Source organism: Chiroxiphia lanceolata, chromosome 3 (genome assembly GCF_009829145.1).
Source record: "Chiroxiphia lanceolata isolate bChiLan1 chromosome 3, bChiLan1.pri, whole genome shotgun sequence".
NCBI lineage: Eukaryota > Metazoa > Chordata > Aves > Passeriformes > Pipridae > Chiroxiphia > Chiroxiphia lanceolata.
In genome coordinates this window covers 74,884,068-74,956,156 of record NC_045639.1, presented here as the reverse complement: position 1 = coordinate 74,956,156, position 72,089 = coordinate 74,884,068, and the positions used below count along the sequence as shown (strand labels likewise).

General features: G+C 37.7%; 1 protein-coding gene across 1 annotated transcript; it reads right to left on the bottom strand.

Moving 5' to 3' along the window:
* Window positions 1–31,172: 31,172 nt before the first annotated feature.
* On the bottom strand, window positions 31,173–45,727 carry MCHR2 (melanin concentrating hormone receptor 2). The gene is given in 6 exon segments (XM_032682232.1): window positions 31,173–31,563; window positions 32,616–32,686; window positions 32,689–32,734; window positions 40,651–40,802; window positions 40,804–40,864; window positions 45,552–45,727. Coding segments are annotated over 6 exon segments (897 nt in total).
* Between the last annotated feature and the right edge of the window lie 26,362 nt (window positions 45,728–72,089).

The following is a 72,089-nucleotide window of genomic DNA, read 5'->3' as shown; positions in this document are numbered from 1 at the left end:
GCAAAACCCTACCAGTCCTGCTCCTACCTCTCACTAGTCCCCTTTCTGGCTGTACTTGAAAGGCATTTTTGCCAGCAACAACCTAACTCCTACTCTGGAGCACCCTTCACAAAGGAGTCATGGATGTATGGACTGAAAGAGTCTTACCTATTCCAAACTGTTCATAGAAAATGCTCTGGCAAAGGTCATGAAGTGTCTCTGTCTCAAAATTTTTTGCTTGGGAAGATGGTAAGCTGGATACTCAGTTTCATTTGTAAAACTGCTGCTTGCTAGTGCCACGTGTCAGGGCACTGATGGGTAGCAAAGAGCCACAGGGAGCTGGAAATTGGCACTGCTGCAGCATTGCTAGGGCTGCTGCAAGCCATTTGGTCCCATATTTCATGTGCCAAACATGCCTTCTTACCTCAGTAGTAAGATCAGAGACTTAATTAAAAGTCTGGAACTTCTTATTATACTTTCATAGCTTAAGTCTTATACTTTTATAGGAAGATATCAATTTTACATATACTGTAAGAAAAACAGGGCCTAGGGATTTCAGAGCATGAAAAGCAGCTTGCTGTTCCAGATGTTTTATAAAGTCTGACAACACTGTTTCACCCTGTAGTGCAGTTTTTCAAAACAGTCTCCACCCTAACAGCTGCACAAGAATGCAGTGGCAGAAGGGAATAATTGATGTATTTATAAACAAAATTTAAATTATTTCCTACTCTTAGGAAAACAGAGAAGCATCTCCAGTCTAGTATGATGCTATTAAACACCAGAAGAAAAACAATGCAAGATGGATCTTTCAGTGTATTTAGGCTTTATATATCTGATCATGTGCTTGTTTCATTTGCTACTCAGTCCCCCTCATTCCCAGTTAGGGACCTGCCTGCCAGAAACCCTCTTCCTTTCTACCACATCTCAAGGGCAGAGGCGGGCGCTGGGATGTAAGGTCGCGTGCTAGGTTAGTTTGACTGACCACCGGGTGTCACTGTTTGACAGAAATAAACTCTGGTAAGCTAAAAACCTCGGGATACTTTCTCGACTTGTAGTCTAGAAGTTGCAGATTTCATTCCAAAATCCTTTTCCCCATCTGGTCCCTCAGTGGATGGAATTTTAAAGGATATTTCTGAGCGGGGTGCTTTTATTTCAAATGGATTTTGGAAAATACTTTCATATTTTTTAAAAAATACAAAAGGCAAGGGAAAAATGAGAAACATAAGGTAAGTTCTGAATATTTGGGAGTCACTGTACTGCTAAAATTTGTCAATTAGATTTATTTACTGGCATCAGAATTCAAACTACAAATAAAAATAGTGCTGAATTAATAGGTAAAACCTGTTCCTCCAGATTTTTCAACACAAAATGCTAGATTCCTAGTGTTTTCCAGGACAACACAGAGCCTACTGAGGCTTGTAGCTACATGTAAGGGAAAATGTTGGATCTGAAATTGGCCAAATATGTAAAAGAGCTGTTAAAGACAAACCTTCTTTCAAGAAGCTTAAGGATGCTTGCCTATTTAAAAGAGAAAACACTTTGGTACTCTTAAGAGAGGGAATACGTTGGTACAAGTTCAGAATCTCCTACTCAGATGATGAAAGAAAAATAGAAAAAAAAATATTTTCTCTCTTAACAGGTAATGTAACTGAGTGCCGTGCCCTCATAGTGAACAGCTGAGAAGTACAACCAATTAATTAAAAAAGGGGTAGTAACCTAGAAAAGGAGGATAAATTAATCCCAGGAAAATGGCAAAATGAAGACAGTACCTCAGTGAAATATACATTCTGAGTGGAGTAAAATCATTGAGTGTGATAGAGATCAAAGGATTTATTGCCTCCTTTCTAATTGCAGTGGAAGGATTTATTGTCCCCAAAACCTGCGGCTTCTAGAAGAATGTACTTACCCCAATGCCTGCTAAATGTGGATAAATTCCTTCCCTCATAAGCTTTCTAAAATGTGGAAAGATTTACTTCCTTCTGAACAGTCTGCCTCAAATAAGCAGCTACAAATTATGCCACAGATGGTGCATTTTCCTTCTCTTTAAGGAGAAAATTTCACAGAAGGGACCTAAAATCAAGTAAACATTTTTTACGGGTTTAAAAAAAGGAAATGCAACTTAGACAATAGCATCAAATATTATGTATCTACAGAGGCTGGTTAGAAAGACTTTTGAGATAAGGTATTACTTGAAAACAATTACATAAGGTAATATAATATGACAATTCAAAGGCAAGATCGACAAGTATATAGCTGTTTCACTTTATAATGAATTTGATGATATTCTAAACAGTTGTATAATGTAATCATGATGATCTGAGAGTAAGTACCAAAGAACTAAAGTAAGGTTCACAGGGACTTGATACTTTCCTTTCTCTACTCACACTGCAGGGAAACCAGGCAAGACTTCAGACATCCATGATCTGCCTCAGGACCAAAAGAAACAGCAAGCATCAAGACACAATTTTGCAGCTTCTGTTTCAAATTTGGAAAACGATTTGGGTGCCCAAAAGCAAGTCTGCATTTTTCCAACTACATCATTGAGCAAATAAAAAATATTTACTCTGCCCATAAATCTTTCCTTGCTATCATTAAAATTTTAGAATATGTTTAAAGCTTTCAGATGTTACTGGTTGTTATGTAAGAAAGAAGTTGATTATACATAAAACACTGCTCATGTGGAATATCAGTCAGGTTCAAAGAATAAGTAACTTCAGAGGCTATGAGGATAAATGAGATCTTGACCAAAAAATGGAAGCTGAAGTTGAGCATGAATCCAACTAAACAATCCTGTCTGCCTTTAGGTTTTCCAAATCAATTCCCAGCTGCCAAGAGTTATTAAAGGCCAGAAAGGTGGAAGTGCATAGCAGAGGCACTTGGTCAGGATTTTTTTTTTTTAAAGGCACTTCAAATTCGTACAGGAATATTGAAGTTGTAGTGATGTTCTCTGGGAATTAGTTTCAGTGCTAGGATAGCTATCTGACAGAACAGCATTGGGGTGGCCGGACTGTCTGACTCCCACCTGACTCAGACTTGAGCCTGACATTCCTAAATGGAAGCCCTGAAGGTGTATCTACCTAATTCCTCCTCTTGGAGAGGTAATAAAAATAGTTTGTAACAAGATGTTAAATATTCACTGCCAGTGAGAAACCAAGAAAAATCAGTCATTTGAATATCGTGGAAGTGACTTCTTGCAGGCAGTAAGATGTATCAGTGAAGAAGCGAAAGGGCTGAGGATGTTTGAACGTCAGTGTAAACCACAGGAAAATGCTGACACAACTTAGCTGAGGAGGTGATGATGGCAAAAGAGGAAAACTGTGCAACTGGGCTTTCCATGTCTCAGATGAGGATTCCTGAGGTGGCTGTCATTTCTTCCCGTGCATTGGCTTCTTTCTCACTTACAAAGGTGTTGTGGTTTACAAATGGTACTATCCCAATTCAGTGTCTCCTCCGAGACTCTTCAAACCCTGTGCCAACCACTTGTTCACCTACTTTCCCCTCCTCCTCTCCCTGTGGTGGGATGGAGAGGAGAATTAGAGGCACAAAAGGTGAAGATCATGGGCTGAGATAAGAACAATTTACTGGAAACAGCAATGAGATAAGGAAACAAACAATAACAGCAACAATACTAGTGACAGAGGGTACAAGAAAAGAAACAGCTATTGCTCACCTTGGAAGCCCCCAGCAATAGACAATATCCAGCCACTCCCTGGGCCATGCTATCCCCACTCCTCCCCCCAGCCTAGAACCTGTGCTACTTAACCTTTCCCTCTGGCTCGGATCCAGGCCCATGCTATCCTGACTTCAAGGAAGCCCTTCTAATTGGGAGAGACTCCCTTCCCCCCACCCCTGGCAGTGATGTGAGGTGGTACAGAAAAACCTCCAGGTCCTAGCCATACCACCTCCTGGCTACTGCAAAAATTAATCCTGTCCTGGCCAAAAGGAAGACAAAAGGAAAACAATTTACTCACAGAAGGACTGAGAAAGGGCTGAGAAATATATAAATTACTTTTGCTGATATACCGGTAAGTATCATGAGATACCTTGGATAACTGGAGGCTGTTACCTATGGACAACTGTGCATACCAGCATATGACAGCAGCAAAGTCGGCAAAGTATGAAAAATATGGAATGGTTGGTGGAGTGAACAGGGGGCTGGAAGAGACAAACAAGTCTCTCTTGCTGTTGATTTTTTAAAATAAAAATATACTTCATCAGAAGAGTATTTCTAGTATCACCTACTAGAAAGTGCCCTGGGACCTAGATCTTCTTGTCTTTTCCTTCTCACTTGTGTTTTTATGGAGTTTGACTTCCCTGTGAAAAGCACTGACAGCATGAAGCCTTTAAAATGCATGCAATAGAGGGGAAAAGCTGGAGTCTTTTTCAAATAAACACAGGTACAACAAAGAGCTCCATGGGGCTAATCTATCCTGCTAATCTTGTAGTCACAGCTCAAGAGCTCTGAACTAGTACCTGAACTAGCTTGTGAAGACCTAGCATAGGCATCACAGAGTTAACCAGCAATGTAAATGTACCCCTGGAGCAACAGGATGATGATGTCCCATTCCACTGTTGTCACTGCTACAAGGACACCTATTACCTGAAGAAAAAGAAATAGGCACAATTCCTGCCTTGTTTTCATTTGGTGTCAGTGTGAACTCATACTCCTTGTTCTGCACAGGTATTATGGTAAGCAGCTGAAGAACAGGGCTTGGGCAGATGTTGGTTCTCAGCCCTTCTCCACATCATGCTGGGTTTTCCTTGACACTTCATTATGGAGCTCCAAAGATGAATATGAGCGAAGTGACACTGCGCTGAAGAAGCACTTAGAAAAGCAAAAACTAATATTTGCTGGCTGACTTGCTTGTTTATGCTTGCAGCAGGACTGGTGATACCTGAAATACTATTGTTGTCTAGGTATCAGTCGATCAAATTTCTGGAACCTCCACTCTGGTGTGTGGTGGTTTGGCCCTGGCTGGCAGCCAAATTCCCAACACAGACTCTTGCTTCCACCCTGTTTTTTGCCAAGGAGGATGGGAATGGGGGGATAGGAAGAAGGGGACTGAGAAAGCTCACACACTTTTTGAGTCTCTTGTGGTGCCAATACTCAGGGAAAACATGGATTGAGGTGTGAGGGAATCATGCTAAAGCTGGACAACAGCCTACTCACCTTGCTACACACAGGCGAGGCAATGGCCTCTCCTCCGCATTTCACACCACCACAGCTCCCATGTTTGTGTCGATATGATCACAGCCGATGGGGACACCACAATGGGTGGGTTCAGCCTGTGGTCTGTTAGACAATAATCTGCTAGACAACCATCCTTGTTTGGTTTTAATGCTCTCCTTTGATATCCGGTTATTTATTTTCCACAAGGACAGCCCTCCTGAAGCCCATCAGATGCTCAGTAGTGATGATATTCTCACTTGTCCACCTCCGTTTCATGCAGATTCCCTGTCCTTCCTGTAACTGCTCGTCTGAAGCAGGACCTCAGCTGCAGCTTCTGGAAGTGGAGCTCTTCCTGAGGTGCTGGCCTTGGTGGGTCACCTTTCTCCTCAGCCTGGGCAGACTGGTATGCCCATGGTCCAGCATAGGGCTGTGAAGGGACACAGGCGTGTTCAGAGGGGAGATGGGACCTTTCAATGTGAAATGAAAATGTCTCCAGTACCTCACATCTGTATTACCACCTTTTGTAGCACCATACAGCTGCCTGATAAAAGCAACTCTTGATCTCAAAACAAGAATCAAAGCTGAGAAAAAAGTACTTCAAAACAAAGACTTGGAGTTGTCTTCAAGCTGCTGTGTAATACTAAAATTGTGGAGAGATTGTATATTGGAAAACTTTACATTGTATGGGTATATTTACTATCTATACATAACACTGCTTTTGTGTGGCTGTGCTTATATTTATATATATACACAGAGACACATAGACATTTCTAATCAGGACAATGCAGAAACTGAATTTCAATGCAGACTATTTTTCGACTCAACAAGCAATACTGATTTTTTTTAAACTAATTTTTGAGTGATAGAATATTTTTGAAAATGTATTTCTCTCAGCCTGTGTGAGCACGCTAGAATATTTTGATGACAACTGTACTCCAAATGGCAAGGTCCTGTTACAAGGAATTCGTCACAGATGTAGTCCTTAGGCCAAATTATGACCAAAAGAAGACTGAAAATAAAATGTTAAGAAACAGCTGATACATTTTAGTTTATGAAATGCAAACTGGGCATGATCAGTACGTTCTGACATATATTTACTTGCTAGTAGCACTGTGGGGCAATGTGGGAGCCATCGGAGAAAACTTTCAGCTCCAATCCCCTTTCCCTTTGGCAGCTGTTGAATATAATTTCTCAGTCAGGTCCACTTCTTCAGTATGTCAGTGAGCTTCAAAACTTTTCTCCAGATGGCTATTGAAGCTGGGGGCAATGACTGCTAGCTGCATATTAAATATCTGAGTTCCTTGCACAAAGTTTGAGCCTGAAAATTAATGCAACCTTGTTTTTCCTGGGAGGCATCAGTGGGTGGATAAAGCTGAGGCAGGGAGAAGGTCAGATGAAGTGTGTAAGAACAGGACAATGACAGCAATGGCATGTCAAATCCAGGAAAATGAAAGGATTTCATTGATTTATATGGGATTTGTAGAAGGTTTGGTGCCTTATGTTACTTCAGATAGGGGCTGGCCTTCAAGGCTCTGCAGGGCCTCTTGCCCCAAGAGCATCCCTTGGGACTCTCTGCTCCATGGCACACATGTCCATGCAATGCTGTCTCTGCCCAGAGTATCTCTGTTTTCTGGGAATCTTGCCAACTTTGCAGATCCCCGCATAAAACACTGTGTATCTTTTTCTGTTCCTGTCACAGGACTTTTGTAAACGAGGCAAAGAGTACATAGTATTTTCTCAGGAATGGTGATTACTATTGCATTTTTACTGCTGTGAGGTCCTGGTCCCTGGAGATATTATGTAAGTGGAGTCCAGCTTTTTACCACTATCAACAAACCCCATTTTTTCCTGAACTCATTGTGTAGGATCAAATATCAGGACAAGATTCTTAGTAGCTGGTCAACTGAATTTCTCCCTGATTGCTGTTAAATGCTGTTGATCATTTATTTGTAGATCATGCAGTTTAGGCACTTGAATCACACATGGATATCTAAATGTGGAAATATAACCTTAGGTGTTTTACCCTTAAATTGAATCACACTCCCTGTTCTTCAGAAGTTTTCTTGTGACTGTTGTCTAACAGTTTTTTCATGTCATGTTTGTACTCTTGGTTTCAGCCCTTCCAAACAAATAAAGTAGACAAATAGCATCAATAATATTATCTTCCATTCACTCATGTGCTGTCTCAGTTACAGCATACATGTTCTCAGTCACACTGGTTATAGAAGACTTCTGAATTTCTTCAGTATATAGTGAATCTCTATTAAAAATACAGATTGTCAGAGGTGTGGCGGGACACCTTTACTTACAGCATGCAGCCATGATTTCCAGTGCAGTGTGTCCAGATTATCTTCTCTCTGAAGCATGTGGTGTTGGATGGGTCTTGGCCACTGGAAGATTTTATCTAAAGCTTGTAGATCCAGAAAGGACAGAAATCTCTGCGGTAAAGTGAAGGATACAGTTGTACCACTATTGCACAGGGTGAGAATTAGTTCCATTCATGTGCTGTGTGCCCATTTGACTTTAATAGTGTTGTGATCAAACACAGTTAACTTCGGGGAATGCAGTGTTGGGATTGTGGTTCTCAGATGTTTACCCCAGGCTTTCCCTGAGGATGCTTACTGGATATGACAAAATTCTACTGAAACAGAGAAAAGATGTTTAAATCTGAAGGAAAGCTTGCATATCCAAATACTTCTCTGCCTTGTTTTGTTTTTGTTTGAGTTTTTCCTCCCCCCCTCCCAAGCTGAGTCAGTGGACTACTATTTTTCCTACAAATCTTTGTTTCATGAAAAATTTATGGCTTCACAACAATCAGCTCACAACTGTATTAGTCACAGGACAGGCACAACAGCATACAGGCACTTTGGTGCCTGATAGTTTGTGTATTATTTATTTAGTTTCTCTTAGTGGCCATGATTTTATTTGTAGGTTTTTGTTTTGGTTTGGTTTTTTTTTTAATATCTTCCTCCATGTAGGAATCTGTTTCAAGTCAAAACTTTATGGGGAGACAAGAAGAGTGAATGCTGGGTCACACTAGCATTAGAGAAGGACTCTCAGGAAAACCATGTAGTTTATACAAATGTGAGATTAATAACACCTGTGAGCTGAGATCTAGACTCCAGGTCTCTACCTGATTTAGGAATTCAGGGAGCAGCAAACTCATCATGTCTGGTAGTCCTGTGCTGTTATGGATCTACCGAGTAGATCAAAATTATGCACAGGAGTCCCTCAGTCAAATTGTTAAAATCCGAGTTAAAATGAGTCTGTGTTTCTGTTAAGATGTAGCCCATGTTTCCTTCAGTTTTGGACTACTGCTCTCCAAGAAAAGCTTTTAGGAAATTTCAACAAGTTGTTTCACTGTGGTGAGTTCACTATACTGTGATATACTGTGATACATATATCACTATATGTGACATATTCTGGGGCTTATTTAACCCCAGAATAGTTTATTTGTCAGTATCAAGAGTCAATACAGCTATTTGGATCTTGCTGGTGAATCTAAAAGGATAGTACGCAGAAGAAAAATCACTTTTAGGATGGACAAGTAATGTACAAATATTTCCTCTGTTGCTAAGCATTTCTGAAATTCCCACCCTTTTCTGAAGCCTAACTAGGAAGACAGACCAGCTGGCTACCAACATGAACTCTCTGGTGTGGATGAAGAAGCCTGCTGGTTATCCTGCTAAACCATTTGGAAGTGACAGCTTGCAGACTCTTGGGATGTACAGACACACAAGAAAGGAGTTCAAGCCTGCTGGAAGATGGTAACGTCTGCATGAGGGGGAAGAGGGATGAAGTGCAATCTGTGGTGTTGGAGAAAAGTGAGAGTTCTAGATTTCCAGGCAGGTTGTTCTGTTGTTCCTTCTCCCTATATCTGATTTATTGTGTAACAAACACAAATAGAACCTGATTGTAGAACCAGAGACAGCTATCTCTGAGGGGAGTACCTGTGATTGCTCTCTGAAACCATATTCATTGACAAAGACTCATCCAAAACTTGGCTAGCTCCTCTGTCCTCAGTGTTCAGATTGAGGTGCTTTTGTTACACAGGTAACCTCAAACCTCTCATGCCAACACTGTGACAGGCCCAGAAAGAACCCTTAAGGCACTAGGTCGGTTTGACTCAATCAATTTTTGTTGAAGTCACTGGAGAGCTGTACTAAGCTCAGCCAATCTGAGCAGAATTTGCTCTACCATGTCAGTGAAGCTGTACTGCACTCACAGTGGGAAACTGAAACACTGGAGTTTTGCAGACTACAGGTCTGACAGAAGGGTGGGAGACTATGTGTGGAGGGAGTTTCTCTGGAATCCTGTTGAAATTCATAGGCAATTCTTATCTAGGTGTGGTTAGAGTCTTCTATTGCAGTTTTCCTGATCCAGTTCTTTCAGTCTTTTTGACTTGTAAGCAGGTCCTCTGTCTTGGATATTATCTAACATCCTGTGCCTTTCTGATCCCTTTAAGTTCTCAAAAGACAGAAGACTTATTAGAGGCTTGTTTTTTGTAGAGAGGGAAATAAAAGGGAAAATCAAAGAAAACAGAGAGAAATCATAGGATCATGAAATCATCAATTGGCTTGGGTTGGAAGGGACCTTAAAGATCATCTAGTTCCAACTGCCCCTGCCCAACGCATCTCCCCTCACACCTTCTTTCCCCCAGTCATGGACAGGGATGTCACACAGTAGATCAGGTTGCTTAGAGCTCCACCCAACCTGGCCTTGAACATTTCAAGGAATGCAGCATCTACAACCTCCTAGGGCAACCTATTCCAGTACCTCACTACCCTCTGTGTAAATTTCCTCCTAACATCTAATTTAAATCTCTTCTCTTTTAGTTTAAGACTATGCAACAAAGGTAAGGACTACAGCACGGACTTTTTAAACATAAACTCTACCCAGGCTCATGAAAAAATAATACACTGATTACTTGAAAAGTCACAATTCTTTCTCATAAGCTAGAAAAATGAGCCTTCAGCAGTGTTAACTACTTTCTCAGCACATGTTTTAGGCGTCACCTAGGATTCCACAAACAAAAACCCTTAAAAATCTGGAATAACTGGCTGGCATTTGCCAGTTCTGACCTTATTAAGTGGGTTTTGTTTCCCAAACCTCAATATGACCACAAAACACAGAATGCATCTTTTATGTCCAATATGAAATGCTGTTATTTTAACACAGTTTTAACTTCAATGAAAACAACAATTTGTTTAAGTGTTTGATACTGCAAGTATATATTTGGAGGGATAGTAGTTTATTTTTTTTTTCAAATGGGAAAAACAGTTTATACCACAAAGATGAAAGGATCTTCTTCTTCTATCCAGACCAAATGAGGGTGTTTGCAAGGTAACCAAGGCCAGTCCAAAGGGGATAATGTAGTAGAACCTGATGTGACAAAAGAAAAATTGCTAGTTCAGAAATTGCTAATGTAGAAATAAGAATCTCAGAATAAACCAAGACAAATGATCTATCTTGAAATATATGTCAGATTCAAACACAAAGAACTATAAAAGAGAAATTAAAGAAAATATTTTGAGGATGGAGCCTCCTGAACTTCTGTTGAGCTCAAGTACTAGTTGGATTTTGGGTTGTTGCACATCTGGTGTGCTGGATGGTGCAATGACATCTAGTGGGAAAATAGTTCCCTGCACATAAGCATATTCAAATCACTGCACATTGACATAATGTTTCAATTGTTAATGTGAAAACATCTCTCTCACACATGTAGGTGATACCTCCAAGTGCCCTGTTTGCTAACTGCAAAGCATTGCAGGAACTCCCTACACAAGACAAGCAACCCTATCATCTGTGCCTACTTTTTTTTTTTTTGGGCTTTGCTTTGTTTTTTTTGCTGAACACCAGTTGACTCAGAGCACTTGAAGGTTTTGTGCTTGCAAATGCAAGCATAAATATAGAATAGAATATAATAAAGAATGCTGGAGCCCTAAGGGGTGGGTGAATATATATCACAGGGTGCCTGGCTAGCCTGCCAGGGTATGCAGCAGATGGAGCACTTCACTCACATAATACATGCCAGTGTGCCAGCACAAATGTTTGGTCACAGGCTGACTCTGATGATGTAAATTATACTCGGTGCTAGACTTCTGGTGCTGTAAGAATCTTAATGGGTTTTATTTTCGTTTTTGTCATTGGACCCTGTATACTTGCAGTTTAACTGGATGATGCTATTTTAATGATGTTGGCAAGACCAAATGTGTTTGTAAAAGCATGTGTTGCTTTTGCACTTTCCAGCAATATATTACTTTAATTTGTCCAAGGAGTGGTACAAATGTGTTCATTTTCCTCCTAAAAGCATGAACTCTTGTAAGACTTTCAGAGCCTTAAAAGTTTGTAAATTCTATGGAACTAAACCAAAATACAGTGTTTGGAAGTCGATCTCTTGTCACTGTTCCAGAGATGTGGGTGAGTTGTATTTATTTCTGTCAGAAATATTGCAGGCTTTAAAATGGAAATTTAGAAGCCCATTATACAGCTTTCTAAGAAAAAAAATAACGTGCTAGCACTGTAAAAGGCAGTTGTTATATTGTTAGATAAATGAATCTAAACTAGAGAAGAGCAAAAAGACACATGAAAGATAACACAGATAAAATCTGGAATAAAAACATGCAATAAAAAATGAGTCAGAAAAATCACGAAAGGAATATTCATACTAATTCAGTGAAGGGAAAGAACAAAATTCAAAGTGACAAGACTGTGATTCCAAAATGGCTTTCCTCTCACATCTTTCAGCCTGCCTAGTGGCCAACTGCTGAGTGTCACGCTTACTGCCTTCTTGCAATTGCCTGAAGTGCTATCAGCTATGATTACTGCATGCAGTCGAGTATTCTCTAATCTTGAACCTTGTCCAGTTAACTTTCACCAGTATATGAGAGAGAGACTTGCTGAACAGCTGTCCCGGATTTAGGCATCTAAATTCAACATATTCCCCAAATAAAGCAGTTCAAATCCTGTCCTCTAGGTCTTGAAGTGAGATTTGGTTGAACCAAAGTTCAAAACTGGGGAAATGGAAAGAAAATATTCACATTGCCTTTTCAGCTGCTGCCTAGCCTTAGAACATTGAAATACACAAACCTTTCCCATTTCTACTGACATTACAGCTGCACCTCAGTCCACGTATTCCAGCCTCTTGCTCAGATCCATGGCTAATTATAATCCAAAAATTATTAATTAAGTTATGAATTAAATCCAGACTCATCTTCGCTTTGGTCCTCTGTTGGTCTTGTCTGCAGAATAAACTGCACATTTGCCACTAGGACAAGATCTCCTGCAAAATGTGATTGCAGCCAATTTCTTCTAAAAGACTTCTGGAAGAAGAAATACTGCCTTATATTTATACATGGGCCAGACCACTCTGGCCCAACAAATCATGACTTTTTTCTGTGTGGTGACAAAGCTTCAATAAGTAGGATGGAGAATCTTTAATGCAGAGAGCATAGCCTGGCAGTTAGGGCACCCTCTTAGCAGTTGACTTCTGCCCCTAGGTTGTAGGAAGAGCTGATTTTGGGTCTCGGTTCCTTGACAAGTGTTTGAGTTCCAACCTGTGAAGTTGAAGCAATTGTGGAAAAACTCTCAGAATGAAAAAGTACCTCTGTTCCCGCCTTTACCTTTTATATCTCTAATTGCTGAAAAAGGCGTCTCTTACAGTGGTGACATATTTAGAGGACAGATGTTGGTTCATACCTTCAAACAGAAGGGAAAAGAGGTGAAATAAAAGCAATCAGCCAACAAACCTCTGTGTGCATCCAAACCAGCTTGCTCTTCTTACCTAGCAGTGCTCAAATACCCCACCTGAAAGCCAAAGTAAAATGAGACAGATGTAGAAATGGGAACATACAAAGCACCAATCTCATTCTGACTGGAACTTGTGTAAATTGCATCATCAGACCCTTCACAAGGCATCACAAGGCTGAGTACTGTCAGATCTGCTTTTAACAGTGGGATTTGGAGAAAAAGGGTCTGTAGATGTGTTGCAAATGGTATGTTTGCGAGTTCTTGTATCAGAAGTAAATGGGCTAAGTCTATTTAGAGTAATTGTGAGAGCTCTTAAAATGTTTTGTCAAGAAGCAATTAGAATACAAAACTAGATCAATTCCCTTTCAAGCGATTTTAGAAGAAGGAAGGATTAGGCCTTTGGCATAAATGTAGCACTCCAAGCAGTAATGAACTTCCCCACCCCTAGGTGAATTGTAGGATGCCCAAAAGGATCTGAAAAAATTCACCAGATTTACATAGTCCCTCCCACTCACAGTTCATTTAACTGATTTTCTCTTGCATATGAAAATTTGAAGATTGATGCCATTGAAAACTTTGAACTATGTGAATTGGGAAAATTTGTAGAAAGCAACTAAACCTTTCTGAATTATCTTCCAACTTCTATGGGAAAGAGGGTAGCTATGACAATAAGACCCTTAATAAGATGAGTTGGACAGAAATTTGAATATAAATCCATGTACCACAATCAGAAGTAGGAGAAATCAACAGAAGACATTGTAATTTAGTAGTTTTGATATGCACAAAATTGCTAAGAATGTAACAGGATGTAAAAATTTTTTTGGTTCAGATGAAGGCTCACATAGTCCAGGGCTCTTCCACTGACCAACAGTAGATGGTTAAAGACATACTGTAAAAACCAGAGCAAATATACAAATGCTTTTCACAGTATACATTTCTGGCTTGGTTAAAGGAAACAGAATTTCAGGAAAAAAACCCAAACACCACCAAAAAAAAAAAAATCAGTGGCTTATAGGACAAAAAAGAAAGAAGAGAAAGATTTGAATAATGAAACCAACCCTAAAATAATAAAGGAAATTCTAGTTAATGATAAGGCTCAAAGGGCAGAAGTGTTCAATCACTATTCTTGTTCTGTAATTAGAGATAAGAGGTTGATATAAACAAGAAAATGATAAAGAACTTTCTAGTATTGTCCTCATTAAAAACTGTGGAGGAGTCTTAGCAAAATTGATCACTAGTTGAAAAATCTGTTGAGAGAAGCAATGTGGAAACCTTAGAGTCATCGAATTGCTTAGGTTGGAAAAGACCTCTAAGATCATCAAGTCCAGCTGTTAACCTAGCACTGCCCAGTTCACCACTAAACTATTTTGAAATGTTCAAATAATTTTTTTTCTGTGTACATACATGTAATTTTTGGGCACATACCTTTGAGAAAAACACTTTGTTATTTCTATTCCTTCTGGTATTTATTAGAGTAAGTACAGTGTGATATCCTATGTTTTGGTATAATGACTGTCACTTCCAGCTCCTTTGTCCCAACACCATTACTTCTTGGAAGAAGGTATTGCTCTTTATCATACAATATTTAAATCCTTATCTCTTTACCAATCTGAAGATGTTTCTAATGTGTGGAAGTGGGGGATGGGAAGTATGTAAAGGCTTCTGATGATGGAGTCACAAAGTTGGCAATAGTAGTGGAAATAGTTGCTGTCATGATAAACTATCCAAAGGCAGCTTTCCTGGCAAATAGTTTGTCCTATGTTATTTAGGTTTAGTAACCAGAACCCATGGCAAGAAAGAGGAGTTCCCCAAAATAAAGATGGTTGAATCTTCCCATCCCTGCCAGCATGACTCTAAGGGAAGAGGGTTCTGGTTTGTTTAAGAAAAGGAATTATAATGTCAAAAATCTACCCTGCACTTTGTTCACTGTACCAAGCAGCTTGTGCTTGGCCACTGTAAATGATAACTAAAGGCAGCCTACAAAAAGCAGACAACATGAATACTATGAGCACACTTAATTCAACCAGAGAATTTCTCTTGGATATAATTTTGGGGACCCATTGACAAGCTAACTTGTTTGTTCCTGTAGTGTCATTTGCTCAATTATATTCTTTATATTCCTTTCTACTCATTATACCTCTCGCATCATATTACTCTTACACATACAAAGAAGACATTTTGCAAAGGCAGAGTACATTTTCAAGCACCAGATTTACCATATGTATGCTGACTGCCTGAGAGGCACAAGTTCTAATACTGCTTTGCTGTGTGTGTTTAATTAATCCATTATGAGTGAGAAATGCAACATGTGCTGTATATGTACAGAATTGTTGTATCATACTTCTGCACTGATCTATTGTTTTTAGAAACCACTGGGTCTGCTGAGCAGTCACAATGCATTTTTTCCTCACCATGCACAATAAATATGGTGGCCTTAGGAATATGCAGACCTACCACGAGCAATCCCATTTGCTGAAAGACAGTTATCATCTGAGGTACATTTTCATTCTCAAAACCCTTAAGGAAACAACTCTGATAATGGCCCCAAGAGCCTGCAGCTTGCCAGCTGACTGGTCAACTGGATGTAATTGCTAGAGACAGAAACACACAGTTCTTATTTTGCCAGAGAACAAAAGCAAATGTCTCTATTTTTAGTCTTGAACCTTAGTTCTGTTCTGTGGGACCATGGACTTTGGACAGACTCTTTATACAGCTCTGCAAATCTCCAGTCCCTCATATGATAGTTCTGACATCACTGAAAGCCATCCCCTCTCCTCAAGATGGGGTGATTACATCATTGTGCAATAGGTCTTCTGCTCCAAAAAGGCATATGTATCATCTGCAAGAGCAGGGAAGAATTTGGTATCTGACACATTTGTCTTTTTCCTTGGTTGAGAACACTGTTAAGTGTTCTCATAATAGGCATTTAGATCTCTTTATGAGGAAGCCACTGCTTGTGTTTGACTTACATAAAGGGACCAAAAAAGGAGAGGAGAGAGAGTACATCTGTGTGCAATGCAGAACACTAAGTTAGTATGAGTGGCCACATGATACACTGCAGTAGAAGTCCTACAAGATATTCTGTGCAAAGGTTAGAAAGGTTGAGCAGTTCACCACAAATATTTGTATCTCACAGAAATACCCACAAAAACAGTGTTTGACATATTTTGGCAAATTAGCGTTGACGGTGGAGGCAGGTTTACTTGGTTCTGGCTTCTGAATTACATGTCTGAAAGTTTGAATAGCTTGTGTGGATGGAGAGAATCAGTCAATTTGAACCTATGAGTCTCCATTCAAGGGTGTCTGGCTAAATTTGTATAGTTTGTGACATACAAGATTTAGACTAGAGCACCCAGTTGTTAGTTGTGGGCTTGAATCTAGCTGTGTACCACTAGCTAATGTGCATAAACCATAATCTTGTGGGATTTCTCTGATCCCTGTATATTCGAACTTTTTCTCCAGTTGAGAAGCGGACTCATTTCTGGTAGGATCAGCAAAGGAACTGCTCTGGGATGAATGTCAAAATTACTGTGAGACCTGGGCAATCACAGAAGTAGGACAAACATTGTTAAATATTTTAAACTTTTCAATAGTTTGCAATTTAACTTCTCTCTCTTGTTTTCATCAAGTCTCTTTCACAGCAAAACCACACACTTTTGTTTCTTCTAAGACAAACATTTTAAACCCCCTAAAGTTCTCAGCAACATAGAGAGTAACTTGACTCCTGGATTCTGTTTTGTCTAAGAACTACAACATTTTGGTTTCACAAGCTGTGTACTCCTTTCTCCATTCTTGGAAGAATACATTGAATACAGATTCGACACAACAGAATGGGTTAAACTTGCCAGCTACCCCTCACTTAGAATTGCATGAAAGACAGAAATAATTTGTTCTCTTCCTCAGTGCTAAATGATACGGAGCATTTATCTCCACTTAAATACATCAGATTTAAATATATCATTTAAATACAGCACTTAAAATCAGTTGGTTTGATTTTTACAGAAATTTCAGATACTTCCTTTATAGAATTAAGCTTTAAATGGTAAAAATTTAGTTAAAATAACATACTTATGCTGAAATATAAGAATTGGTCTTTCATGGAGTAAGACATTTTGTAGAGTTTCAGCAATCAATAGGCACATGATGAGACTGAGACTCTATTTAAACAGTAGTGAGAGCTGTCTAGCTGAGATTAGTGGGATTACTCATGTTTTGTAACTGAAGAACTAGTGAGGAGTCTGGTAGAGAGTCTGTTAAAATTCAGGGTGAGCATTTCATTTTGTTTATGAAGGAGTCTTTAAATACTTTGCTAAACAGGAGGATTCAGTACCTATAACCTGGTTTGCAACTCAGGAATTTGCAGCTGCTTGCTGTTCTTAAAGTCTTACTTTTCACCAAGCTCCACCACTGATAACTCATAGGGAGATCATTATTGACATTCCATACCAATTTTTGCTGCACCTTGTTCATGCTTTGCAAAATGTTCATCTAACTGAGGGCTTTCCTGTTGCATCTGCAGTCCAACTCACTTTATTGAGAAGTGAGCCTTGCCAAAAGCTTGTCTGTACATGAAAAATTGCTTCTATAAAGTCTGAAATAATTACCAGCTGTGTCTTCTGAAATTCATACAGGCTACTATTCATCATTATTGAAACTGGACTTCGGATTCTTGTACCTAGTTTTTTTTATCAAACTTATCTATTTTTCTAAATCTTTAAAACTTTTGTAAATTATTGCATTATGTGAAAATTATGAAAATCAAATGGCCTTTTTGAAGTGAATTAAATTTATTTGACTTTCCTGATCAAACACTACTGGTCTGGATACATACTTGTGGCATACAAATTTGTTTAAAGTTCTCATACCCTCAAGTTACAGAACACAGTAGGGAACATTCTCCAATTTTCAGCAGAAAACTTCTAATATAGAATTCTTATTTTCACATATGTATTTAAAGCTATGCAGATTGCCTATGAAATGAAGCAGCTAGCTTGCTTCATTTATGCATATCAATGTGCACTCAATGTTAAATACATACAATGCTTATAATGTAAATATTCCTAATTTTCTTGGTAATCTTAAATGAGTTGGACAAAAATTTCTCGGCCATTTATGTTAGGATAGCTCCTTGCAGTTATTGAATCATCAGATACTCCCTTACCAGATAGCATGCACTTCCAGTCTTTTAAGAACACAGTTGTTCTAAGTCATTGCACAGTTAGTTATAGCCATAAATATATTAATATAGATACATATATTTATAAAACCTCCCCTGGGATGGAAATAATCAAAAGTGTTAAGTTATGAAATACAGAAAATTCATAAGGGAAGCCATAGAGCTCATAAAACATACATACTTGACAGGGTTTCCAGGAGTGAAAGGGTGAGGTAGAGAGTTGAAAGGGTCATGAAAGGTGGAACAAAGTGTGACAGTTTACTAGAGCAGAAAAGAGACACTGACTGAGGGGAAAAACTGCTGCAGAGGGTGTTTAAGAGCAGAGATTTCAGTTGCTGCTGACTCGTCTTGAACTTTTTAGTAAAGAGAAGTCTGTCTAGATTTTCCATTGTCATTGCAATACAGTTTCTCCTATTTGATATTAATTTTAAGCTTAAAATTCTTTCATTTGATGTAGCCCTCTTTCCACTGCTCCAGAGGGGAGAGTCACCAGACTGATGCAACTCATATGAAAGGCAGCATTGATCCAAACGTTCTATATAGGCTTGAAAGATGCTCCTAGGGGAACCGCAGGTAGGTGAGGGCACACTACATGAAAAGACATCTTATGTCAGAAATCTTAAACTATTAATTCTGGGAAATGTAATTTTATGCCTTTCATGAATTTACAGGGACACTGAAAGATGGATTAAAATTGTCGTAATCTAATAAAAATGGCAAGTATAGTAAAAAAGACTCATGGGTAACTCATAATTTTAAGAGAATGACACAAATTACATTGAATTTACTTTTCTCCTCTTCAGATATTTTTGTAAAGACAGTAGGAAAGGAACTGCATGTATTGGCCTATGATGTTTTTGGGGCCAAATATAATTATAGATACATAAAGTGCATCTCAGCTACTAACAGCAACAGTTTCAAAGGCAGAGGGATTACTGCATCCCATAACTAACTTTGGACTATTGTAAAACAAGAGCATGTTAATTTTTGCATCCTTTTGCTTATGCCATGTTCCATAACTGTTTTTCTCTTAGAAACTGCTTTTTCTTTTAAAATCTTGACTAGAAACCAGCTATTGAATGACATGGGAGGGTTTCCCTACCCCAAAGCATCATTATAACTGTAGAGGTATTAAAAGTGGGGAAGATATTGCAGTGTCCTTGAAGTACGGATATGAGCAAAGATCTAAGATGGAAAGTCTTTAGCATGGATCTGGATGTCTGAGATAAGTTTGTCTAGTTAAAAATAACCAAAGACGTAATTAAAGAGGGATGTTTGCAGCAGATGTCTGCATTTCAGATACCACTGAAAATAGATGGTCAAAACCTTTTTTTGGTTTCAAGTAAAACACTGCCACCTTTTCAGTCAACCTTTTCCATTTGTCCCTGACCCTTTTCTTGTTTTCTGTATATGAAACCAGCTGTATATTTCTTGTATTCTTTTGAAAACCAAAAATTCAGGTGGTTTTATTTAAAAATCTTCCTCTCTTCATCCTACAGAATAAATATAATAATATATAATATATAATATATATTTTAAATATATAAAATATATATAATAATAGAGGCTTGGTTTTATTTGTCTAATAAGTTACAAAGATTTCCCACAGATGTTTCGAATACAATAATTTTACACTGAAAGCTGTTGCAACAGAAATTTTTCAACCAGTTCTGTGTTTTAAAAATAAAAAAAGGACTAATTTTCAGGTGTAAGACTAAACCAGGGCAAGACTGAAAAGACTAGGCATGCAGGGGACACAGATAGCTCTATAATCTTACACTTGTTTCCTGCTGCCAGAGAAAATCCTTACATTTTTGATTTTAGTCAGAAGCAGAACTGTATGAAAGAATCACTACCATAAAACTGGTGAGCTTTTTCTCAACTGTATAACAAAGAATACAAGGGATGTTCTACACCTGTAATTTTCAATCATAGAGATTTTTCTCATATAATATTTAATTATTTTGGCTTCCAGAAAAAAGAGTTTTCAAATCTACTCAGTTAAAGCTGCTATGCAGGCTTGTATAATAAATCCTTCAAATTTTCTGCACCGACCCAGGTCAGTGGTTTGCTCTTTGAAGCTGAAGATGTCTTTAGTGCAAGCGTTCTAAAGAATTGTTCATATAGAGATGTCTGTTTTAGAGAAAGCAGAACGCACTGTTACTAGATTTATGCTTTATTGCAATACAGATCTGTCCAAAGGTATGCCACCAATTTTTAAGCACATGAGAGGAGAAGTTCTAGCAGATCCACAAACCCCTTGTATTCTTTCTTATACAGTTTTTGTTGGAGAAATTACATGATCTAATACAATAGAGAGTATGACACTGATGCTGGATGATTAGCTACCCATAAAACACTATCCCTTTGGTTATAAAATTAAACGTGGTTTTTATCAGCTATATTACACTTACAGCCTTGATTTAGGATTTGGGATTAAAATCTAAAGATTTAGGATTATAGAGAAGAGCAACAAAATATCTTCAACAACAAAATCTTCAAATTGTATATCTTGCACAGATGGGGGGATGGGAATAAAGAAAAAAATCTTCCTGCATCTTGTTCTGCTTGGGGATATGGGTAAAGAGTATCTAGTAATTAATATCCTGAGACAAAGCAGGTTTATTTCTATAATAATGTAATAAAATAATAAAAATTAAAAGTAATCTTCTCAGGGTGCACTCTTTAAATTAGGATCAAAATACATACATCTTTTCATCAAAAGCTGACAGATTTTAGATAGTGAAATTTGTATTGAAATAAATTGTTCATTTTAGTTTTTTGCAGGAATACATCATTTAAGAGTTGTAGAAAGCCACTGCAATGATGATATTAATGCTATAAAGCTGTCATGCAAAGTTCAACCTCTTTTTTCTGAGGCTGATAGACGTTCTATGGCTCTCTCTGACCAGCTGGAATTTCCCATCTAACGTAGCAACTTTTGCTATTTATTGCCTTCCCTGCTGCACACCTACTATACCCTCCTTTCTTCAACATATTTGAAGTGAACCTCTGTATTTCTGATGCTGAACATAGAAAATCCATAGTTGCCAAGTTCCTACTCTAGCTATTCAGATGTTCTGAATCTCTTTTCTCCTCTGAGTAGCTACCTGGGCAAGAAGCCTGCAACTGGCATAAAAGTTACAGCTGTAGAACAAAACCACAAAAACTCCTCTGAGATCTTTGTTAATAACCAGAAAAGTAGCTGTCATTATATGATTCAAGATTCCTTAAGGGAACAGGATGAGATAAAGTGAACTCAGGGAAGTGTTTTTGGAAATGGGAAAAAAAGGAATGTAATAGCTAAGGCAGGTGAAGCAAAAACTGAGAAAAGTGTTTTATCAATGCCAAAAAGACCATTGGAAGGACCATAAAAGGTGACTAGAATAAACAAACTGTGACTGTGTGAAGACTTTGAATGTAAAGTAACTGAATATTCATGGAAGGCTGGAATACAAGATAATGACACTCCTGAGATGCAGCAAGCCTAGCCAACATGTAGAAATCTTGTTATAGGGTATGGTTCCGTATATATCCAGTAAAGCTTGCCTGGAATACAGGCTCTTTTTATCTCAACTGCTAAATCTTCACTTACCATTAGAAAGGTCTCTGACTCTGAAAATTTCATAACTTTATCTTTTTATCTTATTGTTGTGATCTATCCAGTTTTTTCTATTGTTAGAATCACAGAATGGGATATCTGGAGGCTATCTGGTCCATCCCACTGCTCAAACAAGGCCACCCAGAGCAGGTTTCCTGAGGCTATATCCAGATGGGTTTTGAATATCTCCAAAGATCAAGACTCCACACATTATTTGGGCAACCTGTGCAACTGCTTGGTCATCCTCAGAGTAAAAAAATTGTTTTGTGATGTTCAGGTAGAACCTTCTATGTTTCAATTTGTGTCCATTGCCTCCCTTGACCTGCAGGCAGCACTGATAAAAATGAGTAGGCTTACACAATCATATTTGCTATACTCCTTTTTGTCACTATGCCCAGGGACTGGGAATTTAGGTTTATCACCATCATGGTTCAGAGCATTGGGAAAACAAAAACTTCTTTCTCAGATTCACAGTAGTATTTTGAATATTTTTTATATATACAGGTTGCACAGTTGTGGAGATGGCACTGCAGTGCAGATCTCAAATTCAGGTTTCCAGTGCTGAACAGTGATAAATTTAAATTGAGCCAGGATTGTCCAGTAGATCAAATTTAGTTAAAGTGGCAGCTGCAATAAACCTTTGAAAGTAGAATAACTTTCCTCAATGGTCAATAGGATGTACCTCAATAGGATTTGGATATCTAAATCCTGAAACCCTTACTCAAGACATTGATGAAGGTGGTTTGAACTATTAATACGGCAGTTGGTTACCAAGACATTTGTGAAGAAATAACCTCTGGAAAACTGCTCCACATGCTCCTAGTGTCTTGGCTGTCCATGTATGACAGGTGGCTCCTTTCCCTTCTCTTCATCTGTTAGAAGTCTAATGCTAAAGCCTCAGGGCCAGTGCCTGGCCTGCCCCCATCCCTGCCTCCACTTCTGCATCCCCTGCTCTCAGAGCCTATTTTGCTTGATTGAACAACCCAAGTCTTTCTAAAATAGGACTGTCAGGTATCTTTGAAAACTTCTTTATAAATCTACTCTCTATTTCTCACCTTAATGATGATATCTTAACATTTTGGTTGTTCTGGGCTAGAGATGAATTGCTTGAACAAATTAAGACCTGTCTTTCATTCATATGGTCCATTAACTCAAGATATTTTTATAGCTCAGACAGAGGGAGGAATAACTCTTGTCATATGCATTGTGATCATGCAATGTGGAGGAGGCAAAAGCGAGTGTCTGACTTTCAAGGGCTTAATGTGCCTAACATCAGACCTCCAGAAAATGTGGACTGATTTTCAGATGAGCTCTGGTATTGAGCTCACTACTTATCATGTGATCTAATACTTTCTGTTTAATCGTGTATTTCTTAGTCTATGCTTAGCTAGCTCCTTTTTTGGGGGGGGGTAGGTCCTGAACCACAACAGATTGTCTTAGATTTAATAATAAATAATAATATATACTGGTATAAAATATCAGCTTTTAAAAATCAATCTATTTTTTAATTAGATAACCAATTAAAAAGGACCTGTCTTTTTCTAGGTGTCCAGGTGAAAAGGACTGACATATGTCCTCTCTTCTATTACGCTTTCATGAACCTAACTTCATCCAAACTTGTAATAACATACAAAAGATTTTAAATGTACTTCCTAAATTTACATTTCATTCAATCCAGTTTCTCATTTAAAGCCAATTATTTTATGCTAGCCAGTACAGGAGCTAGCAGTACATTTGAACCACTGCATATTGTATTGTGTTAGTTAGTCAAAACTTTTTACGTGGTCTTTTTTATGTGCATGAAGAAATGCATTTCACAAAGTGACATGCGATGTTACAAAATCTGCTTTCTCAGGCTTAATTCCAATCCCAGCCTTTAAGGATCATATATTTCAAACAGATAAACAGTCAATTTTTGTTTTCAGGACCCAAAATTTGCTTAAAAAAATTGAATCACCATAACCATTGTATTAGCACAACTGCGTAAGTAGTATAAATCATCAATTGCATTTTATTTTATTTCGTCTTTAATGTCATCAAGGTAGTATCTGAATGCTAACAATGGAGTAAATGGCATAATATTTAGTACATATGGGTAGTTTATACATATTCTACTAATAAATTGACATACTAGATGTGATTCATCTAACAAAATGCTGCATTTGTGATGGATGTGTCTAATCTGAATGGACCCCTTTGCCTATAATCAATGGAAAACACAGTAAATGGATATGATTCATTTCACTCTAATGCAGATGCCTACAATAAATCACATTAATTGTCCCAGACATAGATTTTCCCCCTAGCTTTTAAGGGTTAGCAGAACCTTATTGCCTATTTCACCACAAATCTAATATAGTATGTTAAATTACATGCTGGTGAGGTGTGAAATAACAAATAGTGGCTTGATTCAAAATGCAGTGCTGCTTTTCTAGGAGCAAATAATTATTTGACAGTGTTACTGCTTTTGAGTAGTAGTTTGAACAGACCTTTTAATGTAAATAAGGTCATTCAAGAAATATGGTATTAATTGACTTATGGACAGGTATATTAGGTTACTCACAAAATGCTGCTGAGCTGCAGTTGAGAGTAAGCTACATACTTGCACTCATTATTGTTGGTTTAGTCACCCTTTTTATTGGGTATGACACCCTGGTTTAAGTTTTCTGTGTAGTGGTGGTCACAAGTTAAGGATGGCTTGCCCATACATCCAGGGGAATCTTAGGTATTGAACTCCAAATTCAGGTTTCCTTGGAGGAAATTAAGTGTTCAAAGAGTGTTTAAACATGAAATAGAAAACACAGACTCCCTTGCTTAATACTTGTGTCCATCACAACAGATCTTGAAGACTGGGGTTGCACCAAGGTTTTCACAGACCTACTGGTTGCTTGTCACCAGACTGCTCATTATTGTTGCTTGCAGCTTGCATTCACAGTGAATTTCATCACAATTTGTTTCTTTTCTAAGAAACAGATGGTATTTTTCAACACTAAAAAATTATAAAAAATTTGGAACCTGTTCTAGGAAAGCAGAGCAGTTCCTCAAGCTACAGGAATGTTTTGCTTTACTGGAGTTTTGAGCAAACTCATTGAAAATACTTTATTTCTTGATATGTTTTCATTCATGTTAATTTTTTTGAGAAAATGGATGATAACTTGAAGGGGATGTGTGTGTGTGTGTGTGTGTGTGTATGTGTGTGCACTGTGAGCTTTGCCCATGTGAAGGATTCTCCACTGCAAAAGCTGGGTTCTCAGAGACTTGTAATAGCAATCTCCCTTAAGATGCATTAACTGAGGGCTACAAAGAATCTGTAATCAGAACATCAGAATCTGTAAGAATTTCTAAAAATGTATTGTACTGCTTTTCTATTTATTTAGATGCAGCTCTGATAAGTGACTGCTTATCTTACTAAAGGTGAATTAAATATGCTTCCAGACTGTTTTATTTAAAAAAGCTTGTATTTCAAAATTCACAAGTGAAATATTGAAATTTAGAAAAAGGGTTGCTAGGGCATTTTTATTTGTACTTTGTGCTGAAGGATGTGGGTAAATACACAAAGCTACCCTATGTTGTAAAATAACAGTGAAAAGGAGGAGCTCCTGTTACAACAGCAAAGTCATCTGAATTTTCCCCAGTATGTTCTATCAGAGACCTCGTTAAAGTAGTGCAGAGGGCCAAAAGGCATAGTAAATATGGCCGAAGAGTGCAGTCCATGCTGCTAGAGCTAGACTAGAGCTGGCTGGCACTCACATTGGTCCAGTTATCTCTTCTTGTACTACAAGTCAAAACATGGACAAACTCAAGTGAATATATCTTCATAAGGACATATGAGCAAACGCCAAGCAGCGTGTACATTTTTTTTTTTTAATCTTGGATTACAATTCAGCAGTTAATTTTCATTTCTCTTCTAAAATCAGGTGGAAAAACTGCAATACTTCATTGATGTAACTGTAAATTTCTAAGTGTTAGACCTTTAAGTCCAAACCCTTAGTTGTTCTTGTATGAGATATCATTGGAAAAAAGTAAATTAATTTCTCTTTCCGCTTGTATAGCTCTACTATATCTCTATTTCACTAGTTGTATTGCTACTTTATGTCCACACAAATCAGAAGGTGTAGAATGAAATAGAAGGTGCTGACAAAAGTCAGGCCTTCCCCTCCTCTCAGTTTTCTTTATACCACTAATGCTTACTGAGTTTTTAGAGTATACATATATACTTCAGAGAAAATGGCTTATGTCCCAGAAATGCAACTGTTCTCTCTCCAGCTAAAACTAAGGGTATAAATTTTTTTCTTTTCTTTTTCTTTCTTTTTTTTTGGTAAGACTTTACCCAAATTATTTAAATAGAACAGATTATGAGACTATTCAAGTTACTTTTGTTCTCTTTTGCTGCTGGTGTAATGAATGGCAGCAGTTAAAAGACCACTAATGAAAAAAATGGAAAAAAAACCTCCTCAAGTTTAAATGAATACATTTGTTATTAATTATTTTCTCTCTGTATTTTCCCTCTTCCTTAGCAAGGATGCTTTCAAGAAAACCATGCTCTGGTTCTCCCAATACTGAAGAATTGCATTTTTCTACTTTGTCTTATCTGTTCCCTCTTGTCCCTTGCCATGATTTCTGAATCACGGAAATGGAGGGGAAGATAAATTTTGGGAGCTGAAGCTTAAAAGGAGATGAATGAACAGAATGTGAAGTCATTTCTCACTTCTCCCTTCCCAGCGCCCAGGGAAAGGTGCCAGCCCCCAGCTCCTCCCTTGCCAAATGCTGGGGCTGCTGCCTACTGCCCTATTCCCAGTCCTGAAAAACTTCACCACCCCTCGGTGGCTAGAGGAAGTACTAGGAAGGATTGTCCTCCTGGGATACTTAATATTGCTGGTCCTTACTTGTGCTCCTTTCCCTACACCACAGTGACATTGCTTTTAATTTCTTGACAACGGGCCCTATTTCTAAATTACCATTCTCCAAGGTGTTTGTATGTGAAGGAATTTGGAAATCCAGGCTCACACATGAGGCTTCTACTTTGATCTTACATCTTGAGTCAGACAAATGGCTTGAAATCTGGTGAGGTGCGTCTTTGCTCAAATTTCAGCTTTATCCAACTAATTTGCTGAACTGATGGGTGCAGATTTAAGTGTCCTCATTCTTTTCTCTTAGCATGAGGCTGCAAAGCTGGCCAAAGCCCCTCTAAATCTCAAACCTTGCAGGAGACAAAGCAGTGCATCATATCACAAAACCAAGATAAATTTTCCTTGTCTTCAAGGAGTGATTTACAAAATAGTGAGGGAAATAGTTCTGGTATTCTCTTTTCTCTACAAGAGACCAGAAAATAAGCCTTTCAAAATATTCGAGCATACTCCTAAATCCAGAGGAGCTGAATAGTCAGAATCAGAATCTGCTGAATCAAAGCTGCAAGTAGAGTATATTTAGAATAGATAAAAGGGAAGAAACCATAATTTTTGTTTTAAAGACCTTATGAAAAATTCTTTTAATGGGACTTTTAGTATATTTTACCTTTCAGTGCAAATGACCTAAACAAAACAAAAGCATGCTAACCTTTATATCCCTCCTGTTATGTGAAACATTGTACAAAAAAGTCAAGTTGATGAAGTTTAAAGTTTAAGCTGAGACTGAAGCTATTGGCCCAAACAATTCATATGGCTCTGGTGTTACTTTCAGTGGGGTTTCTTTTCAATTTTTATGGTAGGACACCCAATTAAGAAACATGTTTTATTATCTCAATTGAATCAGTCAGAGAAAAAAAAGCTATTACTTTTTTATTTAGGATCAGGAACAGACCTGGGTCATTGTTAGTAACATGGTAAAGATTTAGCAGTACGAAGTCATTCTGCATAAGGACAAAACTGGAGCTTCTTTCATACTGAGCAGTAATCACACTTTTAGCTTTACATGATACGTTCAACTGTGTGGAAAGTTTCCCTGCAAATATCCATGTGCAAATGTGTTGTATGCACCGACAAACAGGAAATCGCTGTGTTACAGGATCATGGCCATGGTAGGGGATCCTGGCCAAATATATACACGAGTATAAACTCAGCCCTTTGAAATCCAGCTCCAGGAAGTATTTCCAAAGGTAAGAATAGTTTCTTACCATATATCTCAGCAAGATCACCTCTGAAGTGCTAATTATGTCTGCAACCACTTCCTAACACTTACCTGCTAGGAACTGTGCACACATATACCCTCTCTCTTTTCCACCTCTGCACATACCTTTAAGTCAACTATGCCCTGTAAATTCATCTGCAGATGGTACTGGCATTTGGACAGAAGGTTTGGGCCCCAGTATGGCAAATCTCGTAGTTACATGTTCTACATTGACTTTTGTTAGACTATCTACATACTTAAAATGCAATAAGTCTGTTAAGTGCTTTTACTGGATAGGGAATACTGCATATATCATATCATTACCAACTCTTAAGGTATTCAGTTTCGCTCAGGCATCCAGCTTGCTCATGCAGTCAGTGTTTTAACTGGATGATGGGATTAAATAGTCATCACAATGTATGTAACAGGTGATATGATATTAAATCCCAAAGCTTTGACATTTAATTTTCTGGAATCAGTTTCAGCTCCCCAGTGCCCTGGAGTACAGTCAGGGCTGGTTTCCTGATGGTTTGGAAACTTTCAACTAGAATACTCTGATTTAATGACTGAATATTTTCCCCTTCAACCTATTACCATAAGTTTAAATGCAATAAAAACTTGAAATGCTGGACCAGATGATAGTTGCAGCCCAGCCTTGACATTCCTGTTCAGAAATGCTACATTTAATGCAAAATAAATAATAAAAAATAATTATCTGAAGGTATGGGTGTACACCTTACCTGTACACAGATACTACTAACCAGATTACAAGTGAGTATCTTGAAAGAACCTTTTTGAAATTATGGTTTTGTGTAGCTTATATGTGATGATGTAGTGGCAAAACAACACAGAATATTCCAGTTTGATTTCAGCACTCTTTTGCCTTTATATAGCCTTCTACACTTTTTCCCTAGACACACAATAACATTCTTCATTCAGATCCAGATTTTCTTCATCAGTACTATTTCAACTAAAAAATATATTAATTCACCTACTATTCAGCTTTTAGAGCTACTCAAAATCCAACAGGATTGCAATATCTTCCCTTTCCTCCCCATCTGTAGGCTGTTTTTATTTTCCAATGACCTGCTTATTCTGTTTGTGTTGGAAACAATATAAACAAGATCAGATGCTTCAAAACATTAAAGGAAAACATTTATTTCTATCATATTCCTTTATGGACTTCCATTAACATAGACAATTTAGTAACTGGTAAATGAAAAGTTTTAATATTTACACAATTTTCTCTGAAATACATCAATTTTATTTTTCAATACAAAAGATTAAAACAATATGGAGAAGGTGAAAAAAATGCAGAACTATAAACTACTTTATTAGTGTCCCACAGAAGAGGACATTCAATGCCCTCTAGTCCTTGCTGTTGGGAAAATTTAATGAAGTTATGCTTCTGTGGTTCCATTGCTTGCTATGACCTCGGAAGCAGAGCGACTTTAAAATGGTGGTGTGACAGGCAAAAGAGAAAAACACCAAGGCTGTTATAAAAGACTATTTTATTATTGTTATAAGTGTTAAATATCATATCATTATTGATCTGCTCTCATTCAAAAGGCCAGGCAAGGGGAAAAAAAAAGAAAAGAAGAAGACAACAGTTGTAATTCAGAAGAAAAGGTGACACATGCAGGCACTGACTGGAACAGTGAACTAACAAACTTACACTTAGCACAGCCATAGTTTGGTAATACTTGATAAGCCACCTTTTGTGTAAACTGTTACTTAAATAATTTATTTTAAATGACAAGGCCTGTAGGTAGAGATCAGGCTTCTAATAGACAAATTTGTACAGCTGGGAAAAGTAGATAAACTTTTCAGATCTGAACGAACCTTTATATACTGAAATCTTTTTGCAACTATCCTTCAGAGTTTAATTAATATATTTCTTTCACTCAAAAAGTTTATCTTGAGCATTTCCTTAGACTACTATGGGTACAATAACACCATCACAAATGTTTCGTGATGCATTTGCTATGTAAAGCTTTGGCTTTAAACTATTAATAGTGATTTCAGACCCCTTAATCTCCTTTTCTGTATCTAATTTTAACACGTCCTCTTTCAGTGTCAGACTCTATGTGACTTGCAGATTTCATATGATGGCAGGAGAAGACAGATCAATACCTCAGTTCTCAGCTTGGGAATGTGGAGTTCAGACTTACTCTTGTGAAAACATTTTCTTCTTTCCTGTGTCCTGCAGTGGGTTGGCAGATCATGGAGTGTAATCACTAACTGTGACCTCCACAGTGCTGCAAATAACTGAATAAAAGGCTCATTTGGGATGTATCAACAAGAGGGAAGCTAACTGTAAGCATGGAGAGGCGGATCCTGAATGTTTCAGATTCATCAGGTCTCTGAATAACAAGAGTACTGTAGCCATAAAACCTCTGGTCCTAGTGAAATATTTTCTTCACCCAATAGAGTGATAAGTGAAGTCCTCACTTCACTTATAAGAGAAAGTGGACTGAGAAGAGAACACGATGCAGATAAACCCACAATGTGGTGATTACCAAAAACATGAACAACTCTCAAGAACACTAGATTTTTCAACAGAACTTTCTTTCCCCAATTTTTTTCTATTAGCTGTCAAGATCCGGATAATGTTGCCTGGTTACATCCTACTATTAGAAATCTTGTTGATTAAGTGTTGACAACAAGTGGGCATTCTTCTACCCTTCTTGAGATGAGGAAGAGTGCATCCTGGGCAAGCACCAAGTTCTTCTTGGCCCTTGTAGTGAGACCAGCACTGAACTCTTTCAGGACTGAACACCCTTCAGAAACAGGGATTTTGAGAAAAGAGAAGCAAAGACATATCCCTGACCCATATAGTTATATTCAAAACTCATGTTTAATAATTTCCAATGACACACACTGTGAATTCACTTCTTTGTTTGCAAGGTTATGTGCAAAGGTTAATTCAAAAGAAGCTTTCCTCCAAAAGAGCCTTTCATGTCTTTCCCCTGATTCTGATTGCTGCATAAGTGAGTGCCAGATGAGACAGCTGTAGATAGGATAAAAATCAATAGTTACCCCCTTCTGAGTCATCAGTAACTGATTCTCTCCTTTGTGAATAACTGACAGTTTCCGTGACTTCACACGCTGTCAGATCCAAAATGCCTCCTGCTGTCATTCTATCTTATTAACAGAGGACTACACTTTTTAAAACCTACTTTTGTCTCCATCCATTCGAAGACAATCTATGTACAAATCATAAAAAAGACAATGTCACAATAACAAAGAATATTATTGCAGAGAATCCCTCTTCTAGGAGCTTTACCTTGAAAACAGTGGTGCAGACCCTCTTCCATCAGCTTGGCACTGAGGTGTTTCCAGCAATAAAGTCACTTCTGAGTTTCACTTTCATGAAGAAAGTGAAATCAGGCCTATCTACTGCAACAAATAAAATCTACATATAGACATGGCATTTTTTCTAGGGAGAAGAACCTTCTTTTGAAAACTTGACTCGAGGGTGTTTTCAATGATGTTGAAATCCCTTCTGCCATCCTGAATTCCATATTTGTGCATCACTGGAGATGCTTCTGGAAGTTCCCACTAAGCAGGATGTATAAAAAGGGATTAATGCTGCTGCTGGCATAGTTGAGGCACACGGAGATGTAGTAGCTCATATAGAAGGTCAGTGTCGGCTGAGAAACCTGAAGATTCATGAGCTGGATCACACGGAAGGGGGTAGTGCTTACCACAAACATGCTGATCAGAGCAAGCACCATCTTAGTGAGCTTCATAACTCTCTGCCTGGGGATACTGGTGGTGTAACTGCAAAACAAAGAAGAATTCTTAGTCAAGGTGAGAAACTGATGGCATGGATTGAGTGTAGTAACGAACAGCAGTTATTTGAGACCAAGCAGTGCAAGCAAAGGCCACCTCTCGAGGGCTTAATTTTTTTTGCTGTTTACACATTATTGTTTCTTCTGCTATGATACTATGCAACACACAGGAGACCCTGAGAATTGTTTATGTGTATTTGATGAAATACTGACAAATATTTTAATTAAAAATGCTTAATGTTTCTCATGTGAGCTATATTACTTTGATTCCCTTTTCATCTGAGTGCATTTTTTTGCTGTCAACTAGAAGAGAAATATCCGATTAAAACATGACTATTAGGAGCTTACAGAAGACTTAGAGCAAAGAAGAAAACTTTTCTCCTGCCTAAAGAATTAAAACCCACACTCAAATGAAAATCAACTTCCTTTCTGTAAAAAATTGGTATGAGCCAAAATCCAAAGTATATTGTCCTAGATCTAAAACATCATAGCCAGGAGCTGCTCTCACTGAAACTGGGAATTATGTTTCATCTGATTCAAGTGTCAATTTTCTTTTATTGCCTAGACTTTCTCACACTGTGAACAGCAGCTAGAGATTAATGCGGGGCTTGGAGTCCCCTTCCCACAGAAGGGGTAATACAACTTAGATGACCTGCAGCTCCTTGGGGCACTGCAGCTGATACCAGACGTGGCAGCTACATTCTCCCAGAGTTTCCTAATCCCTGAACTGAGAGCTTGGAGCCATGATATAGGCAGGTTTCCTCCTGCAGCTAGAAGTGCAGGGTTGAGTTGTACCTTTTTGTTGACCTGAGTTGAAGACTCCAGATGTAACTTTCTCCACAGTATTTCCTTCTAAATGATTTATCTTGGCTCCCTCCTTGAATCCTAGTCTGTTTCCTGGGGGCCTAATGCAGTGTCTGGAGGACTAAAAGTTACATGATGCAGTGCCTAAATATTGTTTTAGGACTGTTCCTTTTGCTTTGTTACATATAAAGCCTTTACAGTCTGAGCAGTATGAGAGAGGCATGAATAATACTTTACCTTCCTGCTTTCTTGTTTTGCTGATACATCTTCCATGTGTAATATAAAACTAAAATATAGCAAATAAATATATCAGTGGTAAAGGAAAAAAGAAAGTTATGGTAAGATAAAGTGTATACCTGTAAAACAAAACACAAAAAGAATAAACAAGGCTGTTAGACAAAGACGACCTCATAAATGTAAAAATTTATAAACAACATTTTCCATAAAGTTGTGATTTTTGATTAGAGATACGTGGTAACAGCAAGTACCTAGAATTGCAAGTACTTATAAGGATTAAAGTCTTCACTTCTAGGAATATGGCTGACTACAAGATTATACCTCTCAGTTTTCCAAATTCTGTATGTGTGTGATTTTTCCAGCACTTGTATAATTAGTGAAAATTCTTGCAAGCATTTATGCAGGGCACAGTCTGATTAGCCCCTTAATATTTTTCTAGTCTGACAGTAGATCAGTGATGAACACCTTCTGAGCAGAGCTTTTTCAAATATTTGTGAATTTGGCATTCTGGGACCAATCATAGTCCTGGCCAAAAGGTATTGGGTGCAGACAGTATGTGACAGAGACTGAGGATTTCAATTGTCCTTGATCTTGGTATTGCTTTGTGGCTGTCAAAATCACTGTGCTCTGTAAAGTGGTTTGAAGGGAGCTGCAGCACTGCCTTGTGATGACTTATGTTGATATAATCACACGAGGCAACCAGGAACAATAACCAGCTGACTTTGGTGCTGCACAGGCCAGCTGCCATGGCTTACAATGCAAATATCTGACACAAATCAGAAGATCCTTGTCTGTAGGTGCTGGCAACATGTTGCCTGCAAGACCTTGGGTCGTTGCTCAAGGTCCTGTACTTTGCTTTTCATGGATAGATTCACCAGCCTGCCAGAATAGGGTGCTTGCAGCACCTTAGTTGCTTGTTATCATTGCTCTTAAAACAATGAAGATTAGGAGCCATTGCATAAGATGAAGAAAGATTGGTATTTCAGTCTTGCCTGAGTGTGAGTATGAAATGGATTTTTTTCCCCCCATTTTTCAAGCTTTGTAACAATCAAGTTCTTTCACTAAATGAGGTTAAAGTAATGGTCATCATTTCTAGAATCAGCAAAAGGCTGCTCTGGCATGTGGTATCTTAAAAAGCTATGTCTGATTTCATGCAGTTATTCTCAGTCCTCATGATGGTGACAAGAAATAACAGAAATCCTCTACATTTGTCATGGCAGAACTACTTTGTACCATTCTTGGTACAGCTAGCTCTCTTGTTTCACTGGCTGTTTCACGGAAATAGCTTCTGACACTGATACTGCTTACATGATCTGTGTAATTGAGAGTAATTTACAGGCTTCTCAGGTTCTTAAACTTGTGATTGCTCCTCTTTTACACAATATTTGACCTCTTAGTCTCCATGTAAGCGCAGTGTAGGCAAGCTTTCAGCTTACTTTCATTTTTTAAGTGGTGCAAGCAATAACATCTCTATGCAAAGTAACAAACAATACAATAACTATTTTTCAAATTGTCAACAGAGCTGTTTCCAAAGAATGAATGCTGAAGAAAGTTACAAGGAGGTTAAAAAAAAATAATCAGGAAATAAACTGTGAGTCAAAGGAAGTATTTGTGAGAAAATGAAGGTGTGTAAGATGGAAATATGATGCATGGGAGAGGCATAGAAAAGTGACATTAGTCTCTGACATGGGGTAAGAAGTGTCCCGAGTCAGGCCCCACTCTTCCCACTGGTTTCAAGGAAGGAGTCAGGATATTCCATCCTGTGCTGTGCACTCTGTACAACCTGTGAATCACCTCTCAGTCATGCCTACTGCCTGTCATTAATGAGAGACTGAACTTTAGCTGGTGCCTACAGCTGGGTGATACAAAAACTCGTTACTGCTTTCATATGCTTCCCTTAGCAGGAAGATTTCAATGAGATCTCCATTTTGTTTCAACTTGTTCAGGCTCAGAATATATATACACACACACACACACACACACATATATACATAAATATACCTGTGCATACTGTGCGCACAAATGTTTTCAAGTCAGGTTCATATGCAAATAGATTTACTAGCAGAGTCTGTAGCTGATGTCATACATTTACTTTAGGGGAAAAATATAAACTAAAGGAGAGAGAATGGAAGAGAAACAATAGGGGTTGCTCCAGGCAAGGATTCTCCTCTGTGTCTCTGCTAGAGCGCAGTACATGGTTTTCCCCGTAACGCTTTTTCCACAGTATCAATACAGTTTTTATCGGGACTCGCTTCTTACCAGTTGCTCCTGTCAGCGAAGCTGTTGGTGTTGCTGAGAGTGTGTTTTGCTGAGGCTGCACGCTGATCTGCTAAGTTTTGGGCATGCATGTTTTTGGGTCCACTAATGTCAACCAGAAGCTTCGATCACAGAGTAGGAAGAGGGAGGGGAAGCAGGGGTGATTCTCACGCTGGTGGCAGTCACTTCCCATGAGAACCCCCTGTAACAGTGCTGTGGGGTTTGCAGGTGCAGGGCCGGGAGGATAATAGTGCAAGATCTGCAGCGTGGGAACAAGGGGAAAGTGCTGCCCTAGAGGCTCTGGGAAAGGCTGCCACGGTGGCTTGGGTGACCAGAGCTGCTAGCAGAAAGCTGGCTACTCAGCTACAGAGAGAGGGCTCTGAGGCTCTTAAGGCACCATGTGACGTGTGGCTTAACGGATGATATTGCCTTTGCTCAAAGGACCAGAGCCCAGTGCAGCCCAAAACTTAGCAACAGTGAACGTAACTCTTTTCAGAGGCAGCTGCAGTCTAGAAGTTATCAGACTAATGCAGTTAGTGATAAAATAAAGTGTGTAAATGAGCACAGAAGATCATTAAGGGAAGGAACAGAACATGCAAAGGAACCCTCTAGCCTGGGATGGGTGCTGAATCCACATCTTCCTGCTCCAGAAATGCCCATCACTACCTATCTGTTGGTTGGTCCTGGCTTTTGCTGTGTGGACATAGTTTTCCTGGATACAGTGCTGAATTTTCAAAGGATTGTCACAAAAGTAAAGGGCAAGTTACAACGATATCTTCAAATGTGGTCTGCATAAATGTGTATTTCCCTAAGTATTGTAAGATGACTTTTCACACTTTCTGGATCAATTATTTTCATATACTGATATGTGTCTATAAAGGATAATTTACCCGGGTTTCTAATTCTCTTTTAATATTCGTCTGACCAAAGGAAAACATGATTTAATGAACTGAAAATGAAAAGGAAATCATTAGGCCGAATGGAATGAAAACAACACCATAAATTCAATTCAATTCATTATTCTTTTTCTTGATAGAACTAAAACTTATTCCAGCCTGTTTTTCCAACTTACCCTTCCTCAGACAATAAGAAATCAATCTCATCCTAAACGCTTATCAAGCAGCTTTTGTCTCCATTCTTTTGTAGCAGCGGGATTCTATTTGTTGTTTCATTTTGGATGTAATTTTAATCTTGCCTGTTGTCTGACGATAAATTTTTGAAATGAAGGGTGAGTACTCCATTTGGGAAAATGTATTTTGAAAGTAAGGGCTAATTTCCCCTTCAAGCAGAGAGTGGAACTTAAAGGTAGATGTGTCCTCATCTGAAAAAATAGTTATCAATAATAAAAGTCTTTTGTTGGGAAAACACTGAAGAATACTTATCTGAGACAAACAATAAGGGGGTTGTCTGAGAAGTGTCTCTGACACAGAAAATGGGAGAAGGAGGCAGTGATGGAGCCTGCCGAGCTCTCAAAAAGTACAAGGCACCAGGTATGTGGTGCTTGTTAGCCATGCCCATTACTGCATTCTTTTTGGCCTTTCTGCCAAACCTCCTGTTACAATGCTGCCTGGAGGAACATCTATGAAACCAGCCACCACCAAAGTACACGATTGTGAAAGCCAAGGCAACACTTGGAAAGAGGAAATATTTCACAAGAGCACGTGATCCTAGTTAATGTTTTAGCTAATTACAAATCATCTTGTCTGATTTGTAGCAAAGCCATAAACATGTGCTCATATTTCTGTTATGCATATAGGAAATGGAGAGGGAAAATATGTCTTAGAGATTAGATTTTTTCCTCACTTTTTTCTTCCTACCTCTGGATGTATCTTAACCTATCCTAGGGCCTAACATTATTACTATATATTGCGCATTGTCACAATATCTTATACTGACACTATTATTACTATCATCACAAATTTGCAGAAATATTCTTATTATTTTAAACGTTAATATGTTGTCTGAATTGGCTTAAAATGTACTGCTGCTAGGCTTGCCCAAGAGACAGCAGGATGTATTACACTCAAGGGCAAATGGGCTGCTCAGGAGTTTGAACTTTTAAAAGGCTTTTACCTTTTCCTCTCGCTGGGGTATGTGTAACTGCATGTAAAGTGAAGCAAGGAGCGACTGAAAATGGCATGTGAGGAATGAGTAAATGGATTAGTCCATGCCAAATCAAGTGGTTCTGGTTCTAAATGACTAAAAGCCCATGACTTTTACAGGGTTACAGCTCCACCCTACCGGTGATGTTGCCTTGGTAAATATTTCTTAGAGCAATATTGCAGCAATGGGCAAACCAGTAATACATTTTCTCATGCTTGTCAGTCTCGGCTGCTCCAAATGCTTAGAACACCTGTCTGTTTCTTTTCAGCTGTCACAGAGCTACTTACTCCAGATTTATCTTCCCAGCCTCACTTCTCCATTAACATGTCTGCAGCTGTAAGGGTGTGGGCTAAATAAATGTTTATGCAACTCTCAAAATTTATTGGTACCCATGTAACTCTTAGATTTCAGGAACTTGTTCAGGAAACTTTTCCACTGCGCAGAGATGCTTTGCAAACAGGATATTCTCAAAAAGCAGTTGTTTATTATCTATTTCAGTAGACAGCAGACACTTAGAGCTACCAAGCTCCTAGGATAAGTGTTAGTGCTCTTACCACCCCAGTATGACACTCTTGGTTCTTTGCTGGGCAGATGTCAATGGAAATGAAGGGGCAATTTAAGACTCCCTCATTTTTGTGATATTTATACTTCTTTGTACCAGTGTTTCTCTTCTTGAACCTGTGAGGGGCTGTCTCCACTTCAACAATCTTGTCTTGGGTTTCAGTCTATCTCACCTTAGCACACATGGGTCTGCTCTTGGTTCTTCTGCACAGCATAGGGTTTAGTAACTTTCTCAGGATTCTAAGGTTATATGGCTGTGCCATACCAAAAGTACACTTTAAATTACAGGAAACTGAACATCTATGAAGGGATTATACCTTTTCCTATAACCAAAGTTTGTACTAAAATTAGTCAGAAGCAGCTGAACTCTGTAAGAAGGGACCCAAATGGTAGTATTTTCCTGTGACATGCTCCAGTGGATTCATGCCACAGGGAATGAGATGTGCCTCGCAGCCTCCTGTCAGAGAAAGGAAGTCCAACATAAGCTTTACCAGTTGCATCTCGTTTACCATGAAGGAACAAGAAATGCTATGGCTTCTGAATCTATGTCAGTAATTTTGAACGTGTAAGTCTTGACTCTTTTTAAAAAATTTCATTGGCCAAAGAATTCCTTTGTCATTTTAAAGTCACTAACATTGCTGATTGCAGTGTTCATCTTCAATTAAATTCAAGTGGCATATTGGAATGTGCAAAGTGAAGACTTTAGAGTAGGGCATCATACTGGATCTTTTCACCCGTCTTATCATTCCTCCTGTTTCACCAGAGACAGCAACATAAGAGTATGTCAATATTTGAGCTTGAGGAGATGATGTCTGCAGCACATCCAGGTAAGATTTGTATAGTGGTATTTTTGTTGAACAGTCAGATTTACTCTTCATGTACATGGGGGTAATTTATATTAGGATTGTTGTCTATGCATGACTATGTGAATCCTTGTCCAGAGAACAGATGCTGTGAGTTGTTTCTTACAAAATTTTCTTTTAACCCATAAGTAAAAGTTGTGCTACCAAAGTTTCATCCAGGTTTAATTTATGTTATGTCTGTCTGTGGCATAAATATAAATCTGTATTAAAAAAATGTGTTCGATGTCAATTTAGGAAACTTTCTCATAAATTTTAGTATGCATACTTGACTTGCATAATTTTTACAGCTTTCCTTAATGCTTTTTATTTCATATTAAAGTGAGTAATGGAAAGCAAACTTTTATACATTGTATCCCTCAGAAATTGACCCCTAAAGCTCCATGGAGAGAACAGCTGGTTTTGCCACTTCTTAAGACTTTATAAAGACATTTTATTTGCAAAAAGAAATGTTGAAATACTAAAGTCTCTGTTGGACCATTGTGAACTCCTATTATGAAGAAGAGGATTTATGAGAATAAAACCATTATCCAGCAATGTGACTGATATTAATTTGCATATGGTAGTCTTTTTATTCAGCTCAGGCTTCTTCTGGAACTTGCCTTCTCAGGTCTGACCTGCTCCTGTCTCCCCTTCTAAGTTTTTTTATTTTTGAGAAGTATGAAAGAGCACATGACGATGTTCAATGCTACATTAGTCATAGTTATGTTAGTCATAATTTACTAATATAAATAATGTAAATTATGTGTCTTTTATTGTGAATGTAGGATGATTTTGCAGTCAAAGTCTGATAAATTGCCGATTTTTTGGCAAAACTGCTAATTTAATATTTTCACTTAATAAAGGCTCCTAGGTGGATTCAGAAGTGCTTTACTGAAACTGTCAAGGACTAAACAGTTTGGGAGGTTGTTATCTGAAAAACCTTTGTTTCTCTTGGCTATAGTGTCATAATTGTTATTAGGAGTGATAAAACTAAGGAGAGAGAAATAATTTGAACAGCTTTCCATAGGCAACTGTATATAAGATGGAAAAATCTGCCTCAAAACAAAAAAGAAAGCACAAGCTTTCTTTCTGGAAAAACCACAAATTTGTTTTGAGACATGGCTTTACTTGGGACATAAATTATTTTTCATACCAGATTTTGATATTCTGTCTTTTCTCATTAGGACCTCACATCTTATTCCTGCCTTAATACTTACTATCTTTTGCATAATTTTTTTTCTCTAAACAACAAGATTAAAGATACTGCTATATGTAAATTCTTTAGAAATATATGAAAAGACTGTCATTTGTCACATTACTCATACACGAATACAAGGAAATATAAGAACAAAGCTTTTAAAACTGAACTGCAAAGGAATTGATAATTTCTTGAGTCTCTTTAAACTGTATGTCAGCCAAATTAGATTTCTAATATGCATCAGTGTAGCCACTTTATGATAACCATATTTTTTCCATTTCAAAATTATGGATAACTTTAAATTTTCTACTCCTTTCTGTTTTCTGGTAATTTTTCTCTCCCTCTCTTTACCAACTACGTTTTACTACCATGGAAGCGTGCTGTCTTTTATGCTACAAATTCAATAGTAACTGTCCTTCCAATTGACACAGTTTGTTTATCCCCATGTCTTCTTATCGATTGATCAGTGCATCACGCTATGAAAGAAAGTTTGTCTTTCTGTTTTCCTTTATGGTCACTCTGACATATGGAAGGAGATAACTTTGGTCCAAAGTAGACTTTTCTTTCCTGAATTTTGTTAGTTTTTTCCATAAGATCAATAATGCAGAAACTGTTTTTGAACTTTCTAGTTTATAATAATAACAACAACAAAAAAATTCTTGTTGTACTCCTGTGGCATTTTAATAAAGGTTTTAAAAAATAACAATTTCTGCTTTCAGGCAGACTGATTTCTTCAGTCTGCCTGAAAGCCAATTTTTTTATCTTAAACAAGAATGGTGAAAACAAGTTTTTTCAGAGACATTAAACCCTTACTAGAAGCTGCACCTCTGAAGATGAGCCCCAGAAGAGTAACACTGCATTAGGATCACTTAAGGCTTTGTACAAAGAACGATGTTGTATTGAGACTTACAATATGTCTGCCACCCCCACAAACATCAGAAATAATTCGTACAGTTTTCAAAAAATCATTAACCATGCCTGATGGCATTCTCATTCTTGAATTACCACAGTTTTGCATAAACACAATCAGGTATTATTGTCCCGAGGCATAGAATGAAAATGGGAAACTGGGTACCTGTCCAAACTCATTGCAGTCATAATGGCACTGCATGTAAACTGGTCGCATGTGTCGAGGGAGGTAGTGATGGTGCAAAGAGGGCTACCAAAAACCCACTTGCCTCCACATACCCACCAGTGTACGAGAAAGGGCATGCCAATGATATAGCAGAACCAAATCTGCTATAGCCAGATTGCAGATGTAGATATTTGGGATAGTTTTTTTCTGGGTTCTGTAATAAATAGGAAGACATGAAGATGATTATTTGACATAGTAACTGTATTGTTTTTCAACTATACTATCAATAGAATGGACCTCAAGACTGAGCTTCAGACAAATAAAAACACCGTCAGAACCACTGTTTTAGGGTCAGGGAAGTTTATCAATCCAAAGATATCCCAAATTAAACATTTTAAGCTCAACAAAAATATATTGCTCATAATTTTGCTTTCCAGTGAAGCTGAATAGGCTACTTAATTTATTGACATCAGCAAAACTATCCATGTTCGTCTTTGAAAACTATAAAGGGTTCAAAATAAACACGGGTGTGGTGGGCATCTGAACTCTAGAAATATCAGCCTAGAATAAGTAGAAGATATCAGAGACTTCCTGTAATGCACTTGGCCAGGGCTAAATCCTGCTTAAAAATGCAAACATTCTTGATTGCTCAATGTAAAAAAAGAATCTGTACTTTCATACAGGTTTTTGTATAGTTGCCTGTGGTGTCTCAGAGCCACAATATTTAAATGGTAACTTATACAGTAAACTTTATAATTCACAAAAAAAATTTGCCACCTTTTATAATTTAAAACTTTTTTGCTTTTATTAAGACAGTGATGCTTGTCTTCTGCTAAAACGATCACCTTAGAAAAACAAAAAAATCAAATAAGAGTAACCTCCAGGCAACCCACACCTTCACGTCCTCTCTCCCCTCCTGAAAATAATAGTTAGAGCATCAATTTCAAACTTCTTTCTCTTTATCCTTTCACTTTTTTTCTACCCTCTCACCACAGACTTCAAAGTTCTCAGTAGTTTCTCATCCTTCCACCCATGCCAGGTTAATTTTCATCTCTGAAACACCCTATGAAAAATGCACAAAAGCACAACTGCTGTTCCGTAAAATCTGAGAATATGTCAAATCTGTTCTACCTCCTCTTCAACTCTACTTCTACAAATTAAACACATTAAAAATGGATCTGAATGTTCCCAATCCATAATAAAAAGAAGTATTGAGCACACATGACAATATAATAATCCATATACTGACTGTCTCTTCAGTAACAAATTCAAGAAACATGACAGGTGCATAATGTGTTGCCATTAGTCAGTATTTATCCCCTCTGACTGCATTGTGTACCATCATCAGAATTTATATAGATCCTCCTGGACAGAAAGGTCTTCATTAACTTGAAGCTTAAGTATTAATTTGGAATTGATCTTTCAGGTCAAAGACAAGATAATTTGTATGGATCACACATTTAAAATCATAAGTATATACCCTTTCTTCCCATGGGAAAGGTGAAAATGGAATCCCTACTGCAGCAAAAGTCATCCTCCCACCTAGGCCCATCTTCCTCTACAAAATCTGTTATGAGCAAACCAGCCTAACTAGGAGAAAGTGATTTTAAATTTCCAGCTCTGATGTTAATTGCAGTCCCCTTTCCTTCTGCATGTAAACAAATTTAGGTGAATTTGGATAGTTCTCCCTTCTTCTGGTTCTGTTAGGTTATTTTCTGTTTGTTCTTTTTTTTTTGTTTGTTTTGTGTTTTGTTTAGTTGGTTGGTTGGTTTCTTGTTTGTTTGGTTTTTTTCCTGTTCTCTTCTTATTGCAGTCTTAATATCTTATTTTTCCTGGAAACAGCTGGTGAGAATTGTATTTCAGACCTTGTTATGAGCCTGGAAAATAGCATTAGCATTTTCCTCTTTCCCTTGGAAAGGCAAAACCTTACATGTATTACAGCTGTGTGTGCTTCTCACACAGCTTTAGCTTAATAACAGCCCATAACAATCTTAGGAGCTTTTCTTCTGTTGTTTTCTGGAAAGAGTGCTTCCTATTTAAAAAAGAATATTGGTATGAAAAAGATTCTATAGGCGTGAAAACATTTCTATCGCTCTAGCCTCTCCTCTATTCTTTATCTGGTTCTTTCTGTTTGATAACCTTACACTGCTTCACATCAGGCACATCTCCCTAGTGAATATCACTAGGAATACTATTGACCCACTCCTATACTTTGTCTCAGGTCTCTGAGGGAAAATATGGTATCTGCCTAGCCCCACAACCAGTCCCTGAAAATTCCATATTAACTGATTTTCTCCTGAAAATTTTTTTCATGAAACTTGGTTTTTTTATCAATATTTCCTAGTACCCTCCACACTTGAGCTATTTTTTCTCATGTTGTAGTTCTACTCATGAAATTGTTCTTTAGCTGACTTAATAGTTCCAACACGATAACATGAAAAGTCTTCTAACACAAAATCTAGCTCTATGTAGAGGTTTCAAAAATTTTATGCCAGCGACTCTACATTTGGTTTCAAATTTACCTTCTCCAGCTGAAGAATGCAATAAGTGCCTTGACTCTTATTTGCAATCTCTGCATTTTAGGAAATGTTATTTTACCACTCCATATTATGTTATCTTATTCAAAATCAAGTTAATCTGAAAAGGAGTACTTTCAGATAATTGAAATTTTGTTTGATTCCCATTACTCTTCTGTTCCATACTTTTTCTTAAAGATATGAAGTCAGACTAACGGGTGGTCTGGATTATATTTTCCTCCTCCATACAAAGCCATAGTTGTTCTCCCAGCAGCCACTCCACCAAAGTCGGTGGGTTTACATAAAAATCCTGCTAACAGAATTGCAGGTCTAAGGACCAGCTTTTCTAGAGTGTTGGGATGAAGATTATTTCATCTTTTGGGCTAACACAGAACCCTTGCAGCATTTTTTTCATCATTTTCTTTTTACTTAATAGCAGCATATCTCAATTCCCTGTATTATTCCCAAGGGATGAAAGTAATTTACACAAGGAGGGCCAGCCAAAAGCCACTGAGTTAGTAATTTTTAAATTAAATCTCACTGCATAGGCATATATTACATGCAAGATTCACTAGGACTTTCATCTATTTCCTCCCAGTACGTTGCAGATGATATAACTCTAATTTACACTTAAAAATGTCTGTCCCTAGCTGGCAGACTTACAAATGAAATTGGGGAGCTGAAATTCCAAGGTCTTTTCTTTATCGTTTTCTACAGTCAATAAAGTTTTTGCTACCAGAAAGTAAAATAATTTTCTACTTTATTAGAGAATAATCTAGCTTCCTTTTCTCTTAAAAGAATTGTCTCTGTAATGTTAACAATAGTAAAATGTTGGCATGAAAAAATGTGTTCAATAAAGAGAGAAGAAAGACAACTTTGAAGCAGAGCCACTGAGTAAAATCAGATCTGTTTAGTGGAAGATGAGAAGATTATTGACACTATTATGTTTCAAAATGTAGCTAAAATTTAAATATACCTTCATCTGCAGCATCTGAGGTTTGTTTCTTTTGCGGTGTTGGTAAATACCACATTAACTTTTTAACACACTATTTCCAAATTCTTTTCCTGAATATAAATGTTCATGCCCATACATTTGAATGCTTGTAATTTTCTCAAGCAAATATGGTTTAAATTATATTCCTTTTATTTCAAGTCATTGTCTGTGTCTTTTCTCTCTGCCTCTCATTTTTATTTAAGTTAGACAAAGGCTTTTCACCAAGGGAAAATAATATTTTTTTGTTCCTTGTTATTTTCCTTCTATTCTATTATTTTAGAGACACTACAACTAATTTTTTCCCCCTTTCTATTCATTCATACATTTCAAAAGTCATATTGCCATTATGTTCACTTCAGACATACTGTTTTCACATTTGTTCCCTTCTGCATAGTGTTCTTGAGTGCACCAGGCACTGAATTTCTGTTAGTTTCAAGGGCCCAGAGGCTGACAGACACTTAGCCCTCCACTGGCTTTTGCAAACCTTTCCTATGAAAGCACGGTATGTTGAGGTGGAGTCCATCTATTAGTCCTTGCAGAGTGTGATGATTGTTAGCCTTATGTGCAATATTTCTTCATGTTAAATTTACACCACAGATAAAAGCCACTTTTTCAAGATACATGCTTATGGATTTAGAGTTTGTGGTAGCATCAGCCTGTTGAGAGTAAATGTGGTTTGTGGCATTTTTTTCTCCTTCTGTTAAAATTAAGATATTAGAAGGTATTTTTTTTTCCATAAAGGATGGTTGGGTCAGATTTTATGACTCCTCAAAAATAAACAAGTTCAGCAATTTCACTTTCTCAGCATACAACAAAAATATCTTGAGGTATTAATTCCTGCCATGTGAGAAACCTCAACTAGCACTAAGGCCCATTTCCAGAAGCAAGGTGATGCTGGAAAACAGCAATGAGTTCTAGGAAGTTGCCGTAAATCGGCAGAAGTTAGATAAAGCTCTGTTACTAAAATAGTCTGGGGCAGAAGTACGGTTTTCAAAGGAGACTATATTTCAACTGATCTTAAAAGAATTCTGTAGAACATTATAATCCCTTGTTATTACCATAACTAAAGTTTAAAGTTTAGTCTTTTACATGTGCTTGAGGGAAGATTTCTGCCAATTCTAATGGAAACCCAGAAAGAAGGTATGTATTTCAGTTTCCTTGAATATGTTTGAAGTCAATCATGCACTTCAGTCCTTTCTTATAGCCGAAAAGGGTAAGCAGGCATAAATTACTGCTATCTATAGTTATGATTTAACTTTTTTTTTTTAAACAAGAAGTAAATGTCAATTAATACAAGGAACACGAAAAACTTGCTAGCCTTGTCTTTGATGGGCAATCCATTTCCTTATTTATGCAATAAGTCTTATGGGAAAATGTATTCTATTCCATACCTTACTATTGTGAACACAATGAGGATATTTCCAACTAAGACTGTTGAAGAGATAATCCCAATCAGAGAAGGAAGGATGATTGTCTCTGCAGCACTGATCACCTTGTGCCATCCACTCCAAGATCTCTCAATCAAGCCTCGTGTACCATTCTGACAGAAAGGCTGAAATTCACTCATTTTTCAGTGATTTTAGCATTTAGTTCTGTGGTAGCAAGAGAAAATTAATTATTGATGGATAATAATTTGGATCTCAATAGTTAAGTCTCACATCTCAGTGTATACTACTGTTTAATGGTTATCTCAATTTTGTAAAAATTTTCACAGAAAAATTTTGTATATTCAAGATTGTACATGAAAGAATTGGATGATGTTATTTTCAAAATGAAATCTGTTATGTAATAACTCCATTACAATTTAAACAAACATGTAATCATCCAAGATACACCTTTTAGTAACAGAGTGTTTACTCTACTCTCGGAAAGTGCTCTGGCAACTTTTCTTGGCTGGGGTGATCGAAATCAATCTTCCAATCAAATCCTCTAATCAAATCCTTCTTCAGCTTAAGAGCATTCTTCCTTGTTCTATCTCTACATGTCCTTGTGAAAAGTCCCTCTCCAGCCTCCTTGTAAGCCTCCTTTAGGAGGAAGGCTGCTATAATGTCTCCCCAGGGCATTCTCTTGTCCAGAGCTTCCTGAGATTCATTGCTAAACCCTAACTTTACAAAGGCCAAGACCTATCTTTCCCTTTTTGTTGATGTGACAATAAAGATGGAAAAGTGTTAACTGGTTATTTGTCTAAGGTTGTTGAAACAATGTAAAGATTTCACTGTTAAAGCTCCTTAAAAAATCTGCCTACAAGTTACTTGAAATAGGTGTGCTCTGAGCACTGTCTAACCCAGTCATCTTACACAAAACCAAAACTGTTATCTTGTATTATAAATCAGTTTGAATGGGTATGCTAGAACTCTGGTGATGCTGGGATGCTTTGCTAGCAAGAGTGTCCTGACCATGTTTCTGTGTTTCCCTTGGAAAATTTGCAGCTTGTTTGCTGTGAGCAGCATGAAGTGTGTAACTCCTTGGGCTATTGTTTAAGCAGCCAAAACGAATAGCAGCTGTGGAATGGGTCAATTTAATTTGCTGATACGAGTGTGAGAGAAATAGCAGTTTACCTGTGTATCAACTGCACCCTTCTTGAAAGTGATGAAATTTTGTTTCTTATTTCTAGGAAGAAAAAAAAAATAAAATGTATGAGATTGTTCATAAGCAGATGTATTAACAATTGGGTGAGGGTAGCTCTGTTCAAAAGTAGAGAAGAGGAAAAGGAAAGTAGTTAAGCAGAGGTTTACCTACTTGGCCAAAGAATTGCAGAAGACATTTGAAATGCAGAATACCTGCCTCAGTTCTGTAAATGGTCACTAACAAAGACCCTTTCACCATCAAGCAACAAGGCCATCTGCACCATGATGACTAGATCCTGGAAAGGTGAGTAAGGTAAATGTAACTGCTGAAGTCATCCACTTATATCCATTGAGCCTGAAGGCCTTGATGCAGCACATATATCTTTAACAGTTGACATGACTTTTTATAAGAGTGGATGTTGGATACTTGCCATTGTCCCACTGTCCCACTAGGACATAGTGCTAAATTTCAGAACAAACAGTAACTGGACACCAAGTCTAGTTAATCTTCGGTTTGCTTAGGATCTGTCCAAGTATTTTAACTCACTGGGATGTTATCACAGAACTGGGATAATTGCTGCTTGTGCTTCTTGTATTGAGTTTGCATAGCAAGGCTTTGGTAGTGTGGGGAGGTGTTACAGGGGTGGTCTCTGTGGGAAGCTGACAGAAGCTTCTGCTATGTCCAACAGAGCTAATGCCAGCCACCTCCAAGATGGACCTACCACTGGCCAAGGTTGAGCCTGTCAGTAGCAGTGGTAGCACCTCTAGGATAACAGATTTAAGAAGGGAGAAAAGAGTTACTGTGCAACAGCAACTGCAGCCAAGAGGAGTGAAAATATGTGAGAGAAACAGATCTGCAGACACCAAGGTCAGTGGAAAAAGAGGAAAAGGAGGTGCTACAGGCACCAGAGCAAAGATTCCCCTGCAGTCCATGGTGCAGACTATGGAGAGGCAGACTGTGCCCCTGTGCAACCTGATGGACAAATCTTCAAGACCAGGTAATAGCTAAGTGATGTCCCATTTACTTGTCAAGTATAATCTTCCTTTTTTTTTTTCCCTTTCTGTGTAACGCACTGCCTACCCCCAGGAGAGGTATGAAACTTTCTGGCTATTCCTCCTTTGCTCACAACAGATTCTTTTTACCTTCCTTGACTTTCTGTGTAGTCTATGCCTACTTGGTTGTATTAGAGACAATGACAGGTAGTCTGGGTTTACACTTTTTGCAAACACTCATCTAAGAAAACAAGTGTAGCTTTCAAAAACAACCATTAAAATTTTCATGTTCTTAATAAGACCTCCTATCCAAAATAATAACCTTGAATTAACAAACCATGGTCGTATAGACAAATATCTATCCTTTTGATAGATTCTTTTCTTTGGGAAGGTGGAGGGTGAGGTGAGGATGGGTTAGTGATAGAATATAATGACAGAAACCTGGAAAATACTGAAAATTTTGCTCAATATATGACATTTTCATTAAGTCATTGAATTTTAATGACATCATAACAGAAGATTTGCTTGGAGATTTCTATGTAAAACCAACGCAAATTCAACAACAGTAAAGCTTTCATAGATTTTTTTTCTGTAAAAACCTTAACTACTCCTTAGCTGCTACTATAAAGCAGATATTTATTGAACCTGAGTTAAACTATTAATGGAAGATGTTTTTCTTCACATGGTATGACTTGACTTCACATGAGTCTGATATTAAAGTGCAAGAAAATTTTTAAACCTTATGTTAATGCTTGATGGTTTGGCTGCATAACAGCATTTAAAAAAAAAAATCCCATTTATATTCCATTTTTTCCCTCAGTTTCTGACACAAAGATATCTGTGTCTTCTTCAGTAAATGTGAGGCAATGAATGACCAGCAAAAATGATCATTCTGTCTCGTTCCAATGAGTAGAAAATATCAGAAAATTATAATTCTTTCAAAAAGTTTAATTACTGACTTAAAACATAGCTGTCATATCACACAAATATTTCTTTAGTCTTTCTATTTGCTTCTTTCTATAGACACAGTCCAAAGCACTTTGTCTAAAATAGTGCCACAGCATCTTTCTCTCCAAGACAGGTTGGAGACATACTGACTCTCACCGTTCTCCCAGGCAACTAACCTTCATCAGCATTAACTGAAGTCACACGCATACATTTCCACTAAAAGCAAACATCAATCCAAAAGTAGATTATTTTTCTTTTTCATCGTTAAACCCCCCCACCGACAAACAAACGAAAACAAACGAACAAAAAACAAAGCAGAAAAAAAAAAATCCCTCGTGGCTGACCACAGAGCACAAAAATTTAGAAAACTGCAGCATCCTCGGTCAACTTTCCCTCATCCGGATGCACCTGCCGACCCTCCACGCCACTTGTCCCCGGGGCGCGGGAGCCTTCCCGCTCCCTCTGCATCCCGCTGTCCCGCTCCCTCTGCGTCCCGCCGTCCCTTTCCCTCTGCATCTCGCCGTCCCTCTCCCGCGGGGCCTCACTGCCCGTACGCCGACGGAGATCCCCCGCCGAGGTGTCCCGAAAGCTCCCCCTGCTACAGCGGAGGAGTAAGTGCTGCCCCTGGTCCCCTCTGTTAGAGCCCACCTGCAGCCGTGCTCCGCTCCCATCCCCTACTGAAACTGGACCTGCCGCTTTGGCGAGCGATCTTCGGCGGAACAGGAGGGAACAGCGAGGCACACCCAGCACACCTGCTGCTGTGCCCATCCCTAAACACACAAACATTAAATGCAAAGACCCAGTATGGTAGTTACCTTGGAGAAAACAAATAAACAAATAAACAACCCCTCAATCTTTGTAAGGAGATTAAAAATCATAGAAAATTATGATATCTGTTTTACTGCCTACTCTGAGTTCCATAACACTTACATCTTCACAGTTTGAAACCTCCCTGGTGTTTCAGGGAATCCTTCTTATGAAATACGAAAGAGCAGAGGGAAATGGTAGTATCTACACAACATCACAATAATTGTCAAAGAACCCTGGTAATTGTTGAACTGTATTTAAGCAGAGATGATTGGACACCTCTGGTTCAGGCTATTCAATTATAACACCTGTTTCTGGTTCTGAAATGCAAAGGTTAATGTCTAAATATTTTTTTTTAATTCCTCCTCTCATGTAAGTACAGGAATTCATAGAGGTTTTTTTAAGAGTGGAGATAGTCCATTTTTTGGTAGTAAATTTTTATAAATAAATACTGTAATGGAAGACTTCTGAAGCCAAGAAAAAACAGTACTGTAATGTTAACTGAAGACTATTGCCACAACCACCTTACAAACTGAATTTTTGGCAAAAATATTTCAAATCTGATGGAAATCTATTTTTTTCTGAAACGTTCCTGATTTATCTCATCTTAAAGACGCATCTCAGTCGACTAAATTCAGAATCAACATTGCCATTTTAGCTCCTGTGGTAAAAATATCTTATTCCAAAATGCTGAATTGTCTCTAAAAATGCAACACTCCTACCACACCCTCTGATAGAATTGCAACACACATAGAAACATGAGAAACAGGAACAGTTTCAGTAGATTGGGTACATGAGAAAGGCTACAAGGAAAAAAATAATCAATTTGTGAAAGAAGTTTTACATCCGAAGAAAAGAGAAAGCCTCAGTGGTATATTTCTCAGTGATATACCCCTTTCCAGCCCTGTGCTCTCAAAAAGAAAGTTTCTCAGCCTGCTGCCAGCTGCCTTCCCTTGCTTGTGGCTGAATCAGCCCACTTACCTTTACTGTCCCTGATATTCCTTCTAGAGATTTCTGCCTCCTCAAACGTGCCAATGTAAATGCAGTTTTCATTCCTCCTTTACCTGCTTCTTGTCAAAAGATCAGGATTAGAAAAGTTTGCTATTAGAAGAATTTACATGAACGTCTGTTACTCCACCAGAATTAGCCAACAGAAGTAATTAAACACATAACACTCGCAGTTCGGTGAGAAAAGTCATCTGTGGCAGGAGGGAGGTGATGGGCAGTCAAAGTGGTAACTGCTCAAGGGGAAAGTATCGGTGTACTTTCTCCTCCATGTGCACTGGAGGGAAAAAAGTCAGTCCTCTGTGAAGAGAAGTCCAGATAAACTGGGCAAATGTAGTCAGTCAGCCAAAGACAAGGACTATATATAGCTCACATTTAGGGAGCGTAGGTGTCTATCATTATCATTATCATTATCATTATCATTATCATTATCATTATCATTATCAACAACTTTGTTTCTGATTAATAAACTGTTCTTATCTCAACCTAAAAGTTTTACTTTTGATTCTCCTCACCATTCCACTGAGGTGGGGGTGGAGGGAGGGAGATCAGCAAGCAGCTGCATGGTGCTTAGTTGCCAGCTGGGCTTAAATCATGACATGGTAATACAATTAAAGTGAAAATCTGAACAGGGAATTAGAGAAAAACTGCAGTGGAAATAAGACTTCAGTTTGTAGCTAAGAGCTTGGTACTTAGTCATTGGAACAACTCACTAGGTTGAAAGGCAGGTTCTGCAACACTGAAACAATTCTTAAAGCAGTTCAGGTATTATTCTGCTGTATATGCTCTTGCTCAAATGGGTATTAATTTTAAATTGCATATTTTGCAATATTTTGCAAGATGGCAGACAACTGCTCACAGTTTCTGTGCTAGATTTCTAATCCATGGCAAAGCTTAAGCAGTAGTTAGGAAGTGTGGTATTTATAGCTTTGGATGAAGCTTTGCATATGGATTCATGGGTTCTGATTTTGAAGATAGTGGCAGAATGGAAATCTTGGATTTCTGGTAATTTGTGATGCTGAGTACCTTAAAACAAGTAAGACAGCAAAATATCGAAGTGCCTACTGAGAGGTGAATTGAGGCCAGACTATCAAGCAATTTCTGTGTCTTACTGGAAGTTATTACTGCTTTACTCTTTTCTCCAGACATGGTATAGCTAGAGCAATTCTAAAAAGATTTTTTCCTTTCAAAAGGAAACCTTAAACTCTATCAAATTCCTCCAAGGTAAAATTAATATCTGTCAGTCTGTAAAGGTAGTAAACGCCCTGTTCATGACTTGCCAAAATAAAGCTCAAAATCTGGGAATTTATTTTTGATTGTGAAAGATTTTGGTTTTTTTTTTGTCTTAACCATTATGTGCCCATACATTACTTCATTTCTTTTTATTCTTAATCTTTCATAGAAAAAATTGCCAGTTACTATTGATTCATAATATCTTCAACTCAAAAGTGGTGACATTTTGCAAGTTACCAAACCCTTCACTGATCTAAGCTGCACACAAAATGTTGTATCTGGTTTGGGACAAGCAGTGAAAGAAAAAGAATGGCTTTCAGGTGATTAGGGGGATGTTTAAATGGAACACAGCATAAGAGATGGAAGTATTTTGAATTAACACTTAACCGGAGCAGAGATTGGTACTCTGGACTCTGTGTACTTATTTTCTCTTTTGATTTCCTTTTGGTACAGTGAATTTTAGTTACTTTATGAGAAATGGAAGAGCACAAGCAGGAAATGGTAGAGTGCCCATGTGAGAGAGAGTGCATTTATCATAAAATCCCTTGGGCAACATAAATTAATTTATTCCAAGTCCACTAAATCCAGAAGAGTTATCCTGCATCTTTATGATCATGGAAGTAATTTCGTGGTCATTATCTTTGCTTTCCAAGAAAGGCAATTAAGCCAGAAATTACTGCAGAGGTAGGGTGCAGGGAGAGGAATAGATGATGGCATTAGTGGTATGCTTTTTGTTGGGAGGGTGCTGCTTCCCTCCCATGGACGCTGAGATACTCATTCGCTTGGAGAAGTAGATGATAAACCCTTCTTTTTGCATTTCTGACTTCTGCATTTTCAGGAGTTTGGCACAGAGCTTTCCTCATGTGGTGCATGTAAATAGTGTGCAATAGTGTTGGAGGGGGATTGTGTCTTTTTGTGAATAATTCATTTTTCAGAATATATTAACTTGAGAAGTGGCTAAGAAAGAAGTCAATTAAAAAATAAAAAAAAAAGAGAAAAAACCCAGTTTCGTTCAGAATTTTCCTGATGGCTGAAGTCCAGCTAAATGTTTCTGCTTTCTCTAAGGTTATCTATCAGAATAGTGCTTTAACAGATTCATATTAGTTTGGGTTCTTGTTATAAACTTTTTATTTAAAAGAAAAGTGGATAATCTAGGGTTTTGGTTCTAGCCTCTAGTTCTCACTTACTTATATTTTAGAAATCAATAGCAAACATCATGTATAATTCACAGAAATTTAGCTTGCCTTTTTTTTCTTTTTTTTTTTTTTCTCCTAAGATGCTGAAAGCACCAAATTTTACTTTTCTGAAAATAGCATAATCTTCTTGACCAAGATTTCTGTGTCAGATTGGAGAATAGGGCTGAAACATCTACTTTTCCCTAACTAATGACATGCTTGACCCTGTTTCTTTGCAGTCACATTTTTAGACAGAAGGAGTCTCTGTTGTCTCATAGGACATTCAGTACAAAGCTTCAAATGCCAATGGTCTGCTTTCCCATTTCCCCACGAAAATGGACTGCTAAAGCAGTAATACAGCTCCAAATTGTTACCATCTATTGTTCTGGCACAATTCTCTTGCCTCTGCCACGCAGGCAGGATGCTTCATCAAAATAACAAGACTACACCAAATAACTACAAGAAGTCACTACCACCAGGTGGTGCTGCTTAACACAGTTTTCCACATCCTTTTAATGCCTGTGTGAGCGAAATAGCCTTAAGGAGATCTACCCAACAACTGCTTTAAGCTTGCTCAGTTTTATAAAGCAGCCATTCTCTTTGGAGAGGAGAGAGCAGGAGAGCATCCTCTGTGCCTGGGTACCTGAGAAGAATCAATGCCCGAGACAAATTGCCTGGTGTCAGCATTTTTGAAAACAAAAATTATAACCACTACTCTCACAGACAAAGTAAAGGATTTTTACAACTACTTTTATCAAGGCAAGACAGTGTGCAGGGTCCAGGTGCTACTTTCTCTTGGTCAGAAAGGGAGGGATAACAATGAGTTGAATCCCGATTTTGGAAAAAAGGATAATAAAATATTTGTTAAGAGTTTATCCTACCCAGATAGCAGTGTTCCAGGTAGATATGACTTAAAGGGAACAAAGAAAAGAGTTGCCAACTCCAGAGAAAACACATATTGAACTTTTTTGACTGAATTCTTGCGTGATTCCTTTAGATACTCCTGCTGTTCCAATGCCTGAGTTAAAAAGCAGTAAAATCTCAATATTACATAATAAATCTCCGGTTTACTCCTCAGGCTCTTTGTATCTTCCAAATATCTAATTTGAAGGAGCTATCATTAGTTCTGAAGTGTGTGCCAGTATCCTATGTGAGGAGAAATATTTTTTGAAAACACAGTACAAAATGTTAATGAATTCTTCTGTGCCCTTACCTGTTTTATTTTAATTAATGATTTAGTACTTCAAAATGTATTGGCTCATTTCTACATTTCTTGAGGTAAAGTTTTCACGGCAAGGCAGCTCTTTATTGCTTGAGTCTATATTTTTCATATTACCATTGTCTAGGAGAAATGGCACATTATGTAAAAGAAACAGATCTGTTTCTAGAGCTCTTTTCTCAGAGAAAGGCTTCAGAGACATTAAGCGAGATGCTTTTATGCCATCCCTAATATTTTAAGAGAAATATAAAAGGTCATTCAGATATTCATTATCCTGTTTGTTTGGCTTTTCTCCTTCAAGCTGACTTTTTTATATGATTTATGATCTTATAGCCAGCGAACTTGCAAGAATGTGCATGAAAAGTCATGATTTTAGATTTGATGAGGCTATTTTCCTTGCTGACATGGAGTCAAAGGAATATCATTGGCATTTATTTGCACACCTTCCTGCCCAGCAGCAGTCATATATAATCTAACTTCAGAGCCAAACACTATAGGGCTGTGCCCAAGAAACATCTCTCCTTTGCCACTTCCAGGGGTTTTTTTGGAGTTGAAAGGTTTTCTACCTGGCAGTTTCATGGAAGTTCCTTCTCTAAAGTTCTTTATTTATTTTGCCTTTCTTCATTTTAATGTTTATTTTTATTTAAATTTGCAGCATGGTACTACTTCACGTTAGGCAAATCAGAGCATGCCTGGAAAATAAAAACAGTCCATGGAAAACGAGTTGTAGTGTTTAAGACAACCCCTTAGAGTCACAACCCACTTTATTTAACCATCCGTCTGCCTGTTCACGCAGCTTGGGCTTCAGGGCACAATATCTGTCTGGCCAAGTGGCTGTACACTTTGAAAGCAAGTGGCCATCTTCAGGTGAGCAAACAGCAAATCCAAAATAACACTGTACAAGCATATTCTACCTGCTCGCAAGCCTAATGAGACCCCACCTGCAGATGTGACAGTATTGTCCTACTGGTGAGAAGATTTAATGGACAGTGCCAGTGTCTGAGCAAAGTCTTTATGACCAAATTTACAATCTGCCCTCTTAGTTTTAACCTTTTGCAGCATCAGAACATCTGCAGAACAGGTTTCAGACTCTCAGCTCAGTCAACACTTGCCAATGGAAATCATTATGACAACTGTTTTGTGCCTGTGAGCAAAGTAAAATACCAATTTTTATGGTGACAGTTGTTTTTTAACAAAACAACAAAAAAAAGTATTTTCCTTCAAACCCCTTAATTATATCTTTAGCCACATTATAAAGGAAGTATACTTTGTTTTTTGCATTCAAACCAAGGTTCTGACTATGTGCAGACAAGTTCTTTTTTCCATAACTGATATAACAATCACTGACAGAGCAGAAGTAAAACAGGCTAGAAATTAAAAACTGGAAAGCTTTCAGTTTCAACCAGCAGAGACACTAGAAACCTATGCCAATTTAACATTTTTCAGCTGCATTTGTGTGGCTGAAACATGGAACAGTAATACAGTTTGCATTATGTGCACATGGTATCATTAGAGCTGTGCTATTAAACTTCAGTTCCTATTGTGCAACTATGTCCTTCTAATTGTCCTGCACTTAGTTTTATGAATCTCTTTCTCCTTCTCCTTATTTTTCTGTCTTAATTATTTTTTTGATGTTGCAAGATGTAAGGTTTGTGAAATTTTCCACCTTGAAGAGGGGTCTACACATTTCTACTTCTGCCAGTAGAGGTACATGCATGATTGAGACCTATCACCACTCTGCAGCTTTTGTTTGTGGCAGCCAGCTCTTCTCAAGCAGAGGAATAAAATAGGAAGTAGAACTGCCCAGGAATGGCAGTAGATCAAGGATAAAAGGCTAACTCATAATGGGGTGATAATACAGATGTCACTCAGAAGGCAAGAGTCCTCAACAGGGTGTGCTTTACTGCAGTAGGAAAAGTAAAAGTCGTATACATAAAATTATATATCTACAAATATGTATAGATTTTGAATTAGTTAGGCACTTTGTGACATACTTTTTTTCGGCACTGATGATGTAGGCAGGTTGTTTCTCCTAATATTTTTTTTTTTTCCTTCTAGACCATTGTTGTTCTTTGAAATATTAAGCTACCACTCCTGCTTAAAATTAGTCTCTAATGGAAGAGAACTGTGTTTGCCTACAATGGATGGTAGCATGAAAACACTCATATGACCTCATTAGTTAGATTCAGAAAAAAGTAATCAGAAACATTAGGTTCCAGTAGCTATTATTAAGCACTTAAAAATGGGATCTTCAGTCCTAAGGAAATATATTGAAAACATCTCCTGAATAATGAGAACAAGAAAAGTACTTCTTTTTAAAAAAAGTTCAGTATTTGTAGTTGCTGACAATTACTGTCAAAGACAAAATGCAATCATAATCATAATTGCATTTTAAACTTAATCTAAATGTGTGATTTGTAAGTCTTAGCAGTTAATAAGTTTTTAGATTTTTGTGTTCAGCAAATTGGAAGGTATTTCTTTTGAGTTCAGTGGATTTCTTCAAACCCAGGGCGAAAATTTATTTTAAGAGCAGTGAAACAATTTCTAACAAGTAGTACATGCTTGGAGAGCTCTGCAGTCATTTAACTTTGCAGATGGATATTAACTTCCTTGATAAGAAATTCAGATTATATATAAAGCTGGTAATGATAATTCGTAGTACTTCTAGAAAATGGCAATTTATTTCGGTTCAGGAGTAATTTTTTTTCTTTAGACTACTTGAAAATATAAATCTTTGGAGATCAGAAGTATTTTGAGGAAATTGCACTGTAACTGCAATATTCAGAATAAATAGTTCTTGCAGCTTTTCAGACTCTTCCTAGAAAGTTTAAAGAAATTTTAACATTCTCAATTCTTTATAACACATCAGATAAAATATAACCTTTTTTAATAATCTAATGTTAAAATATAAAGTCAAAATTAAAATATCTCAAGTTATTTTCAATTATATTTGTAGTTTAGATTGCAATGGTTGCTTAGGTAAAACATTGAAATTAGTGATGATTAGTTTTAATTTTTCCAGCACAACCAAATATATTCTTGTAATTTCTGTATATTACATTACAATGGAATAGAATAAAATAGGAGGAACAAATATGGAGAACAAATATGGTCATTCAACTATGCAGCTACTTTAGCAAAATAAGACAAATACTAAAGGATACATGCCTGTTAAGGCTTAAAGGTACATAGAACATTAGTACATAGATTAAAGAACTTACTGAAAAGCAATCAAATTGTTTTAGTGGCTTCCTCTACCTTTTGTAACTGTGTGCTTTACTTTACACAGAAATACCTGCTTCCTGGGGAACTCAGATCTATTGAGAAACCTTTCACATATTGGAAGACCTGGATCAAGAATACTCTCTTTTGTTGGTCAAACGAGTCTAGTTCTTTCACTGAACTTTGTTGGTCAGGTTTTACAAACATCTGTCACTTGTTGTTCAAAAAATTGCCCCAATATATGCTATCCCCTTACTGGCACAGATTGGACCTGAAGGAGGCCACTACTGAGAATAAGGAAAAAAAAACCCTCTGTGAAAAATGCACTATTTGGAACAAACTTACAGAGACCATATTTCACCTCTAAAATGATTAATGATTTTATCAATTCTACACGTCTCACTTGTAAAATAATTAGAAACAAATTAGAGTGCTTTATTCTAAAATTAAATGCTCCGGTGCTGGCAATTAAGTGAGGTGTGACTGTTCTGCTCTAAGACAAAGGCATTTTTAATTTCCAAAATGAATTCTTATTGTTCTTATTTGGACAAACTAAACACTTTTTTTATTGTCATGAATGATTTCAAATAATTAATTGACCTCTGATTGTCAGGAAAGGATATAATAAAGGAAGCACTGCTATGTTACAAACAGTCCCTGCTCATTTTCCTTTGGACATAGACCCAAGTTGCTTAGGTAGCTGCTGTGACTGAGTAGGACTCCAGCATTACAGTGAGCATTGCTTCATATTGGAGGGATTGTCCTATGACCAGGGTAATTTTGTCCAGTGAAAAAGTAGTGCTACTGGCCTAATTATTCCATCAGCCCAAAGATATACTGCTCTCAGGACAATCTAGTATGTGTTGTAGAGATTTTTTTGGTTTTTCTTGCTGTTGAAAAGGACAGTCTGTAATACAAGTATTCCCTTCAAACACGGGCAATTTAGAGAGTTAAACTTGCTCTTGTGCTCACCTTCAAGTCCAGGAGAGTTTGTGTTCTCACCCCATAATAGAGTTCATGGTGAAACTTTCCTCCCTTCCTTCCTCTCCTCTCCCTCATATGCCAAAGCGGTCAGTAGCAAAAGAGTTTGAACGCTCTCATAAACACAGCAGCAATAAACTCTAGTCCCTGCAGAAATGTCTTCTGCTTTGTGTGGGTGACTTCCAAAAGTGTGTGGTTTTACTTCTGGTTCTGATTTAAAAGACAAAAAATATTATTGACACATTTTCTATGGATTTTGAGCCTGCCAATGTATTAAGCATCCATCCTCAGTAAATTATTTCAGGGGAAGGTGTCTTCAGAAACTTAGAGGATTAGCTAGCATTTTAGAGCTTGAGCCATGGTTCAACTTAATCATGAGTTTTCTGACATTTCTAAACTGTAGTTTCTAAGTATTTTCAGAGTAACAAAACAAGAGGTTTTAGAAGTTCAAGTGGTCAGTTTCAAAAGCATTGGTGAGGGAGGGGTTTTCAGTAGTGGTTTTATCTTCAGTAATCTACATTCTAGTACTACTCTGAATTTCACTGAACGTGACCCTTATATGTATGTTTTAGTATAAGTATTTTCTAATTTAATCTAGTGTCCTGTCTTCATCAATGTTTTAGAACAAGATGATATTTTGAAAGCTCTAGTACATATCCTCTGTAAAGATGTAATCATTTGTTCTATGCTGTGACGCCTAAAGGAGCTGAGAAAGAAAAAACAAAACTCCAGGGCAATTCAATTAGAGGTAAGATATGTTACAATTTTATAATACTGTCCAACCAATCCCAGGTTTTCCACCCTCTGGCTTTTGCCCTGGTCCACCCCTGATCCACCCCTTTAGAATTGGGGCTAGGGTCTTTTTAAGACCACCTACTTCATCCCTTCATCTTCTTCGGGGTACAGAGGGCACGTGTTTACCCAGTTCTTGACTGTTCTCTGTGGTTTGGACTATGGATTAGATGTCCTCAAACAGAAGAGGCCTACCTTGGCGAGAGACTAAACATTCTAACGAAATTCAGGGATAATTGATGTGGGGAGCTGGGGTGAGAGGGTCGGGGAATGTATGTAGTTACTGTGCTAAGGGTAAGGGTAAGGGCAAAGGAATAAATGCTGCTGCTTCTAAAACCTACACTTTCTACATAGCTACTTATAAAACTTATAAAATTAGAAAAATCAAAAAAACTAAAAAGACCTTAGGGCATCACTGTGAATAAACCAGGTGGTCATTGAATGAGCTGAAGTATGAGTCTGACGTCTTTTATTACCTAGAGGTAAGAGAGCACAACTTTTTTCTCCCTTAAGTTTAGATTATCAGAGCTCCAACTTGAACTACCTTGTGTAGTTTAAACTGCATGTAGTGGCCACTGATATGTTTTGTTTGACTGAAATATTGTAGTCAAGACTTTTATAAAACAATACATTTTTTGTCAGGGAAGGCCAGAGAGATGAAGAAAAATGGTGACATGAATTGTTACACAATAGTCGTCAGTCTTAGAAAGCATTTTTCAGACCTACCAAGTTTTCTTAGTGAATACTGAGATGTGTTTATATGCAGAGTAATGCAGCCTGGCCATAACTTAAAATTAATATATCCAGTGACACTATCTAATTAAACCAAACCTTGTGACCTTCTCTGATTAGGCGTTGCAATGAGCTCAGCGGCTTATGAACCAATAAACATAGCTACAAAAATAGTAAAGAGAATCTATTATAGACCTACCCCATTTGAAACATTACAACTTGATGAAGCTTTTAATTGGCATATTCTAATTTCAGTTGCAAAGCTTAGCATAAATGTGGGAGCAGAAACTACAATCAACTAATTGCAGCCAGGGCACTGAACATGCTCCAGAAGATACACTTATCATTTCAGGGCAAATAGAGCTAGACAGGCAGAATAACAAATTAATTACTGGAAAAACTGTGATGGGGTTTTTTAATTATCTTTAAAAAATTTGCAAATAAAAAGACCTGATTTTTGAACAACACCACATGTACTATACTATTCATTTAGAAAATGTGTGACAGCGTGATGTTTTGCCCCACACTAATTTGATTTGTAGTGTAACTTAAAAGTACTGTGCTTTTATATGGTCCAAAAAATATTTGAGCATAAGAACAGATGTCTTTGACAGAAATTACAAGAGTACAGCATACTCACATAAGCACTATTTATGTAGATGATGCTGAGGGTCATTGTGATTCTTTTGTTTAATCTTCTGCAAAACAGAGAAGCAGAGGAGCAGGTTTAGTGGAATAGATTGTGCAGACTGCTTAGAAGGCGGGCAGGCTCCCCAGTCAGCACAGAGCCAGATCTCCCAAATGCAGACATGGGATGCTTTTCACATATTTTCCAGTGGTGCTTTACCACATGAACACCTCAGTTCACAGTGGTGGGATGTTTCACCCTTTGTACAATGGCTTTAACTAAAAAACTTGTCCATGAAGAAGACATCTGGGTTCTGGACGTATCTCAAGCTTAGTAGGTATGTGCCCACATTGCCAGGAAATTGCACAAGAGAACAATATGCAAATATGTGGAGTGTCCAGTGGGCTAGTGCTGCTGTTCAAGTTAAGTCACCGTGACACCAGGCATAGAAGAATCATGGAACAGTAATGTGGGAAAAAGGACATCTGATTCTTGCCTTTTCTTTAGAGTACTTTCAGAAGGTAGGAGAGACCTACAGTTTTGTCTTAGTCCTGGTCCTTGTAAATTTTTCGGATTTTATCTTATGAATTTTTGGGTAAATGAAATTCCAATAAAGGCTGTAAATGTCAAGAGAAAACTAAGCTCTATAATTCTTTTGCACCAAATGCAGTGATCAGTTTCAAGAGATGCTGACCAAAACAATGAAGGATCCAAAACAGAACAGTCTAGGGCACAGAGGTTGCTCCAAGCAAAATCCCATAAATACTAGGATGCAGGAGACATTGGTTTTATCTCACTACCCACAAGTCTACACTTCTGAAGTAAGTCTTCTAAATGCAAAGCTATTGAGAAAGTCATAATGTGCACCACAATCTTCTGTTACTAAAATAATTAACTATGAGTTAACCCCTAGATATTATTTCAGAGTGGATCAGTACCACTAGAGAGCTTGAATCTCATGCAGGTGCAGCCACTACAGCCTTTCCTGTAGAATTCACATACTCTCAACAATGTAGCTGGATACCTATATTGAGTGGCCTGGATCACCTTCTGTAGATTCTTGACTTTCCTAAATGCTTTGGCTGAGCAAATCTACCCTCTTCTCTGATGGCTGGAAGGTATAATCGAAACCTCCCTCATCTCTCCAATGAATATATAAAGGCTAGTGAACTGTATCCCTTCTTTCTACCCAAGGGTTTTGCATCTGAAATGGAGATTCATTTGCAGAATAAGTGCTGTGTGTGGTAAGCATTTTGAATAGCCTGATTTTCTACTGTTGGGTCAAAAGGAAAGAGAATGTAAAAAAGAATAGGATTTATAATGTGGTTATTTGACAGCTTAGTCCAAAGACTGCTAAAGCTCTTGAGAGTTTTTCCATCAACATACTTGGGATTGGGCCACTAATGACTAGAAGGAAGGGAATTTTGGACTTAAGCTTGTTTAGTTGAATTTTATTTGAATCTAGATGCAGATTAGTGTTCACTAATATATCTGGCTGCTGTAATAAGACTTTGTGCCAGGGGAATTTTTCTATCAAGTGACCAGTGTACTATAAAAATTGAGTACATAGAATATAGCTACCAGTACCTAGCGGGTTACGGAGAGAGAAATGTGATAGATGTGTTTGAGGAGAATATACTTGCAATGAATGTTATGGAATGTCTTTTTATTCTTTCCATAAATTTGACCAAATTAAAAAAAAAAAATCCAATCTTTACTTCTTATCTTCACTGACAAAGTGCCCTATGCCCTTTAAAAGCTGAACAGAACTCCTGTTTGGATGAGGGAGTGTATGTTAAGCACTGTAAGCACTCACATTTTACTAAACATGTAGGGCTCTTGATGAACTTTCTATTTACATGGTTACTATGTTTAAGAAATCAATTTTAATTGAAACTTTTTAAAATTTACTTTCTAATTAACACCATTAAATCTTTGTTGTTCTCCAGAAGTAAGAAGGTGACAACTTTTAGCAATGATTTAGAATATGTATAACCCCATATAATTATTACATAATTATTATAAAAGTGTAAGACAGTATCTAAACATTTTTTTAGGCTTGAATTTTGTATCCAACCAACAGACTCTGTACACCACGTATTCCGATGGCATAAGTAAAGTTGTTGATTTGTTTGTTTGGTTGCTTGCTTGCTTTTCTGCTAGTCAAGTTTTCAGGGCTATGAATTCTGTAATAAGCACTATCAATACTACCAGTAAGTTTAAGCCCAATTGTCAGCCCAACAGTTACTAAAAAGTCTTAGTCCAGAAATAAATGGACAGCTTGCTATCTTATATTAGATTTTACCAGTATGGTGATTAGTGCCTTGATAGAATCTGGACTAAATTCATTCTATTCAGATGCAATGAACAGCAACGAAAAAAACAAATGAAGGGTATTCTGTGGCAGAAGCTATAAATTGTGCAAAAAAAAGCTTCTGAGTGTACAAGGTATAAAAAAAAGGACCCACACCAAAACTATATTCTAAGGCATATGGCAATCTCTCTATCTTCACTGGGTTTTCGATTACCCTCCACAGAAAAAGAGAGTAGTAGCCTAGCTCAGGGGCAAGCACATACTGTTGTTGCATCAGCTATGTGCTCAAGATAAATCAGGCTTGGGCCTGAGGAAGAGGAAAGGTATGCAAACAGTCTGTGACAATCTGGTCACTGGAGTGCAGAGTATGACAATACACCCAGATTTACTGCAACTAGCACATAATTCATCATTATACCCATCAGCTGATGAGCATTCCGCCTGCATTGCCATAAATTTGGATGGCTTATGGAGAACTCCAGATGATTTTAAAAGGTAATGTTCTCTCTAGTCACCTGAAAAAAATAGATTCCAGATTTTCTACTTAATAATTTTACTACTTGGCAGTAAATGCTATTTTTGCGTGCAGGCTGTTGCAGAAACACATAATTGATTCACCACCATCAGTGTGTTACATCATACTCAGCAATAAACAGCTTGATTCCAATCCAAACCAGCTTTTGTAGCCAATATACCAGAAAAACTTCTGTGAAACCATCTGTGACTGTCAGATCTAATGGGTTAGAGGCATGTGCTGCTAAAGTGAGCAAGAGTCATCAGAAGTGAAGGCTGGGAAACTGCACAGTTAAATGCCAGAGTAGATATATTCTTGCAATTCTATTAGCCCAGCAGGTGACTTTATTCAACTGGTTCCTCATTCTCTATATATTTGCAGTGAACTTGCCTACAGGGACTGCTATTAATGTAGACTAATATTGATTTGTTAATACTGAATGAAAATGATACTTGAATTTCTCCTTTGCCTCCATCATTGACCTTCGTGATTAGAGTTAAAAAAAATACACGACTAAACCTGAATTTGCAGCCCTGAAATTTGTGAATTATTTCTGATACCATCTGGGCTCTATACTGTCAAATTTTACGATGTCCTTCTGGTCACACCAGTATGGCTCCAGTTCAGTATAAGAATATTCCCATATAAATAAGTTGTTTGACTAACTCAGCTAATATTTCACATTTATTTTAGTTTTTTTTCTGTGACCAAGTCTGAAATTGCCTTTGAAAATATTTCTTTAACAGGATTTGTACTATTGCAAAGTATCCCATTGAATGACTTCATTCCTTTTGCATAGTCACATCTTGAAAGCTATAAAGTGCCAGAACAAATTGTGCCTATATACCACGATGAAAGCTGTGTGTATTGTGAGTAGTCAAATTATTGAATAAAAATTATGAACATTTATTTAATGAAACATACACTATGAATGTACATGCTGTATTTTTTTCAAATGTGTATTGTCAAAACCACTTTCGGGAGTCACGGAATTTTTCTACCTGACTAGTAACAGAGGAGAGAACACAGAGCTCAGGACACATTCTCTTTGGTTCTTACATGTGAGAAAATGAATGCAGTGAGAGGATGTCACTAATAAACTTTTGGGTTTCCTGAACATGCAGTAATAGTGTGTTGACAAAGGGTATATTCTGCCTCATAAGAAAGGGGAAAAACAATTTTGTGTGCCTGCCTGCTAATCTAGTGACTAATGCTTTAAAATGGGAGCAAAGAGTATATATAGAAAAAGTATAGCTTGTGCAGAATGATTGGAGAGGAGAGAAGGAAGCATTAAGGGTTCAAACACTTCATTTGAGGTACACAATATTGACACATCTGTAGCTGTGTCAATGGAAAGAAGTGGTTGAGAACCAAAAGTAAGAGCAGTTTGGACAACAGTGATGATGAATATGCAGAAACTGGCAAAAGGAAGAACCGCATTTCAAGAATAAAGAGTTAAGTAAATTCACAAAATGAGTTACAAGATCTGCTGAAATTACAGTCACTCTTAGCTTGATGTCTCCTAAGACTATTCATAGAAAAGCAGCAGTTCACCAATTGGAGCTTCTGTTCTGGGGACAGGCATATGGACTAACACTTTTCCTTAAGGTTGCTCCTCAATAAATGAAGTTTATTGAGGTGCACTGTCTTTATGGGCCTTATTACTAATGCATTTTGCAAGCCACCCTCTCTTTTATACATCCCAGTGTGATCTTTGGATTTAATTTCTTTTTTTGCAGCATCAGCGGCATAACATTGCAAACATATGTCAGCTTGTGAACCACTAAAATCTGCATATTCTTTCCTAAGTAATGTATTGGCAGCTTCTTCCCTCTCCCCCATATATATTTAGATGATTATTGCTGCCCATATGTGATACTTGATGGAGCACAGGACAAAAAAACATGCTGAAAAGGGAGAAAAAAAATGTTTCCTTAGTAGAAAGTCAATGTAGAGATAGAACTCTTCTTCAAGCTTTTCTTCATGCTGTTACTGCAAAGTGAAGGTGAGCTCATCCAAGAACATGTACTGGTAGGCTAAGACCAGGGTTGGCCAGCAAGGATGGTAATCATCCTCTTGGAGCTGTGTATATACAAACTGCTGTGCATGGAAGGAAGAAGCAGCTTCTGAATTTCTGAGTGAAAATTCATTTTTGTGTGAGAATGGGATATCCTTCAAGAATAGACGTGGACACAGTTATACTGATCAGATCAGAATAAGTTACAGTCAGAAGCTGACAAATGCTTTTGAGGACTTTCTGTTCTAGCCTTCCAAGAACAATGACCCAGTGGATCATCATGCAGCTGTGCCCCTACAAGAAGTACCCCCCTGGTACTTCTTTTGTCTGCTTTCAGACACTGTTTATCCAGTGATGTCCTCGGTTCTCTTTAGTACCTTAGGAATCTCATTTTAATGAATTGAAATGCTGATGATCAGATGTAGTAGAACCAATGGATTGAGAACAAATGTTGACAAGCTGAACTGGACTGAGAAAATCTGGACGCATGGCCTCAAAAACTTCTTTTGGCCTGTCTTCAGCTCACTGATCCTCTGAAGATCCCCTGTGATCTATTCACTATTTAAGACTCCCATTATAAATGTCTGTAATGGCTGTAGATTAAAGCACATGAGATGGATTGAGACATGCATTTAAGATGAATGGTTCGCTTGAGGCAATGTGCTCTTTCATCCCAGACTGTGCCTTCTTTGTGCAAAACCCACCAGATCATGGCCAGTCAGAAAACAGGCCAGTCAGCATTAAGGTGGCACCTAGTTTCTTCCTGCATAGTTTTGCCCCAAATAAATGATGAGGTTGTGGAGGGATAAATTTCACAATATGATTTATCTGTTTGTTTTCTCTTGGGTCTTCTACCAGTAGAGGAAAATTGCTCATGTATCTTTCCATATGTTAAGTGGAATTAGTTTTCATTTGCAATTCAGCAGAGTGTTTAATGGAAAAGGTTTCTATATGCAACATGTCTTTTTTTTTTTGTCTAAAAGAAAAGTTTCACTTGGGTTCACTGGACAAGCCCCCAAATAATAAATTGTGATTCTGGACTACAAGGAAGTAGGAATGAAGAATAAGTCTCCTTAGCCCACAGTAGAACATACCTGGAAATGATTTTCAAAACAGTCACTAAAATGGGCAAATTATCTTTGTTGTAAGGAAAATTGCCCATATTATAATTGAATTGGATAATGTTTTCTTTTTGGGTAGTACTTATTTTAAATAAGGTACACAATCTTTTATCTACTAAAGAAGTGACCGAAACTCAGATCTTCCTTCTTTCCAGTGGGACATTGTTGTGGTTTAACCTCAACTGGCAATTCAGCCATACACAGCTACTTGCTCACTCTCCCCTGGCAAGACAGGGGAGAGAATCAAAGGGTAAAAGTGAGAAAACTTGTGGGATGAGATAAAGACAGTTTAACAGGCAAAAGACATGCATGCAAACAAAGCAAAACACAGAATTCATCAAAGGCCATCACTAAGAATGTCCCCATGTTACTTCTTCTTCCCCCAGATTTATATGCTGATGATGATGCTATATGGTGTGGAATCTCTCTTTGGTCAGTTGCGGCCAGCTGTTCCAGCTGTGTCTCCTCCCAATCCCTTGTGCACCCCCAGCCTCCTCACTGGTGGATAGGGCGCAAGTGCTGCTTGTCAATGAGAAAAACACTCCTGTGCTATCAATACTATTTCCAGCACAAATCCAAAATATAACCCATACTGGCTACTATAAAGAAAATTAACTCTATTCCAGCCAAAATAAGCATGAACGTTCTCACCAGTCAGGTGTGAAACAAAATTTTCTGCTATGACAGCATCTGCAAGTGACTACTAATTGCACGACTGGCAGAGACAACCTACAGTCCCAAATTCTGAAGACACATCTTTCCCTTAGCATGCCATAGGCTCACTACCCAGGAGTCTGCTACAGTATGTGGGTACACTTAGATAAGATTTCTTACTCTCTTCGTTTAAGTTAGTGTCCCTTGTCACTGAGCTCATAACTTCTTTCCCAGGAAATAGAGAGCATAGGAACATCCACCCCAGGCATTAGCTGTTATATCATCTGCTCCATTAGGGATGTTTAAAGAATGTATGCTGGCAGAATAACCCAAATTTTTAGATGTTGTGGGAGCACACCTGTGCATATGGAGTTACTGAGAAAGAAGTTGGGTCTAAACATTTAGAAGTGGAAGCTGGGAAATCTATGTATTTTGAAAAGCCATACTTAAAGGCTAGACAGTTAATTGGTTCTGGTGAATAATATTTGAACACAAATAACTGGAAACCAGATGTACAACAATACACAAATCTCTCAAAAATATAGCTGTTTACTGTCTGGGCAGTAAAAGTATAACAAAGTAATTTAGATTTTCTTAGATATTAGACCCACATTTAAAATTCAAGCATACATTCCAATAAGGTTATTCTTATTATTTTTAAAGCTTCTGTTAGGTGGGAATGAATTCATAAAACCACTTAATTTTTTGCATCAAAATTTTGAAAGCACTTACTATACAATTGAATAATTATATGAAGAACCAAAATTATCTCTGGCCACATCTCCTTGAGGATGATCTTGCAGGTGTAGCATATATAAAATAATAGGAAAAGACAAAGTTAGAATAATTTGACTACTTGATATAATTACCAAAGATATTTATATCAAGGATTTTTAGCAAATTATATTTTGCTCACATTTATAGTTATTAGATAAATTGATATAAATTAACTAATTCCTTTGTTTCACAGTCATGGGGGAAAAAAGGGATATTTTATCATGATGGACATCTTGGCAATTATTTAAATCTCTAAAGAATATTCACAGAGTGCACTCTTAAAAATGTGAGCACTATTAAATGAATTCCCAGCTCCACCATTACAGACATTAGCTCAGTGTTGTATCTTTACTGACAATTCTACTGTACCCTTTCACTCCAAAGATTTTATGAGTAAGGCTCCACTGTTGCCATGGTCTCACACGGAGAGATCACACTGTAGGACCACAGCTGCAAGTCTTAACTTCCACTTCTCTTGCTTAAGTCAGTTTAGCTGTTTAAAGAAATGTTGTAGAACTGCAGGAAATCAGATATACATCAGCTGCCTCAAAAAGAGTTCTATTTTATTTTCTATCATTCTGCAGGACTTGATTGATGACCCAAAATCTTGGAATTCCAGCTACCTGGGGAAGGCCAGTACTCTGTGGAGGATATATAATAAAGAACAGCTAAAAGGTAAAGTGACAGCAATCACTGTAAAGCCCCATAACTGGATCTCTAGTGTCCAACATAAATACTGGGTTTAGGTGTTTTTTATGCATGTTACAGCAAGAACAGATGCTCGATATCTAGTACGTGAGTTTATATAAATTAGTTCCTTACTTGGCCAACTTTATTACATCAGTTCACCTAGAATTTGTACTTTGCTTTAAAAGGTCACAACTACAAAAAAAACCCCTGCAAACAAAATATTGAGACCTAGCCCTCCTATTCCTGGCAGTTATAAGTGTAAATATTTTGAACCACACACTTGCACATTCTATGAAATGCTGCACTCAATACCATGTATTAATGCAAATCTATAGAATACCCCTATGTGACAGTAACTAGCTAAATATTTCCATATGTGTATAAAGGTACATCTGAGCAAGTTTTTTTCCCTCTCTCCAAAGAGCTACAACTTTAATTCATCAAAAATATGCACTATAGGCACTTGTTTATTTCATTCAGATGATAATGGGCTCTTCAAGCATGCTCACCATTTGTGACAAAACAAACCCCAAATCAAGTACAACAGATAGGAGCTGAAACAGCATTACAATAATTTAGGCTTGTATTATGCTAGGGGAAAGTATAGTGCCCTTTGGCCCAGGTCACTACAATGTGCAAAGTTGATTACAACTTGACAGGTAGTAGGAAAATACAGGTCAAACAGATGCACCATGGATTAGCTGTGCTCCTCTGTCCTACTGACATCCTCTGTCTTCTCTTGCCTTTTATTTATACCTTCTAAGATGAGTATGGATATATGTGAGCTAGCAGTTAAAAAACCAAAACAAAACAAAAGTAAAAAACTCCTAATGGGCACTATTTTTTATCCTAAGAAAGGTAGCCTTTAAACACCTTAAAATGGTGTGTGGTTTGGGACTGCATGAAGGATGATGTCTTACAGCATATAGAGTGATAAGAACTACCACGTTGACAAGAAAAAGCATCCTATTGAAGATTTTAATGGGTCTGAGATGTCACCCCACAAATAGGATTCTTTTTGTCACTGAGTTCTAGGACATGTCTACGAGGAGAGCAGGATTTCAGTTGTGAGAATTTACTGTTCTACCTCTGCATTTGGGTCACAGTGCCATAAGAGTGGAGGGATAAGGATTTATTTTCTACTGGTAAAATATTAGTTTAGAATTACTGCAACCAATAAGTAGGCTGGCTCAATAGACATCACACTTAAAATTAATGACCTTCTGCAATATATTGTAAATTCCTTATAATTGAAAGTTGCTTGAAAAAGAAAGTGTTACAGAAATTTGGTACTGCTGTGGAATTTCGGGAGTCAGTAATTGCCAGAGGCTATAAATTAGCTTGATGTGCTGTACTGACCTACTCATGCACTTAATGTAATGGCATCAGTTTAAATTAGAAAAAGAGGGTGAACATTAAAATACTTGAATTACATTGGGAGAGGGGAAAGAAAAAACAGAGCTGTCGTAGCTCATTAGTTTTCTATAAAGTTGGAGAAAAATACAGCCATCAATAACAAACAAGTTTTCTATTTGCAGTTTATTCATCTATGCAACCTTGCCCAATAATACAATTTAAAAAAAAAAAGACAAAATTTTGTGGCAATCCAAAACTCTGCTATCAGCGGAAAAGGAATTTATGGGATTATGTAGCAGGCCACGGGCCAGAGGGGCTGGGGGAAATCCCACCATCTAAGGACCAGATGAGACCAATTGATATTCAACCATGTTGATTGTCCTGTCTCCTGCAGCAGGATATGGAAAGACTTTGTGATAATGCTATCAGTCCATGCAGAAGCCCTTTTGTAATCCTTGTTTCCAGAAAAGGTAACCATCCTCCCCCCCAGTGTAATCCTGGTTACTGGAAATATTAATCCTTTTCCCCCCAAATGTAATCCTGGATATGGGAAATGTTAATCAATTTTCCCCCAAATGTCATCCCTGCTACTGGAAATGCTAATCAATTGTGGAATCCCCTAGTTGGCATAACCCGGGCTCCTCATTATCATGTTCTGCCCCGAGATCCTTAAATAGCGTTTTGCGTGTTCAATAAAGGATTTCAGTTTTTACCCCAAAACTCGGATCATTTAGTTTTTTGACCTTTACAAAATTTGAACTATTTTATAATTCCAATTAATTTTTCATACAGAATACTTAATTGCTATTAACATGACTTATTAACATTTATTAACATGTTATTTATTAACGTTTTCGTCCTATTAACACGAATGTGCATGCTCTAGAATCTTATCAGAGCATTTCACTGACTAATGTTAAGAGAGGGCTCCTATATCTCCATTTCAATGGAATCAACTTTAATTTCCACCTAGAAAGTTTAATGAGGCCAGATTTGAGGGCTTCTGGAAAACCATTGAGGATTCTGGCTTAGTGATGGTTGTAGAGGTCTCTGCAAGCCTGTACAACATTTGCCAACCCCAGGTGTGTTCCCTGCATTGTTGAAGTTCACTGTCCAGCAACAGAGGCACAGCACGGTAGATGCAGCACTTTCCGGGTACACAACAGAGAAAACAGAAGCTTCATTGATTTAACCATGGATTCTTTGGATACTGTAGGAAAGTTCCTAAGTTTTTTCCCCACCTGATTTACACTGACTTAGGTATGCCCCTTGCGGATCTCATACTGTTTATTAACGTAAATTATTAATACCCCACAGAAAGAGCAAGGACTTACTGGCCACCTTCCAGGTTTCTGGTGTAAGTGATATTTTAATGATTAATTATATCTTCCTAACAACTCATAAGTCTGTTTTCAGTAAATCCAAGAATCTTTTGTAAGAGTTATTTGGACCTGTAGAAACAGCCTAATTCTCAGCCTACTCAAATTACTTCAGGCTTTGTTTATCTAGGATAACCATTTCTGAAAGTGTCTCACAAACACCAGATGCTGTTCTTATTTCTAAAGAATTTTTTCCCTTTAAATAGAGCATCAGTCCAAATCATGATACTGGAAAGCTGTTGAAATTTATTTCACTTGGATCTGTATCAGATGGAATGGTGTTGCAATTACATGCCTGACTGCAAGATGTAGATATATACCTGAAGAATCTTTAACTATCCCAAATAAAAAGTGACATGATGATTTACAGACTTCAGTACACCATAGCTAAAGTAAATTACACTGAAAGCTTGTACAGGTAGGTTGGCTGTCAGCTTGTCTTATTCTTACCAGGTGAAAATTAGGGATCTAGTTGTAGCTGGTTATCCATATGAAATTTCTCTGCAAGTATCTGTTGTAGAAACTATTGCTATTATTAGATGAGTTACCTTTACGGGATGGTCTCCTCATCCCTCTGTACTCCTCTGACAATAGAAAAAGCTGAATCTACTTAGACAAGGCAATTGACTTTGCAACAGTTTGAGTCCTAATATTACCTTCTCTGCCATCTCCTTTTCATTGGTGTAGTGGCACAAAACATGTCGATGATGGCCAATTTAACAATGTCTGGCGTGGGAAGGTCACAGCTCCTAACTGCAAACTGGAGTCAGCAATCTTGTACCTACCTTCTTTTGAACAGAGGACA